Consider the following 72,089-nt stretch of genomic DNA (forward strand, 5'->3'; position numbering starts at 1 on the left):
TGTGGGATTTTTTTTTTTTTTGTACCACCGTTCATAAATTGACCTTTTGCGGGACACTAAACTCCTCGTTCACATATGTTTCCAGCCTTGCGCCGAATACCCACAGGACAGACTCGGGGGTCTGTAACCCAGTATTGGAAAAAGGAGTGTCAGTGAACGTGTGAGTGTGTAATCGAGTGTGAGAGTGTTGAGTGAGTGAGTGTTGAGTGAGTGTACACAGGCCTACATGCAGGTGATTTTTATAGATCACGTGCCTGTGGGGCGGAGACGCACGGACGAAGAGCTCGCCCATAGTCCGTGGAGTTCCTCTATGATTGGGACGCCCATTTTAAAGGTGAAATCAAAAGTCGAGAGGCCTCACATTAACCTCTATATACAAATATGATATACATTTTTTTATTATTATTTTATTAAATCGTAATTGAAGGAAATGTTCTGATTACTTTTTCATGCACAGGAAAACGGTAACGCACCTTGAAACGACTTTATTGTTGAAGTATGAATAAAATATTTTATGGATTACACTTGTGACACTGTTGATCCACATATCTGCTTCCACTCATTTTCCACCACAGAGATTGGTGTCATTTATCCCAATAGTGCCGTTTGCAAAATTGGAATAAACGCAGAAAAAGGAGTCCTCCGTACACACTCGCCCAAACTGACGTCGTACGGATACGCGGTGTTAGCAAATGAGACCACTACATTCTTAAAATCCTGCTTCTTTAATGGCAGTTTATGGTTCTTTACTGGGTTGTATGGTTCCTCATAGAACTATTGCTTGAAAATATTTCATTCCTAGACGAGTTCATTTGCACGTGAAGTTGGTTCTTTGTGCTTTGAAAAGTTTTTTAATATGTAGAATTTAACAAAAAAACTGAAACCTTTAATGTATGGTAGGCTGTTTAATAACAATTTAAGGAAATCTGAACTTAGTCCGCGTTACTGGACGCATGAAGTCAGAGTCCTTTAAAAATCAGGATCCCTTGGTATTTCACAAATCTGTTCATGGCTGTTTACTGTGTGGGGGCCTGTTACGGATTACAATAAATAAAAAAAGGCTCATTCTAGATCCTTCGTGCATGTGAATGGCTCTTTTAGAAACAAAAGTGGTTTTCTTATAGCATCGCTCTGAAGAACCACTGTGGCACGTTGATTTTTGAGAGTGGATTTTAATTATTGACTTTGTCCATGTAGTTACATTAGCTTAGCAGATGTCGCCGAGAGAAGGTGTCCTGTGATGTGCTGAAGAGACCAGTTGGTCGTTCACCGCAGCGGGTCTGACGTAATACAAGCCCGTCATCATCATGAAGAAGAAGAAGAAGAAGAAGAAGAAGAAGAAGAAGCCATCGGCGGAGTCAGATATTAAGACTTTGGGGCGGGCGAACCATAAAAAAAGAAAGGCATTCTTTCAGAGTCAATACTAATACATATTGACATCGTATTCCAAGTTACCGGTCTATCAAAAACTGTTTTAATATAAAATTACAGTATAATATATAATGTATAATATAATATATTATTTAATTAAAACGTTGACATTATCCATCCATCGTCTAACCCGCTAAATCCGAATACAGGGTCACGGGGGTCTGCTGGAGCCAATCCCAGCCAACACAGGGCACAAGGCAGGAACCAATCCTGGGCAGGGTGCCAACCCACCGCAGGACACACACAAACGGGCCAATCTAGAATCACCAATCCACCTAACCTGCATGTCTTTGGATTGTGGGAGGAAACCCACGCAGAGCAGACACGGGGAGAACATGCAAACTCCACGCAGGGAGGACCCGGGTCTCCTAACTGCGAGGCAGCAGCACTACCACTGCACGTTGACATTATGAAAAAGTAATCAAGTTCTGCTAAAGATAGTGAAATGCCAGGTACTTTTTTGGTTCGTCTGTTATTATACTTGGGGGTCAAAATGTTCTTATTTTTAATCAAGTTAAGGGAATGTGTGCATCTCGTAATATTAAGGTGTTCTAAGACCGGGTTATCTGTCCTGAAAGACACACAAGTTAAGTGGTTAAGTGGATTGGCAATACTAAAAACTGACCCCCTCATGTATGTGTGTGTCGACCCTAACATGAGCTGGCGTCCTTTGCTTTGCGCCTGATGCTTGCTTGGAGGTTCCAGCATCCCTGCGGCTCTTCGGCTGGATAAGAGGGTTTAGCAAACAGATAGCTTGATGGAGCGCACAGCATTTTTAATTTCTTATTTACTTTATTAAATAGATATTTTTGTTTGTACTACGTGTTTTGTGACGGGATGTGTGTGACACGTCATTGTGGTTTGCCCAGACCACCGCGCCGGTGTTTGTACAGGCAGGGCAGTAATGCATCAGGAGCGAGCTCGCGGGGGCGGGGGCGCGGGCACGTGAACACTCAGACCCGAGCGCGCGACTTTGCGCCGTTGTTAATCGCTCGAAAAGACCGCTTGAGGATCTGTTCTGCTGACAGAAGCAGCTATCTCACATTTAAAAGAGGAAAATACTGAATACCAAATATACAAGCTAAATCAGAAAGAGCAAATTAATCAATAATTTATGTACTACATAATGTTTCTCAGTTTTAGGTGACGTGCAAAAAGGAGTCGCTTATTAACATGTTTATAATACCCGTGGCCTTAAAATAATGAGGAAAAAGCAACCCTTAGAGGTTAATTTTAGAACCATGGTGCATCCGTTGGCATTCGCCTGCCACTCTTAAATTCCACCCATGAAAGTTTTCCGAATTACTCACCAGGGGTCTCATTTGTAAAACTTTGCGAAGATTAGAACGTGAAAAACAAAAACAGAAAAATGTAAAAGCTGAATTTTCAAAACCTGTTGTGCAAACAATTCTACACAATGTATCTTTATGAATCCCTATTGTAAATGTTAATACGTGACTGCTCCTCAACCACCGCCCTGAAACATCGATATCTGGAGCACGCTAATCAACCTCATACACATGCAATCAAGCTGCTGCAGAACTTCATCGGCCGGTAGAGCGGCCTCCCACCTTGCACATCGAGAGCCCGCCCCCTGCATTCAAGAGTCTCTCAAAGTGCTATCTATGCAAGTGAAAGAATAAAATATAGCGCATCTCTTTTGTGCTCTGGAGGGGGTCCGAGAAGGGTGTAGGACGCCAGCGCCTGAGCGGATCGAGACCATCACCTGCACATATAATGTCATGGTTCCTGTTACAAAAAAATACTACTGGCCATATGAAACACTGAGGTTTCAGCCCAGTTATATTACCAACAAGCCATACACCATGTTCGGCACCATTATGCCTGTCAAAGGTACTTTGCCTCAAAATAAATGAATCACGGGTTGACCCAGGCCACCGAGCCCGTTTGGACGAGAATCCGTGGTTGAGAGCAGCACCCACCACACGACGAACCACCCGGATATGGTATCCGAGTGCAGCCGTGCAGCGGGTGCCACCTCAGCACCACAGTGAATGAGAATCCATGTGGAATTGTTTTTTGTGGCAAGCTCATCAGAGACGCGTCCCAAGTTCTAAGGCTTGTGGGTCTGGCAAAACCTTGGAGTCCCTCCTCCTCTCCCTACGGCCAATCAGAACCAAACTACTAAACGCTAATGCTAATTATCATTTAATGGGACATCAGACCGGGAGCATTGTTAGGCTTTGCGGAGATTAGGGTTTTAGACCCCTCTGTGATTGTTGCCCGCTGTTACACGCATGGAAATCTGAAGGTGGAATAGGGGCCTTGGGGCATTATTGGACTCCTACCATAATTAAGCAAGCCGATATTTTCCTGTTTTTTTTTTCCAATCGTTTGAAATCACAAACTGGTTATGCTATATTTTTACCGAATGAAGCAGGGATTTGTAAAAGTGAGATGGCAATAGTTAATTCTTTTTCAATTAAAAAAAGTTCCCCTTATTTTTAAGGTTCTGGTTATTTAGACAGTTATTTACAAACAGGCACACAAGTGGGTGACATTGAAGTAGCTGCTCGTTTCGGAGTCGTTTGCGCTGCAGTGTCTGATATTCCCATCATTAATTGTCGGTTTTCAGGTACGATTAAGAAAGAATCTGCACGGAAAAGGTAGCATTCAAAAGAATAAGAAGTATAAACACGTATAATTTCCCATAAGGATAAATCTGACATGCCGCCCTTTTCTAAATGCAAAATAAAAGGAACAAACGGGCCCGCTAATTAAATAATGAGATCAATTAAAGTTAATAAAGGCTGACTGATTGAGAAACTGGTTGGAACAAAACGCTGCAGCCACATAGTAGCCATGGTAAATGAACGGGGAGAACAACTGCTATAGAGCAACAAACAATCTGCAAGGCTCAAACCGCCCGCCACCTCGTCTTGTCATTTTGAGTAGGCCTATCTCTTCAAAACCCTGGGATCTGTCACATCAAAAACTGCCATATTCCTCCTCTTCTTGCTCTCCCGGTAACTCTGGTGAACATCTTTGAGGTTGACTTTGGTCCTGTTTCTCCTCATCATCGTTTCCTATACTAAAGGCTCTGCTTTGATGAAAACGTTAGCTTGTGGTCTTCAGCTAACTTTGACTGTTCTGACTGTAATTATTCTGTAAAACAACCGCATGAAGACGCACATTCATCTTCGCCTTTAAGTAGTTTTTCTTTTTTAACTCGTGTTTCGCTCGCACTCCATGGTGGCTCAGGGATATGTCTTCTTTGATGCTTATACCTGCAGCCCATCACACTTCAACTTGCTGCCCACGCATGTTGCTTAGTTTTTCTGTTCCTTTTTTAACGTGTAGATTTTGCCCCTTTTAAAGAGGACATGTGTGGATGTCGAATAATATAAACTACATAAATAAGCAAATGACTAAAAGTACTGCGAAATGTGACAATAACAAACAGCATGAAATGTCAGTGTAAATAATTACATGTGACATTCTTTTTGTAGCTTTTTATTTATTTTTGTCCGTAATATTCCTCCAAAAGCAACAAGAAATACTGCTTGGATTTAAATCTGTCACTTTCACTCGTCACCGCTGAGTGGGCGGGCTCTTGCGAGTGTTGTGTTTTAATTGGTTCGAAGTCTCGCGGAGACGCACCGCTGAGCTAAAGGGCTCATTTATACTTCACGCTCAGAACGCGTACGCGTCCGCATCATGGCTGCCACGCGTTCCCAGCGTTCATTTCACGCGTCCTCTGAGCAGGTCCTCAGAAATTAACGCGACGCGTGCGCGAGTTGCAGTACCAGCAAAAGTCGGGGCGCAGTGTGCTAAAAGTCGGAACGTGACGTCAGAGTCTCTGTTTACTATCTACATGTGACAGCAAGCCTCTATGGAGATCCTTCGGGGATGGATGTGCGCGCTTTGCTGTTTGATGAATGGTTCAAAGTGTTGAAGCAAAATGCCGACATACAGATGCATTCGTGGTGCTTTTATATTCAAGCGTCGCATATTCCCGATCGTAATGACACGATACATTTTAAAAGTCTCACATACCATCTTTTGTGTCGTCTTTTTAAATTTTTTTATTTTTGCAACTTAACAACAGCAACACAATGTATAGCGTTATATTTGAACCACTGAGAAAAAAATAAAGGACACGGTGAAAACGTGTATTTTGTGATTTAAAGTGGAAATTTCGGCTTTAATCTCGAATTGTCCACTTTAACCTCGTAGTTTACTTTATCATTAAAGCAGACGGTCGTAAACGTCATCCCAGTTTTTAATCGCTACGAGCTTCTTGGACCTGACAGCTGCGGCAAGCAGCAAAAGATCACCACACAGAACACATTAAATGTCTGATATTCCAACTCTCTGCACATTTAGAATCTTTAGATTCATACTTGATATCACTTTCATGATGAAATGCATTAAAGTGTGTATGTTACATTTTACATATAATTTCGTTTAAATAATGAATACTGTTAATAATTACACACATGGGGTGACACGGTGGCGGAGCAGTAGCACTGCTGTCTCGCAGGGAGTTACGTTGCTGGTATTTCCTGCTTGTATTCCACACTGTGCTCCGGTTTCCTTCCAAAGATAAGCAGATTTGGGGATTTGATGCCAATAAAATGACGCTAGTGTATGTGTGCTTGTATTCACCTTGCGATGAGCGGAGACCTCGTCCAGGGATTGTTTCTCAGTCGTGCCCAATGCTTGTTGGAATGGACACATCCCTGGATTGATGGATTTAATCAATAAACATCCTTTTCACAGATATTGCGGTAAGGTGTTATCGGAATTTAATAGGCGATTTAGGCAATTCACAACACAGAGAAGCCAAACATGTCCTCACCGTGATAATATCTCACACTGCCACCTGGTGGACTCCTCCAGATTTACGTAAAGTACGCGCGCAAGTATAAACACTTCAACGCTTGCGTAGCAGGAGCGTCCGCTGCAGCATGCGTCGCGTCGCGTGAAGTGTATCACCAGCGCATTACCGCCTGTAGTTTGGCTCCACTTCATCACTGGCCACAAAAATGACTGAGTTCGGGTGTTTCATGGCTAACGGGTGCATCATATCATCCGGTGACAAACATTGGGCCGTCCTGAAGAGTTAAGTGACTTTAAACGTGGTACTGTCATAGGATCCCACCTTTGCCACAGGTCATTGGGAGAAATTTCTGTTCTGCTTGATCTGCTCTGGTCAACTGTACACTCTTAAAGGTGGTTCTTCAGGGCAGTGTCCTAGGGGAACCACTTTAGGGTCCCAAAAGACCCATCCACATGAAGGTTCTAGAAAAAAAAGCCTTTATTTCTTTAGATCCATAATAGGCTACATACAGTAACTAACCATGAAGAGATGATAACAGATTTGTGAAATACCAGTCAGTCACGATTTTAAAAGGACGCGTGCTGCATACAATAATGCAGATTAAGTCTGACATTTCTTAATCTGTTAGGTAGCCTACCATACATTAAAGTTTTAGTTTTTTTTTTTTTTTACCACAGATTAAGAAGTTTTTTAAAGCATGAAGAACAAGCCTCATCAGCAAAGAACCCATCCCAGAATGAAATGGTGCTTTGTCAAGCAATGGTTCAACAATGAGCCACACAACCCAGTAAAGAACCATAAAGTGGCAATAAAAAAAAGTATTGTTTTAAGATTAGTGATTTTATAGTGAAGGGAAAACATCAAGGAGCAACAACAGGTCAGCCATGAAGTGGTAGACCATCCAACTTCACAGAATGGGGCAGCTGAGTGCCAAAGTGCGTAGCTTGTTTAGATCAAGTCTCCTCACAAATGAGTTTCAAACTGTGCCTGCGAGTAACACCAGCACAAGAACTGTGCATCAGGAGCTTCATGAAATGGGATACTGTGGCCAAGCAGCTGCACACAAGTCCAAGATCATTATGCACAATGCCAAGCGTCAACTGGAGTGGCCTCCAATGGACTCTGGAGCAGTGGAATCACATCCTTTGGAGCAGGGGTCCTCAATCACAGTCCTGGAGGGCCGCACTGGCTGCAGGTTTTTGTTCTAACCTGGTTGCTTATTTAGAAAGCAATTCTTGCCAATAGTTTAGTTTCATGGCTTGTTGGTGCTTTAACTCTGCCATGTCAGGTCATTCTCATTGATTTTCTTCCCCTTTTTAAGGATATCATCCAAGTGATTTGAAGGCTAAAATGGAGGAGTAATTCTCGGTCCTTCACTTTTTTCTTTTCGCTTTCCTTCCAAGTATTTAACTAAACCCAATAGTGCATGATGGTGTGAATGGTAACAAGCAAATCAAAACCGAGAATACAGCTGTCTACGACTAAAACAAGCAATAAGGGTCACGAGCGAGACCACTAAAGTGAAGCAGAAGTGTCACTTGAGCAATAAGGGCTTCTTATTAAGCAATTGGGTTGAAGCAAAAACCTGCAGCCACTGCGGCCCTCCGGGACCGTGATTGAGGACCCCTGATCTGGAGTAATGGACCACACTTCACTATCTGGTGGTCTGATGGATGAAGCAGGGTTTGGTGAATGCTTAGAGAACACTACATTCTGGACTTCATGCTACCTACTCTAAAGTCGCATGGAAGAAGGATGATGGCAGGATTTGGGCTAGGCACCCTGATCCCAGTGAAGAGTCCTGTTAATGCTACAGCATACAAAAACATTTCGGACAACAGTGCCGTTCCAAATTTGTGGCAACAGTTTGGAGAAGACCTTTTTCTGTTCCAGCATGAGTGTGCTCCAGCGGACAAAGCCAGGTCCATAAAGAAACAAAAGAAATTTGACAAACGAGAGGAGACCATTCAGCCCATCGAGCCCTCTTTTTTAGCTAATAGCTAAGCTGTCCTGATATCTCATCCAGATTCTTCTTAAAGGTTGTCAAGGTTTCTTCTTCAACTCCACGTCTCAGCAGTTTGTTCCAGACTCCAACAACTCTCTGCATACGGAAATACTTCCTGGAGGAAGAACACAGAGCTCAGACCTCAACCCCAGTGCACAACACAGGGATGAACTGGAATGCAGATGGTGTGCCAGGTCTCCTCGCCCAACTTCAGTACCTGACCTCACCAATGCTTTTTTGACGGACGGGGTGCAAATTCCCACAGACACACTCCAAAATGTGGTGGAAAGAAGAGTGGAGGATGTTAGGTTTTTGCCATTGGATAACTCCATATTAATGGAATGGGAGGTCCAACAAGCTAATAGAGATGTGACAGTCAGGTGTCCACAAACGTTTGGCCATGTGATGTATCTTACTTAGCTTTTTTCAATATCTCATGTGCATATAACCAAGTTATATTCCGTCGGGTGGTGGAATCCCAAGATGTGAATTTGGGTCTGCATGTCTGCAATTGGTGTGCAGGTGCCCATTGAGCCCAAGGAGGACTGCCTGACGCAAGCAGGATGACGTTTCTATCAAATGAGCCCCACTACAGGTGCCATGAGGTGTCACAGCATTAATACAGCACACTGGTTGGTTCTTTTTTTTAATTTTTTTTATTAAAAAATTACAAAAAGCAATTGAGTTTTTACAAAAAGAAAAATTGAGTTAAGAACAGATCGATCCCCACCCCTGAGTGAGAGAGCAAGGCAAACGGCGTAAAATTTAAGGCTTGTAAACATACCTACATTAATAAATTCTCTGTGCTTTATGAGCTTATTTTAAAATATTACTGATTAGATCCTGTCATGTTTTGAAAAAAGTCTGTACGGATCCTCTACCTGAGTATTTGAGTTTTTCCAATGTTAAATAGTATAACACATCGGTTTCCCACTGACTTAAAAGAGGAGAGTTTGGGTTCTTCCAGTTTATCAGAATGAGTCTGCGTGCCAACAGTGTAGTGAATGCCATCACAATTTGTTTGTCCTTCTCCACTTTAAGACCCTCTGGAAGACCCCCAAACACAGCTGTTAATGGGTTAGGAGGGATTGTGAGACCAAGGCTGTCTGAGAGGTAATTCAAAATTTTGGTCCAGAATGATGTTAATTTTGTGCAGGCCCAGAACATGTGACCCAGTGAGGCTGGGACTTGATTGCAGCGTTCGCAGGTTGGATCATGTCCTGGAAACATTTTGGAGAGTTTTAGTATATAATTTTGAGTTGTGATTTTGCGGGCTCTGCATCGGTCTGTCGTGGTGAAAAAGGAGCTGAGCCGTAAGGCAAAGCTCTCAATTTACCAGTCGATTTACGCTCCTACCCTCACCTATGGTCATGAGTTGTGGGTAGTGACCGAAAGAACGAGATCGCGAATACAAGCGGCTGAAATGAGTTTCCTCCGCAGGTTGTCTGGACTTTCCTTTAAAGATAGGATGAGAAGCTCAGTCATCCGGGAGGGGCTCAGAGTAGAGCATCGAGAGGAGTCAGATGAGGTGGCTTGGGCATCTGATCAGGATGCCTCCTGGACGCCTCCCTGGTGAGGTGTTCTGGGCACGTCTAACCGGGAGGAGGCCCCGGGGAAGACCCAGGACACGCTGGAGGGACTATGTTTCCCGGCTGGCCTGGGAACGCCTTGGGATTCTCCCGGAAGAGCTGGAAGAAGTGGCCGGGAAGAGGGAAGTCTGGGCCTCTCTGCTTAAGCTGTTGCCCCCGCGACCCGACATTGGATAAGCAGAAGAGGATGGATGGATGGATGAATTTTGAGTTGTATAATTGTATGCTTTGCGCATATGGAGCTTGAGTGAATTCTCTGCATTGCTAATTTCCACTCCTTTTCTGATATATTAATTGAGAGATCTTTTTCCCAGTGTCCTCTTGGATATTTGAAAGGAAGGAATTGTAAAATGATTTTATATATTGTAGAGATGGAGTCTAAGTCCTTGAGATAGAGCAATATTTTTTCCAGCATGGATCAGGGTGAAAATCTGGAAGGTTCTGTTTAACAAAGTTCCTGATTTGAAGACAGTGAAAGAAATGTGTAGCTGGAATGTTAAATTTGGAATGTAATTGTTCATAAGATGCAAAGACGTTGTCTATATAAAGATCTCTAAGCAAGTTAATTCCAAATTTTTTCCAGATATTAAAAACTGCATATGTTTGTAAAGGTTGAAAGAGGTGGTTCTCTTGCAGGGGTGCCACAGATAGAAGTTTCTCTGTCTTAAAATGCTTTCTACATTGGTTCCAGATTCTAAGTGAGTGGAGCACAATCGGGTTGGTTCTAAAAGAATAATAATAATCCATCCATTATCCAACCCGCTATATGCTAACTACAGGGTCACAGGGGTCTGCTAGAGCCAATCCCAGGGCACAAGGCAGGAAACAAACCCTGGGCAGGGCGCACACACACTAGGGACAATTTAGGATCGCCAGTGCACCTAACCTGCATGTCTTTGGACTGTGGGAGGAAACCGGAGCACCAGGAGGAAACTCACGCAGTCACGGGGAGAACCCAGGGAGCGAATCTGGATCTCCTAACTGCGAGGCACCACCGTGCCGCCCAGAGTGATAATAATAATACATTTTATTTATATAGTGCCTTTTCAATGTTCAAGACACTTTGGCTCTTTACTGGGGTTGTGTAGTTCCTCTTAGGCCCATCACTTGGCAAAGAACTGTTGAATTCTGGGTTAGGTTCATTGCTTATGGAGTTGGTTCTTTGAGCTTTGAAAAGGTTCCTAATATGCGGACAAAATGGAAGCGTTTCATGTCTGGTAGACCACCTAGAAGGATACAAGAGATCAAGACAACCTGAGTGCACCCTGTGTTATTGTAGACAGTATGAGCAGGTTTAAAATTATGGAAGCCACTGAGATTCCACAAGCCTGTTATCATCCGTTCATGGCTAATTTTGGAATAAGGGTTCATGAGGATGTTTCTCTTGGGGGTTCCAAAACTGGTTCTTCTATAGTAGCGGCTTTGGCCCCTTTCTTTTTAAGCACCTTCGCATATTTAAGGTGTTACATAGGAACTGGCCGCACATTTCAATTGTTCCCAGCTTTAAAGGAACAGATCTGGACAAAGGCTGTGGTGCCAGTCAGCCAGGACCTTCCCTGTGTGAGGCGTACATTTGCTCGCTGTAGAAATTCATTAATAATTCACAGTCTGCTGCCTGGTGTTACTATTGCACAGGCAGGCCAACGTGGAGGTCTTGTTTTAAAGACACAAGGACACCGAGCACAAAAGCTGCACCCCAGAGGCTGATGCACATCATTCAAGGTGTCGGGCTCAGCGCCGCCACTTGTAATGTGCTGTAAAAATTAATCAGAATCGAGTCCCCGCAGCACCGAGAATGCGGCCTGCCGCTTTCCATTTTTTCCATTCGTGAGTCACATAGCATGAGAAGCTGTGATTTCATATTCATGAGTGGGGGGAAATGTAAAAAGGAGAAGACGAAGAAAAAAAAAAACATTCAGTTCACATAAATTTACATCAGAGGTTTCAACGTGGGAAAATGCAAGAGCAAAACCCGACAATTTCAACTTTCTAATTAACCTTTTGACTTGCACAAAACTTCAAAGAGCCAGGATGAAATTAAAAATGAACCAAATAGCTAAAGAAAATAAGCAGAAAAGAGATGTTCAAGCAGGCAGGAGAGGGCATCGACAACCGACTGATGACACACCGGAAACCTTTGAACCCCGGCGCCTCTTCTTCTTATTGGTCGAGCAAAGAAAACGCAACCCAAAGGTTGTCACATTCCTGTGACTAAGGTCACCCACCCTATTGTGTGCAGAGACCCTCCAAGATATCGTTCAGTCGGACATCACTTAGAGACACAACGGGCCACTTGGACTTCATTTAGAGAGTGACGAGGCCGAGTCCAGGGCTACACGGGATGAGCTATAAAGAAAGATTAAAAGAGCTGAGCCTTTACAGTTTATAAGAAGGTGACCTGACTGAAGTGTTTAGAATTATGGAGGGAATCAGTCCAGTGGATCGAGACGGTGACTTTAAAATGAGTTCATCAAGAACAGAGCTGGATACTTTCACACAAACATTAGGAAGTTTTTCTTTACACAAAGAGAACTACAGACAGGTGGAATAAGTGACCAAGTAGTGAGCAGGGGAGGCAGTGAAAAGTAAAAAAAAAAAACGAATAACGATAACATAAAATAAATTGGTCCACTGGTCTGTGCTATAAATTCATTTTCTGTACGATTCCAGCAATTCTGATTATTTTTATAGTCACAATAGCTGAATTTGTGAATTTCCTGTCCTGAGAAACACGAGGTACTGCAGCGACGAGTCTCACCACACCTCAGACTGCACTCTCGCTCTCACGTTGAAGGTTTGATGAGTGCGATTGGCGCGTGCCTGTCACTGTCTCTCTGAATGTCACCAATATAAGGTTTGCACACGCGTTTATTATACACCACAGTCTGGCTAATATCTTTAATGAATGTGTGTGACATATTTAGTTTTGCTGATCGGACATAAAACCACAGTGAGAAGGCACAAGGGGAGGCAGACAGTACCGTGCCGCCCTGAAGGGGGGCGCATGTGAGCCCAACAGGTGCTCGTTGCCGCTGTTCTTGTATGCAGAGGCGCCAATAAGTTATTGACATGAGAAAGTCAAGTGCACTGCAGGGGTCCGTTTATTTTTATTTTTTGTTTCGAGTGACTGCCAAAACGAATGATTAAGATTTTTAAAACTAAAGGAAAATAAGGAGGACGTTTACAAGAAAGTGACGGAGATTTTCATTTAGAAGGATAGGCGCCTGGACTTCATTTACAAATAAAGGGTAAGACCATAAACGGTTTTCAATTTCATAGAAAATAGGATCAGACTAAGAAAAGAAACAATCCAATATTTAAAAATGCGCACGGTGGCGCAGTGGTAGTGCTGCTCCCTCGCAGTTAGGAGACCCGGGTTCGCTTCCCGGGTCCTCCCTGCGTGGAGTTTGCATGTTCTCCCCGTGTCTGCGTGGGTTTCCTCCCAAAGACATGCAGGTTAGGTGGATTGGCGATTCTAAAGTGTGCTTGGTGTGTTTGTGTGTGTCCTGTGGTGGGTTGGCACCCTGCCCGGGATTGGTTCCTGCCCTGTGTTGGCTGGGATTGGCTCCAGCAGACCCCTGTGACAACTGTGTTCGGATTCAACGGGTTGGAAAATGGATGGATGGATTTTGACCTTAACTCTTTCAGGGCTAATTATTTTTTCATTTTTCTCCCAGGTCTGAATATTGTTCCCCAAAACTAACTAACATTAAACATTAGCTTTCTAAGATCATCTGTAACACGGCTTACATACTTACTACATACCTGTTTGTCTAACCATTTATATTCTGAAAGGCACTTCCCAGAAAGGAAACCGCTACCTGCCTTTCATTTTTGATTTCCAGATCACTTGCATCAAAATCGGAGTTTGATAAGTCCGTCTGACATAGCAATAATATGCATAAAGCAAAAAAAAAATTAATAATGCCCAAAGAGTATTTTGCTTTGCACAATCGCTTTGCTTTTTTGTTCGACATCAATGCCATTCTAGATGTTGTTCACTCTACGCTCCTCATACACACAGACACACACACAGGGATTCAATGTCAAGTCAAAGAGTCTAACAGTCCTCCTAGCAAAGGTGGTCTACCGTAACGTGATGGCGAGTTTTGTCGACGTCTACAGCTGATTATTACCCTCTACCCCTGGATGTTAACTAAAGTCAACATCCAACCTCGAGCCCTGCTGTTGACAAAAGTTGACATTAGCCCTAAACGAGTTAAATAAAATATTCTTTTGTTTTGTCTTGTTCTCCTTTTGTTGAACGTCTTTATTAAAATGGATTAAAGCATCAGAATTAAAAGCTTTTAAAAACAACTAAATATTTCAATTAAGGTCACAATTGAAATCCGTTGTTTTTGTACACCACTGTGGTGTTATGGGTCCACAGCTTGCTCAGCAAAGGCCGTGTTTTTAAATAAATAATCAGCGCACTGACGGCGGCTTAGTGAGGGGGCGTAGTGGCCATAGCAAGCCATGGGGCGATCTGCGGTGTGGGCATTTCTCACAGAGTGCACAGGTGAGGGACTGCCCACATCCGTGATTGTCCCCGTGGCTAATGTGCTGCAGCTGCTATGGCCCCTCGCTATATAAAAAGAAGCGCGAGTCGGTTGGAAGAGAGAACAGAAAGATCAGAGAGAAATGAGTAAAAAGAAAAGGTGCATGAGAGACAGAGACAAGGAGCGTGTGAGCGAGCGCTCGTGGGCAGCTGCGAGGAAGTCTGGGTGTTCGGCCGACACCCAGGAGTTGATGTTGAAGTCGCTCCCGCTGAGCGATCAGGTAGCGGGAGTGACCAGTGAAGGGCGACTGACCGTAGAAGACCAGAGAGGCAGCGGGAGTCGGGAGACTTGGAGTTGTAGTCCTTGGTGTGGGCGTCCTGGAGACTAAGGAGTCCGAGTCTCAGGCCTGGGATGAGTGCCAGGTCTCCAGACCTGTGTGTGAGTTGAAAAGGGCAGCTGCACAGAGCGTCTCGCCCGCTGCAAAGCCTAGTCGGGAGAAGCAGGTGAGACGCTAGCATAGAAGAAGCACCGGGCTTGTCATTGGTTTTTAGAAGACTGCTTCCAGCATCATTTGAACCCTGTTGATTTTAAAGGATTGTTTTTTTCTATTGTTTTTACCTCCACGTGTTTCTTATGGATTAATTATTGAACTTTGAATCAGTGCACTTTATGAACACTTTGTTTTTGTTTTGATCTTTTAAATAAAAGCACTTTTGCACAATTTTGTACCATCCACTTGCTCAGTTGTTGTTGTCTCACTGTCTAGCTCATCTCGGTGACATTATCGACGGTGTAGGGTTCAAGGGCTCCCGAACAGCGATGGGACGCATCGTCACAACCACTCTATACTTTCATTTAAGTATGAACTGTGGAATTGCAACGGCAAATTTTAGAACACATGGAGGGTGAGGAGCAAATGCGCTCTCTCTGATCGCTCTCTCTCGCCGCTATAAATGTGACGTTCTTTCTTAGCCAAATATGCGCCTTACCTGTCTGTGTGTGTGTGAAGAATGCTGATGAGATATGAAACATAACCAGTAGTCAGTGTGCATGCTGGCTGCCAATTGAACAGTGAATAAGCTTCTCTTTTGGGATCATATATTTGCAAATCTGGCTCCGAAGGAGTCAGCGCCTCACCAGCCATGAACCTCACCGCACGTCACTGCTAGCGTGGTAGCCAGTAGGGTTTTAGGGACTTTTAAAACTTGACTTGATGTCAGCCCTTTGGGATATCATCTACTGCTCTGTACTTGTAACATTTCTATTGCACTGTTATATTGTATTGAGGGTTACTTGTGTTCTTTTCTCTGTTATTGTATTGTATTTGCCCCCCCCCACTGCACGCCTAACCTTCCTGGAGAGGGGTCTCTCTTTGAACTGCCTTTCCCAAGGTTTCTTTCCCTACAAGGGTTTCTTTTTGGGAGTTTTTCCTTCTCTTCTTAGAGAGTCAAGGCTGGGGGGCTGTCAAAAGGCAGGGTCTATTAAAGCCTATTGCGGCACTTCCTGTCTGATTTTGGGCTATACAAAAATAAATTGTATGTATTTTAAAAGAGTTAAGTGGATAGGACTGGCGAGCTTTGTCAACCTGAATGGCCTGTTCACGATTGTCTAGATTCTTCTAAAATTCTAATGGGGTCACTTGGACATCGCTTAGAGACACAATGGAGCCTCATTTTAATCATTATGTCTCATATCTGAATGTGGACACAGGGACTGCAAATGGACTGCAAAACTCAACCCTCTACTGTATATGATTTGAAAGTGCAACATCACTCACACCACACATACAGTGGGCTCAGAAAGTCTTCAGACCCCTTGACTTTCTGCACACTTTATTGTGTTGTAGATTTTTAAGAATCCATCCATCCACCATATCCTAACTACAGGGTCACGGGGGTCTACTGGAGCCAATCCCAGCCAACACAGGAAACAAACCCTGGGCAGGGCGCCAGCCCACCGCAAGGCACGCACATACACACACACCAAGGACAATTTAGGATCGCCAATGCACCCCCTAACCTGCAGGTCTTTGGACTGTGGGAGGAAAGTGCAGCACCAGGAGGAAGCCCATGCAGACACGGGGAGAACATGCAAACTCCCCACAGGGAGGACCCGGAAAGCGAACCCGGATCTCCTAACTGCAAAGCAGCAGCGCTACCCACTGCGCCACCGTGCCACCCAGAATAATAATAATAATACATTTTATTTATATAGTGCCTTTCAATGCTCAAGACACTTTGGCTCTTTACTGGGGTTGTGTAGTTCCTCTTAGGCCCATCACTTGGCAAAGCACTGTTGAATTCTGGGTTAGGTTCATTGCTTATGGAGTTGGTTCTTTGAGCTTTGAAAAGGTTCCTAATATGCGGACAAAATGGAAGCGTTTCATGTCTGGTAGACCACCTAGAAGGATACAAGAGATCAAGACAACCTGAGTGCACCCTGTGTTATTGTAGACAGTAAGAGCAGGTTTAAAATTATGGAAGCCACTGAGATTCCACAAGCCTGTTATCATCCGTTCATGGCTAATTTTGGAATCCATTTCAGATTAATCCTTAAATAAGGGTTCATGAGGATGTTTCTCTTGGGGGTTCCAAAACTGGTTCTTCTATAGTAGCGGCTTTGGCCCCTTTCTTTTTAAGCACCTTCGCATATTTAAGGTGTTACATAGGAACTGGCCACACATTTCAATTGTTCCCGGCTTTAAAGGAACAGATCTGGACAAAGGCTGTGGTGCCAGTCAGCCAGGACCTTCCCTGTGTGAGGCGTACATTTGCTCGCTGTAGAAATTCATTAATAATTCACAGTCTGCTGCCTGGTGTTACTATTGCACAGGCAGGCCAACGTGGAGGTCTTGTTTTAACTAACTGCGAGGCAGCAGCGCTACCCACTGCGCCACCGTGCCGCCCTAGATTTTTAAGAATAAAGAATTGTTTATAAGGATGATTTAAGGATAAATTTGCCATTTTTGCCCACTGATCTACACTCAATTATCCATAATGACAAACTGAGTAGATAATTTCAGAAAAGTTGGTAAGTTTATTAAAGGTCACCAACTGAAATCTCTGATTCCTAGAACTATTCAGATCCTTTGCTGTTTCACTACACATTGTGCTCAGGCGCCTCCTGCTTGCTTTAATGAGATGTTTCTGGAACTGAAATCGTTTGGACGTCATTAAGAAAGACTGCAGGTCAGGACAAAACCCAATGCATGACGTCTCTGTAGACCTCCAAGGTCAAACTGTATAAGTCATGGATCAAGGCAAGGGAAGGAAATCATTTCTAAAGCTTTGAATGTTTCCAAGAGTAAAGCAAGTACAGTGAAACCTCGATCATCCATCACTCGATTAACCGTCTGTCTCCGTTAGATGTCAGAAAAAACAAAAAACATTGCACATGCCCGGAGAAGGGGCCAACTGCAGCCTGCAATACCTGTGACATACTGTAGGTCAGGTAACGTGTGCCCGTAACCCTCCCACAACCCTAGTCTTAACCAGAGTGTGACAGGGCCCTAATGTTAAGCACAGTCTAATGTGTTTTGTGACTGACGTTGATGTTGGGGCATTAAATGACTGACCTCATAGGTCCTGTGGTCTGCAATTACACTCTACTGGGTCGCCAGTGCCCCCCTATTACTGCCCTACTACTGCTCTGCACATTGGCGCGACTCTCCCCTCTGTTAGCGCGTCGTCTTCTTCCCCAGCACCACCGTGTCAGTTACAGACCTTCAGTTTTAATAGCGTTTTGTAGATTTTCTCTTTTGTTATCATTAATCTACCATACATTGTAATGGCCAATAAATATATGCATGTAGTGTTAGAATTGTCACAAAAATTGTTATTATTAAACATGTACGAAAAGGCGAAAATATTGTTCTAATTTACGGAGTATGAAGAACAACAGTGAACGATATAAAGCACAATGCCGCCAACATGTCGAAAATGGAAACCACTGACGGTATTGTTATTCTGTATTAATGTAAATTGTAAATTTATTTTTAATTTCTGTTATGTTTTGTTAATATATTGTGACGTGAAGGCAACTTGCGATGAGTTGTGTCGGAGCAGAAAGGGCAGAATGAATGGTGTAGGTGTTGGGACTGAGTGAGGGGCTTCTGTTCTGTGAGAGGCGGACAGAAATGACAGCAGAAAAAGGAAGGTGCGGAGTAGGGAGTCAGGGGACAACAAGCAGGAGTGTCTGTGGTGTACAGAAAAACAGGAACGTGAGTGGCAGGAGATACGCTGACTGGTAAGGCAAAGCTTACTTTTACTGTTGTGGAGGTGTGCACCGTAACCCAGTTTGGTTATGGAACGAAGACTCCAAGTAAAACGTTGACAGTTCCACAACCTCTGATTTGTATTTGCTTATTACGCTGGTTGTTACACTATTATATGAATTAATTTTGTTAATCTTACAATTTGTTAATATAGTTTTGTTTTGTAAGTAAATGTGACTATTCGCTAAACTAATCTATTATATATAATTTTTAAAGTAGCTGTTCTGTCTTATCTGGCCTCTGTCCCGACCCCTGACAGATAATCGAGGTTTTACTGTAAAAGTAAAGTAAAAATGTATTTATAAAGTGTCTATCACAGACAAAAGTCTCAAAGCTCTGAACAACGAAACGCAGAATAAAATGAAATATCAAAACAACCTAAAATACAAGGACTACAAAAAAGTCACCCAGAGACGGCAAAGCTGCCCAAATGCCTGTCTGCACAGACGCAACTTAAGCTGACACTCAAACAATTCAGTCGATTCTGCTGATCTCAGCGTCAGTGGAAGACTGTTCCGTATTCTTGGAGGAATGGACTTGGACGCGCGATCCCCACAAGTTTGGTACGAGGAACCAAAAGGAGATCTAACCGATGAGATCTCAGCGCACGGCCTCAGGAGTATAGCGCTGAAGGAGGTTTGTGATGTACTGGGGGGCTTGAACATGCAGAGCTCCGTGACTATCGTGAGCACAAGTGAACAGAGGCTGCATTGGGGTGGGCGGGGCCTAAGGCTGACCAACCCCACGCGGGCTCCGGTTACGTCAATCGCAGTTACCGGTATGTGTGGACTGTAGAAAGTTGCGCGCGAATTAGTCATTTGTTTGTTTCAGATTACTGCTGGTTTGTATTGTGTTTTATTGTATTTATTTTATTTTATGTTTATTATATGTTTTAATTGTAAAGCACTTTGGCTACAGCACTACTTAAGTTGATTTAAATATGCTCTACAGTGTATAAATAAATTGATATTTTAAAGGATTCTTAGAGGATGAGGAAAAGGATTCCCTGGTCTGATGCATCAAAACGTGGCACTTTTTGGGCAGAATATCAAGTGCAATATCTGGCAAAGACCAGACACAGCTCACCACATGCTTAATGCCATCCCTAAGGTGAATCATGGTGGTGGTGCTATGGGGGGTACAGGCAGAGCGGTCAGAACTGAGGGGAGGATGAATGTAACCAAATACAAGAAGGTCCTTGAAGAAAACCTGCTCCACCTCAGACTGGCATAGAGGACAATGCTGGGGTGGCTTCAGAACGAGTCTCTTAAGTGTCCTCAAGTGGCCCAGCCAAAGCCCACACTGAAACCCTAAAAGGATATGTGTGGAGAGACCTGAAGATGGCAGTTTGCAAACAGAGCCCATCCAATCTAAAGGCTGCCAGGAAGAATGGGATAAAGTGCCCAAGATGAGGTGTGCAAAGCTTGTAGAGACCAACCCAAGAAGACGTGACACTGCAACTGCTGCCAAAGGGGCTTCAACAAAGTAAAGTAAAGTGAATTAAGGGGTTTGAATACTTCTCTGGATCAGAGATTTCAGTTTTTCATTTTTAATAAATCGTCAGACCTTGAACACAGTTTACCACTTTGTCATTATGGGCTCCAACAATGATGGGTGGATTAAAAGGCAGAACTCAAAGTGACCATCATCATCAAGCCCTTCCGTGAGAACCCTAAATCCAAAGAGGACTGTTTCATTTATGTTAGGTAATGTCCAGAGGGGACTGGGTGGTCTCGTGGCCTGGAATCCCTACAGATTTTATTTTTTTCTCCAGTCGTCTGGAGTTATTTTTTGTTTTTTTGTCCCCCTGGCCATTGGACCTTACTCTTATTCGATGTTAATTAATGTTGACTTATTTTATTTTCTTATTGTGTCTTTTATTTTTCTATTTTTTATTATGTAATGTACTTTGAGCTACTGTTTGTATGAAAATGTGCTATATAAATAAATGTTGTTGTTGTTGTTAAGGAGGGTTGGATGGTGAGCAGAAAAAGCAAATGTATCCATTTAAAATGAAATCTACAACACAAAGTGGGCAGAAAGTGAAGAGGACTGGGTGCTTTCCATTTCCATTGTATGGCCAAACCTGCTCCATGCAGGCTGAAGCTTCAAACAAAAACAAACATACTGGGACTCAGAGATAATATAACCACGGGGGCGCTACTGAGCCTCAAACAACAGACGCAAAATGTCACCCAAAGGGTTAAAATAACTTTTTTTTCAATCAACACTTTTCCAATATAATCACAGATTCTCTGATGAGGGTCGCCAGCTGCCTCCCGTCTCTTGACACCCCAAGGTGAGGCTGTGGGCTTCTTTTGAACTTGACCTGGGAACTGCTTCCAGTGTCATGCAGAAGTCATCTGTTGCACTTCAGGTTCATGTGCAAAATCACAGCAGTCCTGATCCTGACAGCGCCCTCTGGTGGCACCCAAGGACACCAAATGGGCTGCATTCCCAGTCTCCAATTACCGTGCTACCCATCATGTGTCCTAATTAGGGTCAGGCCTGAGCAATACTGCCAACTGCCATGTGAGGGAACTAACCGCTCCCAGCACCCATGTTCATCCAGACAGTCCATTATGGCCTCCTGGCTGAGCAAGAAATCATCTACCATCCTGGCCAGGATTTCTGTCCATCCTCCATGGCACTTACCATAGACAGAGAGATAGATATGAGAGGCACTATATAAAATATAGATGTGAAAGGGATGAAATGATAGATAGATATGAAAGGCACTATATAATAGATAGATAGATAGAAGGCACTATATGATAAATAGATAATAATGATACATTTTATTGATATAGCACCTTTCCCATGCTCAAAGCACTTAGATAGATGTGAAAGGCACTATATAATAGATAGATAGACAACACTATATGATAGATAGATATGAAAGGCACTAAATAATAGATAGAAAGATAGATAGATAGATAGATAGATAGATAGATAGATAGATAGACGTGAAAGGCACTATATAATAGATAGATAGATAGAGATAGAAGGCACTATATGATAGATAGATAGATAGATAGATAGATAGATAGATAGATAGATAGATAGGACTTTACACAAGTCGTGGGCTCAGATCCTGCTACTGACACTGGGTGACCCTGAGGAAGTCACTTTACCTGCCTGTGTGCCAATTGGAAAAACAAAAGAAAGGTAACCAGTTTTATCTCCAAAGTCGTAAGTCACTTTGGATAAAGGTGTCAGCCAAGTAATAATAATATTAAAAGATAGAGTGCCTTTCCTACATTGTATTTATTTATGCATTTCAGTATATTGTTTAATTCAAATTGTTCTAACAGAACGCCAACCATGAAAGGCACCTCCAATATAAACCTAATAAGTGAACTCCAGATTGCTGGATGCACAATGCACAACAAGTCTGAAGAGCAGTATGAAGTGATGGCCTTTTAAAAATTCTGATTGAAGTTAATCCCTGCTGCCACAAGAAGCTCACCTGGGACGGGGCCGTGACACGGACACAGCTGTGCCAAGCCACCCTGGCGCTTGCTCTGCTGCCATGCTCCAAGCTATGCCAGTTGGCTTTGGTGAGCCAAGCCACAACAACCTGGCACTGCTCGGCTCTCCTGTGATTTGCTGCGTCCAGTTGGACTTGGAGAGGACGTGGCGGAGCAGACGTCAGGCCACATCAGACGACACTGAGCCGTGCCTGGCCTTCTGATGGCAGAGCGTTCCAGCTGCGCACATCACGGTCGGCTACATCTGCTAGTGAACGTCTGTCACTTTCAGGGTTTTAAGTTCACAGCTGCCTTTCAACTGGAAAAAAAAAGAGATGAGCGCTTCAATTTTACAAGATTAAACAGTTTCTTATAGCAATGGAACCCCCAGAGGCTGACAACAGAAGCGGATTTCCGTTTGGTCTCCCGTCCCCTTTCTCTCCCCACCCATTTAATTTAATGATTACACACAGAGTTTGACAAAAGCAGTTTTTCTGAGCAAAAAGTTAAAAAAAAGAAAAACCGTGCAGTGCTAAACAAAGAAAAAAACGCCGTGAATGATGTGTGAAGCCTGACAGCTGAACTCAGTACTCAGGCAGGAAAAGTTAACTTGATGAAAGTCCCACGGAGGGCAATTAATTTATCAAACACGCTCAGTTTTCTGCATTTTTAATTTTCTGTCTCCATCTTTCACGGATGTTACTGCGCATGCACCAAGACAGCATGTCTCTCCCTCTCTCTCTGACTCTGTTTTGTACCAGTGGACCTAAATTGAACCAAGATGGGGGGGTTTCTGGGTCCTGACTAACACAGTAACAGAGCCACAGCGAGTCAGTGCCTCTCCCTTCATTATCTTTCAAACGTGTTAAGAGCAGCCTGGTGCCATGGTTGGGAGGTCCTGGGTTCAAATCCCAAACCTGCTCATTGCCCATACGACATGCGTAGGGCCTTCAGAAAGTATCCAGACCCCTCACTTGTTTCACACTTTGTGATGTTGCCGCCTTGTGCTAAAACCATTTCAATTCATTTCCTCCCGAATGACAGAGTAAAAAGAGGATTTTTGGAAAAGTATTACAATTAAGAAACAGAAATACCCCGCTGGTATTTGACGCTGGTTATTCAGACCCTTGTACTCAGTACTTAGCTGATGCCCCTTCAAGCAGGACATCCCAGTCTTCTGGAGTTTGACACCACCATCTCCACACACCTCCATTTGGGGGATTTTCTGCCATTTTTCCTCTGCAGATCTTCTCAGGCTTTGCAAGGTTTGGATGGAGACCATCGGTGGACATGTCCTTTCAGGTCTCTGCAGAGATCTTGGATTGGGTTCAGGTCTGGGTGCTGGCTGGGCCACTCAAGGACATCTCCTGTGTTGTCTTTGCGTTGTCCTGCTGGAAGGCGAACCTTTGGCCCAGTCTGCACGCTGCCCTGGAGTAGGTGTTCATGAAGGATATCTCTGTACGTTGCTCCATTCAGCTTTGCCTCAACCCTCCTAGTCTCCCAGTCACTGCCACGGCATGAAGCCCCTACCACTCTCCTTCAGCTGTTGTAATGGCGTCCTGCGGGTGATGAGCGGTGCCTGGTGCTCTCCAGATGTGACGCTTAAAACTGAGGCCAAGCGGTGCAATCTGGGTTTTGTCACACCAGAGAATCTTGTTTCTCACAGTCAGAGAGTCCTTTAGCTCAGGGGGTTTTCAAATTCGACCCTGGGGGTCCACTGTGGCTGCAGGTTTTTGTTTCAGTCAGATTTATAATCAGTGACAACACCTGATCACACTGCTCTCATTTAATTAGCTGGCTTTGTCTTCCTCTTCTCTTATTCTACATTCAGAAAAGCACAGCCGCTTGGTTTTTACATCTATAAGACATTTAGAAATATTTCTAATTTTGCTGTGGATTTAAATGATTAACTCTCTTTTGTCGAGTTTGTTACATTTTGCCCTTTCTCTGTGCAGTTGGCTCCCTTCATTGTATCTTAATAATTAAAGACAATTAAAGACAATCGGGAGTGCTCTCCCCTCGACTTTCTCACATACTCAGATATTAGGGATGGAGTGAACCGCAAGTGTGGCAGAAAAATTTTAGGGTCACAGAGCATTTATCTTAAAGAAACAGAATAAAGGGTTAATGTCAGAAATCAGATAAACGTCAAGTGAACAGCAAAACGTAATGAAAGATGACTGAGAGATGACTAAGAAGTCGGCAGATGTCCTGTAAGCAATCAGGATGGACCGTTGTGACAGAAATGTCAACTCAAAGGTATAAGAAGAACCAGAATATCATAGACTTTTATTTTATGTTTAATACGCTACAGTGGCTGTCCGTTTGTCTGTCCAGGATGTTAAATCACCTGTAGCTCACAAACCGTTTGAACTATTGACCTGAAATTCGGTACACATATACTACGTGACTTCTACTGTACACTTTAAGGGTGATGATTTGTATTCCTCTTTTTATTTTTATGTTATTTAATTGTAGAATCAACTCTTGGCAGTTGGCAGCAGGGCGCCGTTCTCATCCCTACCACCTTCGCCGTCACTTCCCCTATCTCTTCATTCTTTAGGCAGATTCAAGACTTAAGTGCCAGCTTAAGTGAAAGATTAAAGAAAAACGTACTAAGTGATTTTAACACAATCAGTTTTAACGCAAAAAGACGACGACGAAAGAAGAGAAGAAGCGGGCCGCTAGGGTGGAGACAAGAAGAGCTGCTCAGGAAGCAGCAAGCGCATCAACCTCTGAGCAAACGAATGATAAACGTACAGAGAAAGAGTCTGAAAACTAGGAATGCTCAGGTCAAGTGAATTCACTGCACGTTATCGTGAACTGTGCTGTTTCTGGTATTTTATAAAAGTCGTTTGGGTGTAAACCAGCGAACCGACCAGAGTAAATGTATGCATTGATTGACAGTGTATGTAAATTCAATAGTTTATAAAATGAACCGCTATTCTCTGTTTCCTCTGACCAGGCTGTAACCGACTGCTCCCTCTAAGGCAGGGGTCCTCAATCACAGTCCTGGAGGGCCGCACTGGCTGCAGGTTTTTGTTCTAACCAAGTTGCTTATTTAGAAAGCAATTCCTGCCAATAGTTTAATTTCATGTCTTGCTGGTGCTTTAACTCTGCCATGTCAGTTCATTCTCATATCCGTGATTTTCTTCCCCTTTCTCAGGATATCATCCAAGTGATTTGAAGGCTAAGATGGAGGAGTAATTCTCAGACCTTCACTTTTTTCTCTTCACTGTCCTTTAAAGTATTTAATTAAACCCAATTGTGCATGATAAATACACACAGGCGTGAATAGTAACAAGGTAAAAGGAGAAATGCTGGTCTCTCTTGTCATTAGCATCTTATTGCTAATTATGAGCCATTAAAAACCGAGAATACTGCTGTTTAAGACTAAACTAAGAAATAAGGGTCACAAATGAGACCACTAAAGTGAAGCAGAAGTGTCACTTGAGCAATAAGGGCTTCTTATTAAGCGATTGGGTTGGAGCAAAAACCTGCTGCCACTGTGGCCCTCCAGGACTGTGATTGAGGACCCCTGCTCTAAGGCATTTGGCCGAGGAGTAATTAAAAGATCCCATGAACAGCCTTTCTCTTGCCTGATAACTCATTTGTCCTGTTAGGGAAAGGGTGTCCAACGCTGGTCCTGGAGGGCTGCAGTGGCTGCAGATTTTCATTCTCTTTTAATAATCAGTGACCCGTTTTCACTGCTACTTAACTTCTTTTCCCTTCATTTTAATAGCCCTGTTTTTAAGGATTTAAAAAAGGAGAATTTGTTCCAGTCTGCTATGAACCTAAAATTTGGGAGAGGACTTCTCTTTCAACATGACAATGACCTTAAGCATAAGGCCAATGAGACACTGGGATGGCTCAAAAGCAGAATGGTGTATGGTTTGGAATTACCAAGTCAAAGCCCTGCATTTAACCCTACTAGGAATCTGTGGCACTATTTGAAAACTGCGCCATCCCACCAATCTAGAGGATCTCTATAAATTCTGCCAAGTAGAATGGGGAAGAATCGCTCATGAATAATGTGCAGAACTGGCCCATACTTACATACCTTAAAAGAATTAAGGCCGTTATCAATGTGTAGGGCAGGGGTGTCCAACTCTGGTCCTGGTGGGCCGCAGTGGCTGCAGGTTTTCATTCTAACCCTTTTCCTAATCAGTGAGCAGTTTTCACTTCCAATTAACTTCTTTTCCCTTCATTTTAATAGCCCTGTTTTTAAGGAGTCAGTCCTCTTAATTGATTTGTTTCTTCATTAAATGGCAGCCAAACAGAAATGAGATGTGAAATGAGCTGACAGATGACCAGCTAAATCGGGCCTTCAAACTCCAGCCAGTTTCTTAATGATGTTCATGAAACTTGTTATTTAACTCCATGACTTGTTGCTGCCACAGCAGACATTTCCAAAACTGAAAATGTTTTGGTGACCTGAGCAGGTCAGCCTTATTGAGACCTTCATCTTTCTTTATTTTCAGATATTCTGTGGTGGGCACAGGTGAGCTGGTCATGTGGCGACGGCTTGTTTTGTGTCTCCTTATTGTTTGGCTGCTAATTAAGGAAAAACAAATAACTAAGGGGTCTGAGTGAAGTTAATTCAAACAAAGACAAAAGAAGAAATTAATTAGCAGCCAAAACTGGTCACTTGTTATTAGGATGATGGGGAGAATGAAAACCTGCAGCCGCTGTGGCCCTCCAGGACCGGAGTTGGACTCCCCTGTGTTTCTTACTTTAGTAAGATGTTAAATTTATACCACACAAGACAATGTTTATATTTTATATTATGTGCATTAAACAACCATCAACAACATATCAAATTAATAATATACTGAACAATTACTTTAAAAGTAAAATTGATATATGATCTATTGAACAATTATTATAAAAATAAAAGTTGAATAAATCAGACTCTGCAGCTGCATGAATAAAAGGTAAAGTACCACTTCCGGTTAGCTGAAATAGCCCAAAAGTTGATAGAAACTTGGTTGACCAAAGTGAAATTGTACTCAATTTATTGTGTCTACACACACACACATAATTCCAAAAATGGTATTTTCAGACTCAGGGAGGTCTAAAACATCGAGATTCATCAACATTTTGAAATTGAATTTTTGGAGGATTCCAGTACTTGTATAGGAGAAAGTCAGGGAAGGTCTAAACCGCTGAGATTCCTCAAAATCTCGAGATTGAATCTTTAGACGATTACAAGACTTTTCCAGTATTTCATATACGAGAAAGCAAAGAGCAGAGCAGACACCCAGGAAAACAACACTGAATTGTGAAAGGCTGCAACTACTGCAGCGTCAGACCCACTAATTAGAAAACAATGAATTCATTAAGCAATTAGGACACCTGGAAAAGTAGACTGAAAATCAAGAGGAAAATATTGTTAAAAAGAAAAAAAATACATTATTCCCATATAACTGCTTAGTACATTTTAAGGCTCTTGTTCAGAAAGCGGACGCCACTTGGTTGTTTCACAATAATTAAGAGTAGGTATATAAGTAGGTTTCACATTTCTGTTATCATTTTAGACCTAAAATGGTGACTTAACTTCAGGGACCTATTTTATTGACCTTAAGGTTAGTGTTTGGGCGACGGGAAGGCCGTCTCAAGTGGCGTCCGCTTTCTGAACAAGACCCCATATTAATGTATTTTTCCATCCATCCATCCATTTTCCAACCCGCTGAATCCAAACACAGGATCACGGGGGTCTGCTGGAGCCAATCCCAGCAAACACAGGGTGCAAGGCAGGAACCAATCCCGGGCAGGGTGCCAACCCACTGCAGGGCACACACACACCTACACCCACACACCAGGGACAATTTAGATTCGCCAATCCAACTAACCTGCATGTCTTTGGACTGTGGGAGACACGGGGAGAACACGCAAACTCCACACAGGAAGGACCCGGGAAGCGAACCCGGGTCTCCTAACTGCGAGGTAGCAGCTCCAACGTGCCGCCCTTAATGTATTTTTTTAAACCAAATTTAGTTTTCTAATTTCTATATTGTTCCCAAAACACAGAATCTGGGAAATAACAATTCACTCAAATAGCCCAGGAGTCCAATTAAAAACAGAAGCTGTTTGGAACAAAAACCAGCAGCCACAGGGGCTCCCCAGGACCGAGTATGAGAACCTTCAGTTTTAGGTGCCTTTACTGTAAATTGCAAGCAGGCTTTTATTTGTCACCTGGCTACTCTGCCATAAAGTCCAGATTGGGCGGCGTGTTGCAGTGATATGTTTCCTTCTGGAAGTTTCTCCCCTCCCCACACAAGTACTTTGGAAGTTTCTTGGTCCCCCTCTTACCATGACACTTCTCCCCTAATTGCTCAGTGTAGTCAGCTCTTGGAAGACTCAGGGTTGTTCCAAACTCTTCTTTTTTTCATTTAATTTCATTTTGTGGAGGCCATTGTGCTCTCGGGTGCCGTCGACGCTACAGACGTTTCTTTTGTAGCCTTTCTCCAAGTCTGTGTCTTGACACAATCCTGTCTCTAATCTCTGCAGGCATTTCTTTCATCCTCCTGGCTTGGTCTTTGCTTCGCTGTAGGACCTTCTGTAGACTGGTGGAACTATTGTCATGTGTGTCTGCTGTCATTCTCTGGTTGTAACGTTTCCTCTTTACAGTGAAAAAAAAATAGAGGATAGATATTTGAAGCCTATGAGTTATCTGGAAAGGAGCACCTGACTCAGATGGCCAATAAAATCGAAAAGGGGAGGGGCTGACCAGACTTTACGAGGTGACGGTGCAGCGGCGAGAGAGAAGGGAGGAACAGAGCCAGTGAGGGAGAGTTATGGACATTACGGAGGAAACGAAGCCACCTACAGTTAGAGTCAGATGAACCCGAGTTCATTCATGCAAGGCAAGAGTCTGGACAGCATAAAAGATCATTTTACCTTTTTATGGAGAGCATGGGGGAAGGCCTGACATGCCTTTATGAAGAGTCGCCCAGGGATAGATGTTTCCCACTATTGAGGTTGGCTCGGCTTAATCCTCACAATACCAAACATTAAAAAAAAAAATAATAATTGGGATGTGAGCGTCAGTAGGCTTTGTACCCTAGGAACCAAGTTACCCAAACTATTCTCTAACATTTCAGTAATTTACCGTTCTGATGCTGATCTTTCTGATCATAAAATAATATTAATTGCAGAATTACGGTATTTAAGGGTTCCTCTAGAATGCCTCTGTCTCTTACACGATTTGGCTCAAAAACGAATGAGCAGGCTTAAGGTTCAAGTTTGGTATTTTTCCCTCCAGCCATCTTAGCTTGAGACCATCCTTAAGAAAGTGTGATACACAGACACACACCCAGACAGCCACCCATCATCGAAAAATATCAATGTTTTCAGTACCAGGGGAACCTAAAAATTCGAGATCCCTGACAGAAAACCTGAGATCGAAATTTTTGACAAAAAATTTCGTTCCTCCCTCATCGATGATAGGATGTTAGGTTATGGTGGGGGGAGAGGGGTGCAAAGCAATAAGAAACTTATTTCTATGGATGGACATTTAAGGGACTTCTTTTTCACTCAGTTAATCCTTTATGAGATTTGTTCATTATGTATTCATGTTTTATTAGTGGAGTGTCTTGCATTGTAATCCATCAATGTCTTGGTTACGCTGCAGCGTGAGTTTTGTGTAAATAGCCGACTTATTGGTTTACAATAATAATTGTTATTTCAGTCATCATTCCACTTCTGTTGGTGTGCTCTGTACTTGTTGTGTGGTTAGTAGTGTTGGTCACTTGCACTCCAGATCATTTATTTATTATTCTTTCTGCTGCCGCTGTAGGGATCAGTAGTGCATATTAGGATAGTTTTTAGTGATAGTGATTAATATGATATTTCCTCTAGGGGGCGATAGCTCCCTGGTTGGAATAAGTTCTTTTACAATTAATAATAATTCTTTGCATTTATACAGCATTTTTCTCACTACTCAAAGCACTCAATTGCGGCGTCTTAAGTAACCCGAAGCTATATAGATATAATATTAAAAGGCGATACCTCTCCCATAGTGATACGGCGATAAGAAACCACATAAGAGAAAACCACTTAGCTTTCTTTAATGGCAATTTACACGGCATTACCGACGGAGGAAGCCAAATGGCAAGACAATTACCAAGGTGGGATCTTGATCTATACAGTCTGTCATTTTCCGTCGCTGCGCTTGAAGGCTTTTCAGGACCGAATGACGATATCCCCATCCATCCGTTGTCTTCGAGGTGTTCGGCTGCTGTGCAAGTCTTTTATACTATTTTCTCCACATGCAGGCCCTCACTTAGGTAAATCATGCCATTCTAAACAAGGCAAGGAGAAGATTCAATTTCATCTCTAACGTACAGAAATAGTACAATGCCCATTTTCGTAGTTGTCCCTTTCTAATGCTTGCCTAGAAGTTCTAAATGATGAGCCCCTGTGTGCTAAATTTGGCCTGTACATGTGAGTGGATTTATAAAATAATTTTTGTACAGAGTACAGTGACATTAAACTTATATTCTGATTACACATGATAGTTAGAATTGGATACTAACCCTCACCTGTTCTGTTTCTCTTCTCGGTACTCAAATGTGGCACTTTGTGCCACTGCCCACCTGCCAAGTTGTTTTGCCTGCCTAAGGTGAAGTCATCTCTGGTGGAGGATCACAGGAATCGTCGGGTAGAGGGGTCCTGTCATCGGATTGGCTGGCCCAGCACTGACTCAGCCGTGGAATGACCAATAGGGGGAGGCAGCTTGATGGCCGATGTCTCCAGGACTCTAAACAAATCCAAATCATATTATGGGATATCATCTAATGTTAAATTCTGCTCTGTACTTGTAATATTTTTACATTGTATTGAGGATTACTTGTGTTTTGGTCTGTGTTTTGTATTGTATTGTGTTGTATTGACCCCCTTCTTTTTGACACCCACTGTATGCCCAACCTACCTGCAAAGGGGTCTCTCTCTGAACTGCCTTTCCCAAGGTTTCTTTCATTTTTTTTCCCTACAAGGGTCTTTTTTTGGGAGTTTTTCCTTCTCTTCTTAGAAAGTCAAGGATGGGGGCTGTCAAAAGGCAGGGCCTGGTAAAGCCCACTGGGGCACTTCTTGTGTGATTTTGGGCTTTACAAAAATAAATTGTATTATATTATATTATAATCGCGCCGTCCTGGGGTGGGAGTGGGGTCCCAAGGAGCAGTACACAAGTGCACGCTTTTCCTAATCAGTCCAATCAACTGAATTGACCACAGGTGGACTCTAAGCACTTCAGTGATGAGCAACAGAAAGGGAAGCACCTGTCACAGCAAAGGGACACTTGTGTCAATAGGATATTTCAGTTTTTAATTTTTAGTAAATCTGTTAAAATTCTGAAAATCCAGTTTTCACTTTGTCTTTTGAGATATTGAGTGTTATTTGATGAAGGAGAAAAAAAAATAATTTAAAATAATTTTACCATAAGGATACAACAGAGCAAAAATGTGACAAATGTGAAGGCGCTGTTCTTGTATCTGCCGGGGTTTTCCTCCTCTTCCTCAAAGATGCATGGCAGGCAGCTGGATTGGGGATTTTGAGTGTAGGGACAGGCACCTTAGCAAGGATTGGGTCCTTCTTTGTACCCAATGCTGACAAGACAGGTTCTGCCCCCCCTGAGTTGGATTAGGTGGGCTTAAGAGTGTTATGTTATATCAGATGTATCAAGGAGTGTTCTGTTTTTGGAGCATGAAGTGTGGCCGTACGCACAGAGTAGCTGAGCTCTTAATCTCTCCCTTTTCGTCTTTCTCTCTGCATCTCTTAATTGGCTGTTCATTTATTTCTAAATCCTTATATGGCATCAGCCAATCAGCAGCAGGCACTAATATATCCTCTAGGGGGTCGGATCTTCAAAGGTCTTGAGGAAGAGAGCAGCAGCAAGTCCCGAGGAGTGCTTGCATTTCATATTTTGAAAACCCTGAATGCAAAAGTAAATCGCTAATGATGTTTTGCTTCAATATCTGCAAGACTGGAGCAGGGGTAAGTGACGAGAGTCATTCAGGATCATCGGTCACTTTCACATGAACCTGTAACTTGAGGTTCAACACGCTAACCAGTAGGGGGCTACACTGCCTGTTAAAATCCACCCACTCCCTCACTTGCTAAACCTGCTGATTCAGTTTAGGATTGTGGCTCATTCGTCCTCTTTTGGAAGCCATTTAATCCCTTTCAGGTTTCAGAGCACAAGACAAGGACCACATCGGTCTTTGACCAAAACTCTCGTATGCCAAGCTAATTTATGGTCACAACTTAATGTCATTCGCATGCTGGAATGTTTTGTCTACTCTCTATATATAAAATTCTAAGGCTAAAAGTGCAACGATTTTATGTGACATTATTGTCACACTTTAAATCTGGCTTTTTTTAAAACCTACATATATATATTTGGTATCATTCTTTGCAGAATTTATCAAACTTTTTAATGTGATGTTGTTAGATTTTCAGATTCTTATTCCGTTTTTAAATTATAAACTAAAAAATATCAAGAACTCACATACTGCGAGATGAGGCTTTGTGCCAAAAGATTTAAGCACACCCGGGGCCGGAAATAAAAGACAAAGAGTAGGACAGCTGCTGTACAGGCTATACAGGCTTTAAAATGTTCAAAGAGCCACACGAGATGCAGATCACGTGGTACAGCAGCAAGCCAGCAGCTGATTGAGCAAAGAGGAGGTAAAAAATAAAACTGTATTTGTTTCCCATTGTATCACCGTTTAAGAGGGGGTTTTGGAGGAGCGACCGCACCTCCATGGGGTGCGTTCATCCCCCCTCTTCAAAACGTGAGTGGCAGATATGCAAAGTGACTGGCATATAGCACATGCCGGGGGGAGGGGGGTCCGGTGTTGGCGAGCAAAGGTAACCGGGTGGGGGGGTGTGGGGGATAGGGGAAACGCCATACTAAAAACAATAAAAAAAACACTTCAATGGAAATTAAAAGAGTGTGTAACTCACTCACAGAAAGCACTATTGGGTCCCCATCCAACTATAGGCTCCATGTGTTTGAGACATGGGAGGAACACTTGGGGACATTGTGATAAGTGGTTCATGGTACTGTGCTGATTTTAAATAAATAATTGCACCCCCAAGTGTGCAGGCTCTAATCGAGCACAAGCGCGCTTTGCTCAGAGGACTGCTAAGGGTGCCTGCCTGATCATGAAGGCACATGCGAGTGAGCACGTCAGGCAGATGCCTCATTAATTTCTTGGAGAGTGCGGCGCGTTCGCACCTCTGCCCCATGTGCGGAGCATTAGTACAGTATACCAGGAGCCTGTACAGGACTAAAAGAACAACTACAGCAGCAACAACAATATATATACCTGTATATATATATATAGGCGGCACGGTGGCGAAGTGGTAGCGCTGCTGCCTCGCAGTTAGGAGATCCGGGTTCGCTTCCCCGGTCCTCCCTGCGTGGAGTTTGCATGTTCTCCCCGTGTCTGCATGGGTTTCCTCCGGGCGCTCCGGTTTCCTCCCACAATCCAAAGACATGCAGGTTGGGTGGATTGGCGATTCTAAATTGGCCCTAGTGTGTGCTTGGTGTGTTTGTGTGTGTCCTGCGGTGGGTTGGCACCCTGCCCAGGATTGGTTCCTGCCTTGTGCCCTGTGTTGGCTGGGATAGGCTCCAGCAGACCCCCATGACCCTGTATTCGGATTCAGCGGGTTAGGAAATGGATGGATGGATATAAATATAACCCTAACCCTATATATATATAATTCTTTTCACGTTTGAAACGGAAATTGCGTATGACCACAGAACATATTATAATACAGGAACTAATCACTTTGTTTGTGGATACCATTTTCATATCGTCTTTATGAATTGTTATTGTTTGTGTGAGAGTTATTTTACTGATATTGAAAAGAAGTAAACACAAACACGCCAATCTATCCCATAGAAGTGCGCCCCGCGTCGCCCTCTCTCAGCCCTCCTCTCTGGACTCCAGTGCTGAGCCGATTGCCGCCAGGTGCGTTCTGACAGAGAAGTTTTATTTATTCGTCCAAGTGACTGTCGCGGAAACTGCCACATTATAACTTTTTTTTAATTGGCAGTACTTGATAGTAGAAGAGATGAAGAAAACAGCTTTGCGTCTTTCTACTTTTTAATTGTGCCGAGCTGTAAACAATGTGAAGACGAGACCGCCTTCAGCGGCAAGGGGTCGTGACAACAAAGTGGACGCTGGGACATGCAGAATGTCAGGCTGCCCTGCCGGGTCGACAGCTTTGCAGTTTTTCGCAGCGTCCTCTCTTCTCGCACTGTTTGTGACACTTCAAGTGCCCCGTTGGCTCCTTGGACAGTGGAAATCTTTGTGAATGAGTGTAATCGCCGCCATCGAAGCGTGACTCTCTTTGTAAATTGCGCTTCACGACTACTTACTGACCATTAAGGTGAGTTTAGGTCACTAAAACCCCACAACATTCAAGGTTGCTTTTGTGATGAATTCTTTTAAGAAGATGGAGGGTTTACATCTAAGAAGATGTACCGACCTCTTCATGTGAAGTATTGGACTTGGGAATTGTTTGGACCTTCTGCCCGTTAAGCACGGAAGGGCAGCGTCCACATTTCTCAGAATAATTTTTCTCTTAAATCACAGGCACGTAGTGCAAAGGTTGTCAAGCAGGTAGTTTACCCGAAACCACAGCAGTAGTACTCAATCAATCAATCAATCAACATTTATTTATATAGCACATATTCATACAAAAAATGTAGCTCAAAGTGCTTTACAAAATGAATAGAAAAATAGAAGACACAATAAAAGATAAACATAAGTCAACATTAATTAACATAGAATAAGAGTAAGGTCCGATGGCCAGGGTGGACAGAAAAACAAAAAACTCCAAAGGCTGGAGAAAAAATAAAATCTGTAGGGGTTCCAGACCAAGAGACCGCCCAGTCCCTCTGGGCAATCTACCTAACATAAGTCAAACAGTCCTCTTTGTATTTAGGGTTTTCATGGAAGGACCTGATGATGATGGTCACGTAGACTTCTGGCTTTCAGTCCATCAATGTTGGTGCCTCATGATGCTTTGAGTAGGTGGAGGTGGCAGGCCGCCACCACAAAGAAACCGGAAAAAGAAACAGAAGAGAGAGTAGGGGTCAGTATGGATTTTGGAGCCACTGTGAATAGTTATTATGAAGAATTGAACATACAGAGTATCAGTATTAAGTTAAAGTGAAGTTATAAAAAGGCCATGTTAAAGTAATGTGTTTTCAGCAGTGTTTTAAAGTGCTCCACTGTATTTGCCTGGCAAATTCCTATTGGCAGGCTATTCCAGATTTTAGGTGCATAACAGCAGAAGGCCGCCCGCCTCACCACTTCTTTTAAGTTTAGCTTTTGGAATTCTAAGGAGACACTCATTTGAAGATCTAAGGTTACGATTTGGAATATAACGCGTCAGGCATTCCGATATATAAGATGGAGCGAGATTATTTAAGGCTTTATAAACCATAAGCAGTATTTTAAAGTCAATCCTGAATGACACCGGCAACCAGTGTAGTGACATCAAAACTGGAGAAATGTGTTCGGATTTTCTTTTCCCAGTTAATGTATCTTTGTATCTTTACTTCTTAAATGTTAATGTTTTACTGTTTAATAATTTATACACTTCTTATGTATCATTCAAATTCTCTTATGGAAATGTTTTACTGTTTAATAATTTATACGCTTCTTATATGTTCTTCAAATTCTTTTACTACTTAACTTATTTTATAAATACTACATTTTATTTTTTTTCCTTTGCACTAAGTGAGCGAAGCCACTGGGTAATCAGCTAGTGTATACAGTATATATATATATATATATATATATATATATATATATATATATATATAGAGGGAGAGAGAGAGAGAGCGTGCGCGCTGAGAACAACATTGCGGAAGGAGATAGAATAAGCCAGGCAGTGTGGGTGTGAGCCAGCGAGGTCGTAGGCCTGCGAGGGAGCGAATTCAGCATTCTAGGGTCGGATCATCCCTACTGATTAATTGTTGAGGAGTGGGAGCGATCGAGGTAGCATCCTACCCCAGGGATCTGAGGTACACCAGGGGAGTGAGAAGGAAGACGGGAGGACCACTGACCCCGAGGTCGTAGGAGCTAAGACTGGGGTCGGGTGGTAAGCACCACGGCTGATTGTGCCTCCACCAGCTGAGCGAGCAATGGGTGAACTGGGAAGACAGAATTGGAGAGGTGGTGGGCTTGTGACACAAAATGTGAAAGACCTCATTGATGGCTGTTGGTTTTTAATCTGGATTTTTAACTCGCGGACAGTCACCATTTTAAAGGATTATTCATTGAAGCATTTTGAGCACCGCACATTGTTTCGGACAAGGTTTTGATTTTTAATTGTTTTTAATAAAAGTGCTGCAGCACTTTTGCACCAACCCCTTGCTTTGTGTGCTGTGTCCTTATCCACTGGCTCATCCCTCGGGTACGTTATTGGTGGCGGCGGGTTCAAGAGGCTGTCTGGAAGGACCCAGTAGTGTGGGGCCATCCCACACCGTCACAGACCTATCCACCAGGACACAGAAAGAATGTGCAGAGCCAACAGAGTGGTCACGCTGGCATAAGTACCCAGTCTCCTTGGAGCTGTGATGCAGCAGCACTAACCGCTGTACCACCATACTGCCCACTGTCACAATTGTATCAAACATTACTCTGTTGTTTGCTATTTTTTGTTAAATTATTTTGATCTAATTAGCTTTAACAACTGTCAGCTCCGCATCTACTTTATTACTAATTTTATTTTACATATCACCTTCCATGGTCAACATCAGTGTATGTCCTTCTGAATCACAAAATGATTCACTTGTTTTCTGAATCCACATATTTCAGAATGGAATGGTTTACCAGTCCATTACTTTCTCAACTAAGCCACCACATGACAGGGTCACCATGACCAGTGCCTCAGAGTTCGTAGTTCAAATCCTAGTCTACAGTGGGGTGGAGTTTCTTAAGTATGCCAGTGAACATCCCAGCCTGTACCTGTGCCTTCTTGAGCAGGGGTGCTGCAAGATTTCAATCCATTATGGCGTAGTGCATTACAAATGGTGTTCTTGGTGACTGCGGTGGTCCCAACTGCCTTCAGATCATTTGCAAGCTCCTCCTGTGTCGTTTTGGCCTGATCACCTTTCTCATGATCATCCTCACCCCATGAGGCAAGATCTTGCATGGAGCTCCAGACCGAGGGCTGCTGGTGGTCATTATTTCATTTCTTCCACTTCCAAATAATCGCACCAACAGTTGTCACCTTCTCACCAAGTTTCTTGCTGAAGGTCTTGTTGGCCATTCCAGCCTTGTCCTTGGTGTCCTACGACAGCTCTTTGGTGTTGTCCATGGTGGTGGAGAGGTTGGAATGGAAGAAATTGATTCTGTGGACAGGAGTGCTTTACACACATAACGAGTTGAGGTCAAGAGTATCTGTAATTGATTGATTGATTGATTGGTTGATTGTAGTGGGACCCAGAATTCTGGCTGGGGGATCAAATCCGTATTTCTTTCAATGACATGTAAAACAATGTATAACTTTTATGTTATGAGTTTTTATCTGGATTTTTGTTGGATATTCTGTCTCTCTCCACTAAAATGCAACTACCATACAAATTAGAAACTGTGCATTTCTTTCTAAGTGAGCAAACTTACAAATTCAGCAGGGCAGCAAATACCTACTTCCCCCACTATATGCCCTAGAAAATAAAATTGCCACAGCGGTTCTTCAGAGTGATATCATCAGGTAACCCATCCACACAAAGGTTCCAGAATGTACCTTTTACTTATTTAGATCCATGACAGGCTCCATAAATACCCATGAATAGAGGATAACAGAATGTGTGAGCGAATGATTGGGACTGCGATGTCAGCCAGTCAGCGTAGGCACCATTGAGTTAGGTGGATTTGATCAGGAATGAACGGGCAGGCAGAAAACATTACTTGTTAAAACTAAACGAAACACGTTTCTGACTGCAGTGTCTGTGTTTAGACATTTTAGGCTACTTTTTCAGGTCATCCTACTGTTAAAAGGTGTCTGACGTGGTGTAACAAGAGGATATTTCTTGAATAAAGAAGTGTTAGATCTTCTTATATAATACACTACCGTGACTGTCCATTTGTCTCTCCAGGATTTTAAATCACTTGTAGCTCATAAACCGTTTGACGTATTGACCTGAAATTTGGTACACATATACTACGTGACCTCTACTGTCCGCTTTTGGGGTGATGATTGACCTCCAAGGTTATTCCTCTTTTATTTTATTGTAGAATCAACTCTCGGCAGTGGCCAGTAGGGCGGCCGTGCGGTGCATGCGTACGGGCGCCGTTCTCATGCCTACCGCCTTCGCCGTCAGTTCCTCTACCTCTTCATATCTTAAATCATTCTGGAGGCAGAAGTGAAAAATTAAGAAAAACGTACTTGGCAATTCCAACACAAACAGACGTAATCAGTTGTAATGCGAAAAGACGCCGACGAAAGAAGAGAAGAAGCGGGCCGCTAGGGTGGAGAAAAGAAGAGCTGCTCACGAAGCAGCAAACGCATCAACCTCTGAGCAAATGAATGATAAACGTACAGAGAAAGAGGAGGAAGACTAGGAATGTTCAAGTCAAGTGTATTCACTGCATGTTATCGTGAAGTACGCCGTTACTGGTCTTTACACGAAGTAGAAAATGGCCGACAGTGGGGTAACTCGCGTTGAAATCGTAATTGAGGAACTCCAAGCACTTGATGAAAAGATTCAGAAACTCCTGTCCCGACGGAAATACCTGAGAAATCTGAAGGCCCGGCTGTTGGCTAAACCGTCCTTGCCATCTGGAACCGGCGAAACATCAACCCCGCGTTGTGCCGACCTCACCCCCGCGTCTCGTAGGAGCGACGCGCTGCTGACCTCGGTGGATTTCAGCTATGCAGGCGGGGGTTCAAGGCCAGAGCACCTCCATCGGCACAGGCGAGCATTTTATCTCAGAACCGGTTTGACCCTCTCCGCGTCCCCATTTCGCCTTCAGCACCTGGTGATGTATTAGTGGTAGGTGATTCTATCGTTAGAAACCTTAATGTCGCATGCCCTAATGCAAAATCGTTTGTTTCTTGTTTTCCCGGTGCTCGTGTCCGAGATGTAATGAAACGTCGCCAGCAGTCTACGAAACACAAGGAGAGGGCAGTTGGATCAATCGTCTTGCATGCCGGCGTAAACGATATAAGGCACCGACAATCAGAAATCCTGAAGGCTGACTTCGCAGCTTTGATTAAAGACACGAAGGAGAGGACCCCATCGGCAAAGATCTTCGTTTCGGGTCCACTACCTCTCGTCAGACGATCCAACGAGTACTACAGTCGTCTGCTAGGGTTGAACAACTGGCTACAGGGTTTCTGCAAGAAGAAGGATGTCGGTTTCATCAACAATTGGAATCTCTTTTTGGAAAGGCCGCGTCTCTTCAAGCGTGATGGCCTGCATCCGAACAGTTTCGCCCCGGGTCCTCTCCGAAAACATATCGAAGGTAATTCGTTTTCTTGACTATCTATCTCTGCTCTTAACCCCTTCCGAAATAATACTGCTGTGCCAGGACATGATGAATGTTTAATAGAGTCTTCCGTTAAAGTGCACACCATTAATACTGTAATAAGCAATCTCAATGCACGTAGAAAACCTAGGAAATACGGCATAAACTCCAATAATCTAATTAAAATCACTATTTTAGAGGAACAATGTATTAAAACTATAAAACAGATCACAGATTAAACAAAAATATACACAGAGCATCGCTAATAATAATAATTTAGTTCCTATTCCAAATAACAATAACGCACATAGTACTCATCTCTGCACCTCCGAAACATTAAATATGGCACTATTAAATGTTAGAGCTTTAACTAACAAAACGTTTTTTATCAACGATCTTATTAGTGATAAAAAATAGATCTTATTGCACTAAATGAAACATGGCTTGAATTCAGATGCGCGCAGTTTTAATCGAATCTGCGCCTCCGGATTACAGTTTTACTCATTCAAACCGCCAGGGAAAAGGGGCGGATTGGCTAACATTTACTCGAGCGATTAAAATGTAAAGATGTCAGTTTTGGTAAGTTCAAGTCCTTTGAGTATCTCGCCGTTGTTATTCATGGAGATTCTCAAGTTCTAGTACTATCCGTGTATAGACCTCCTAAATATAACGCGTCGTTTTTTGAGGAATTCTCTGACTTAATGTCAATTTTAATTACTAACTATGACACACTCCTAATAGTTGGCGACTTTAATTTTCATATAGATAATCAGTGTGATCTAAAAGTAAAAGAATTTATGAACCTCCTGGATTCTTTTGATTTGAGACAACTCATAAATCAGCCTACACATAAAGCAGGTCATACATTAGACTTAGTGATTACTAAAGGACTGAAAGTTGATATAAAACAGATCATTGATATTGGTCTATCAGACCATTTTCTTCTACTTTTAATATAGAAATAATGATAAAAACACTCATGAGAAGCATATTGTTAAAAACGCTTCTTTGATTCGCAGCAGCTTTAAAACTTACAAACATTTTAAGCAATCAGTCCGTTTATAGTGCCAGCTATAATAGCGAGGACAATGTAAATAGTAAGGTGGAAAGATTTAATTCTAAAGTGAGAGCTGCTGTTGACATAGTTGCACCTGAAAAGACAGTGAAAAAATCTTCTAGCATTGTTATACCATGGAAGACCCAAAGAGTGTCTGATTTAAAGAGAACATGCCGTAGAGCTGAGCGTCAATGGAGGAAGACTAAACTTACTATCCACCACGAAATATTAAAAGTCAAAATAACAGAATACAATAACACTGTCCGTCTTGAGAGAGCTGCTATTTCTCAAGATTATAAATAACAATGCTAGTAATCCCAGAGTCTTATTTTCAACAATTGATCGCCTACTAAACCCAGGTAGCTCAAAGGAATGCCTCCTAAGTGCTTCCAGTGAAACCTGTGAGGCTGTCGCTGTATTTTCAATCAAAAATTAATGATATTAGAAATAACATAGTATATCTCCCCAACACTAAGGATCCCCTAAACCCCAACATCCTGTTATAAACAAATTAAACTCTTTCACTAGGATAGATTTACCTGATTTAAAAAAATAATCTCTCAATTAAAACCCTCCACCTCGTCCTTGACCCGATACCAACAAGGTTTTTCAAAGAAGTATCAGGCGTGCTAATTGATAATGTTCTTGACATAGTAAATTCGTCACTAGATACTGGGGTCTTCCCAGACTGTCTTAAGACTGCTGTAGTTAAACCCCTACTTAAGAAACATAATCTTGACCCCTCAGCTCTTGAAAATTTTAGACCCATCTCTAACCTGCCTTCTTAAGTAAAGTTCTAGAGAAGGCAGTCATTATGCAGTTAAATGACCACCTAAATAAACATGCTATTCTTGATAAATTTCAGTCAGGTTTTAGAACAAATCACAGCACAGAAACTGCACTCGTTAAAGTAGTAAATGACTTGCGGGTAAATGCAGACAGAGGCCATTTATCTGTTCTCATCCTCTTAGATCTGAGTGCTGCATTTGACACCATTGATCACAACATTCTTAGAAATCGCCTTAGTCAATGGGTGGGCCTCTCTGGCAGTGTCTTAAATTGGTTTGAATCCTACCTGACAGGGAGAAAATATTTTGTTAGTTGTGGGAATTACAACTCAAGACACATGATATCCAATATGGTGTTCCACAAGGCTCTATCCTGGGTCCGCTGTTATTCTCAATCTACATGCTTCCGTTAGGTCAGATTATCTCAGGGCACAACGTGAGCTACCACAGCTATGCTGATGACACACAGCTGTACTTATCAATAGCACCTGATGACCCTGATTCTATTGATTCACTAACACAATGTCTGACTAGTATCTCAGAATGGATGAATAGTAATTTTCTCAAGTTAAATAAAGAGAAAACTGAAATTTTAGTGATCAGCAATAATGGATACAATGAGGCTATTAGAAATAAACTGGATACATTAGGATTAAAAGTCAAGACGGAGGTAAAAAGCTTAGGGGTGATTGTTGACTGTAATCTGAATTTTAAATCACATATTAATCAGATCATTAGGACAGCATTTTTCACTTAAGAAACATAAGTAAAGTTAGACCACTTATATCACTGAAAGATGCTGAGAAATTAGTTCACGCGTTTGTTTTCAGTCGACTAGATTACTGTAACGCACTCCTCTCAGGACTACCCAAAAAAGATATAAATCGTTTGCAACTAGTGCAGAATGCAGCTGCTAGAATCCTAACTAGGAAAAGAAAATCAGAACACATCACTCCAGTTTTGATGTCACTACACTGGTTACCTGTGTCATTCAGAATTGACTTTAAAATTCTGCTTATGGTTTATAAAGCCTTAAATAATCTCGCCCCATCTTATATATCGGAATGTCTGACACCTTATATTCCAAATCGTAACCTCAGATCCTCAAATGAGTGTCTCCTTAGAATTCCAAGAACAAAACTTAAAAGAAGTGGTGAGGCGGCCTTCTGCTGTTATGCACCTAAAATCTGGAATAGCCTGCCAATAGGAATTCGCCAGGCTGATACAGTAGAGCACTTTAAAACACTGCTGAAAACACATTACTTTAACATGGCCTTTTTATAACTTCATTTTAATCGTAATTTAACTTAATCCTGATACTCTGTATGTTCAATTCATCAAAACAACTATTCATGGTGGCTCTAAAATCCGTACTGACCCCTACTCTCTTTTCTGTTTCTTTTTCCGGTTTCTTTGTGGTGGTGGCCTGCGCCACCTCCACCTACTCAAAGCTTCATGATGCTCCAACAATGATGGACGGATTAAAAGGAAGAAGTCTACGTGACCATCATCATCATCAAGCCCTTCCGTGAGAACCCTAAATCCAAAGAGGACTGTTTCATTTATGTTAGGTAGAATACCCAGAGGGGACTGGGCGGTCTCATGGTCTGGAATCTCTACAGATTTTATTTTTCTCCAGCCGTCTGGAGTTTTTGTTTTTCTGTCCCCTGGCCATTGAACCTTACTCTTATTCGATGTTAATGTTGATTTATTTTTTTTTATAATTGTGTCTTTCATTTTTCTATTCTTTAATATGTAAAGCACTTTGAGCTACTGTTTGTATGAAAATGTGCTATATAAATAAATGTTGTTGTTGTTATATAATACACTACCGTGACTGTCCATTTGTCTCTCCAGGATTTTAAATCACTTGTAGCTCATAAACCGTTTGACGTATTGACCTGAAATTTGGTACACATATACTACGTGACCTCTACTGTTCGCTTTCGGGGTGATGATTGACCTCCAAGGTTATTCCTCTTTTATTTTATTGTAGAATCAACTCTCGGCAGCGGCCAGTAGGGCGGCCATGCGGTGCATGCGTACTGGCGCCGTTCTCATGCCTACCGCCTTCGCCGTCAGTTCCTCTACCTCTTCATATCTTAAATCATTCTGGAGGCAGAAGTGAAAAATTAAGAAAAACGTACTTGACAATTCCAACACAAACAGACGTAATCAGTTTTAACGTGAAATGTTGCCGGCAAAAGAAGAGAAGAAGCAGGCCGCTAGGGTGGAGAAAAGAAGAGCTGCTCACGAAGCAGCAAACGCATCAACCTCTGAGCAAATGAATGATAAACGTACAGAGAAAGAGGATGAAGACTAGGAATACTCAAGTCAAGTGTATTCACTGCATGTTATCGTGAAGTACGCCGTTACTGGTCTTTATATATAATATAATATATATCCTAACCTATAAGGCATTAAACGGTCTAGCCCCCGCCTATTTGAGTGTCTTGCTCCATTGTCACAATCCCCCTCGTGTTCTTAGATCCACAGATCAGCTGCTCCTAACCGTTCCCAAGGCACGTTTTAAAGCCCGTGGTGAAAGGGCTTTCTCCGTCTGTGCACCCAGGCTCTGGAACTCCCTGCCCTTAGTGGTTAGGCAAGCCGCTTCAGTCGCCACATTCAAATCTAAGCCTAAAACGCACTTCTTCACATTGGCTTTTAATTCTTAACCTGTTTCATTTTCCACTTGTCTTTTGCTATTTTCTCTATTTTATTTGGTCCCTTGACCTGTTTTTAGTATCTCTGTTTTAATTCTCTCTTAATGTTTATTTTTAATATTTTGCTTTTAGTCCTGCTTGTTGTAACTGTACAGCGCTTTGGTCAGTTGTAATGCTGTGTTTTTAAGCGCTCAACAAATAAATATGGTATGGTATGGTATGGTATAATACGCTACTGTGGCTGTCCGTTTGTCCAGGATGTTAAATCATCTGTAGCTCTCAAACCGTTTGAACCACTGACCTGAAATTTGGTACACATATACTACGTGACGTCTACTATCTGCTTTCAGGGTGAGGATTTGTATTCCTCTTTTTATTTTTATATAATTTTATTGTAGAATCAACTCTCAGCAGTGGCCAGCAGGGTGCCATTCTCATTCCCTACCACCTTTGCCATCAGTTCCTCTACCTCTTCATATCTTAAATCATTCTTGAGGCAAATTGAAGACTTATGTGCCAGCTTAAGTGAAAAATTAAGAAAAACGTACTTAGCAATTCCAACACAAACAGACGTAATCAGTTGTAATGTGAAAAGATGCCGACGAAAGAAGAGAAGAAGCGGGCCGCTAGGGTGGAGAAAAGAAGAGCTGCTCACGAAGCAGCAAACGCATCAACCTCTGAGCAAATGAATGATAAACGTACAGAGAAAGAGGATGAAGACTAGGAATGTTCAAGTCAAGTGTATTCACTGCATGTTATCGTGAAGTACGCCGTTACTGGTCTTTATATATAATACGCTACTGTGGCTGTCCGTTTGTCCAGGATGTTAAATCACCTGTAGCTCTCAAACCGTTTGAACCACTGACCTGAAATTTGGTACACATATACTACGTGACGTCTACTATCTGCTTTCAGGGTGATGATTTGTATTCCTCCTTTTATTTTTATATAATTTTATTGTAGAATCAACTCTCAGCAGTGGCCAGCAGGGTGCCATTTTCATTCCCTACCACCTTTGCCATCACTTCCCATACCTCTTCATATCTTAAATCATTCTTGAGGCAGATTGAAGACTTAAGGGCTAGCTTAAGTGAAAAATTAAGAAAAACGTACTAAGTGATTTTAACACAATCAGTTTTAACGCCAAAAGATGCCGATGAAAGAAGAGAAGAAGCGGGCCGCTAGGGTGGAGTAAAGAAGAGCTGCTCACGAAGCAGCAAACGCATCAACTTCTGAGCAAACGAATGATAAACGTACAGAGAAAGAGGAGGAAAACTAGGAATACTCAAGTCAAGTGTATTCACTGCACATTATCGTGAAGTCTGCCGTTACTGGTTTGATAATGATACATAATCTGTCACAATATAGTTTAATCATGACTAGATAATGTTTTTGGTAATACTTCAGTTTAGGAACTCATAAATGCCTCTGTTTCTCATTTACTCTTATGTAACAAGACCAAGTACTTAAAGTAATGGCAAAATGCAGACGTTTCCACATCTTATATATAAACGTCAAACGAGGGAGGGAGGGAGAGAGAGAGAGAGAGAGAGAGAGAGAGAGAGAGATAGATAGATAGATAGAGAGTGTCTGTCTGTCTCCGAAGTGAGAGGTAGAGTCGAGCTAAGGGCTCCACCTCAGAGGATACACAAGCAAGGCAAGCACATCAGCAAAATCAAACCTCCGAAGAAAGACCAAGTCGCTTAGCCACTAATACAGAAGCATGGCGAGCACATCGGCAAAATGGTATCCCATTTGCTTTTCCTCCCACCACTAATCCTCCTAGGCGAGAGTAGTTCCTTTCAATTACCTGACATCTCTACATTTCAGTTTTTTTTTCTGACAACTTCAATAGTTTCCAGGACCCCAGGCTTTTTACAGCGTAGGCTTACACAGCTAGTTTCTTATGAATGTTAATCTGACACTACTGATTTTTAAAATTCAGAATAATAAAAAAAGAAGAAGAAATGGGCAATTAAACAATGAGATCATTTAGTGGTAAATTGTGAAACTGACTGAAATAAAAAAAACTGCAGCCACAGAGGACCCCCCACCCCCAGGACTGAACTTGAGGACCTCTGATTTAGGTCACGTCAAGCCCAGACTCCAAGCTGGGTTTTCATGTCAAAGTATTCTGACATTATTTTTATTTTTCAATATGAAGACCTTAAAGGTAAAAGGGTGCTAAGGAGATGTTCTGGACACATTGGCTGCTCACTTGAAATTCAAGGTCAATAAAATGTGATCTGATGCAAACGTTTTCCGGTTCATTCATCTGCGGTCAAACTACCTGCTGTGGGGGGTCACTGCAGAATGAAATGTTGTGTTGACAGGCGTAACTGGAATGTTCTCTGCACCCATCTATTATATTCTGTCAGTCTCTCCCTATGCCAGACTGGGGGTGAGATGCAGCATGACAAAAGCCTGTTGTGAAAGCAGAGTGGAGACGACAAGACTATGCCAAGGCAGGTGGCAAACGCAGAAGGGCACCATAGGGCGCTACACTCGGTCTTGATGGTTCACGAAAGGCACCCCCCAATCATCACAAGACTTCATTAACGCAACGTGTGTTCTTCACCACCTGCTTTCAGTTCATTCAAAGGTGATTCTCTAGCACAGTAGGATATCCATGGCTTATAAACACATGAGCTACTGTATGTGAGGGTCTCTGCTATTGGAAGGGCACCATAGTCTCCCTCCCAGCCTCACAGGAACTGTTGGATCAGATAACAATCCATTACAGAAAACTGCAAATACATCATTATTACATTATTACTTGTGTTTGCATATAATGTGAAAAGAACCTACTGCAATAGTCATATTATATGTGTGTATGTGTGTGTGTGTGTGCACAAAAAACAACTCAGTTGCAGTGTATGGAGGAATTTTAAGGATAAAATAAGTAAATAGATTAATTAATTACTGGGAAATGTGACAAGAAGTAAATAAAAACATCTGTGATCATATATAAATGTGTGTGTGTCTGTCTGTCTGTCCATCCCAAAAATGTGAGGCTACAGCATGAAGCTCAAAGAGCCAGCAAGGTGGCCCCAAGTTAACAAGTCGGTAGAAGAAACAAGTACGAGGCTACAGCATGAAGCTGAAAGAAAGCGACTCTGTCACCAAAGTGAAACTGGCGACGAAAGACAAACGAGAGAGAAACTCGCTTAGCCGCTGATAGACATGGGAGGTGAGCACGTCCTCAAAACGAGACCCCCGACTTTGCATTTCAATTTTTTTTCTGACGATTTCAATAGTTTCTAGGAGCCCGGAAGAGAATAAGAGAGAAGTTCTAGGCAAGTCAATAAATATGCTGTGACAGATTAGGGTTTTCTCACACCCTTGTACCCTCAGACCACACGTCAGACACCAGATAAAAATCCAATAATTATTTATTATAATAATAATTGTGCACAAAGCACCACCACTCCACTATTCTTCAATAAACCAATAATAAACAATACTCAATCACAATCCTCCACTCCCAGACGCTTAGCCACCCTGCCTCCCAACTCAGCTCATTGTCTGGGAGTTCCCATGATCCTTTTATACTCCCTGACCCGGAGGTGTTCCTGCCCAACAGTCCACAAGTCCTTATTCCTTCCGGGTCAGGGTAAATAGTCCTTTTCTCACCCCGGAAGCCCGTCACTCTTCCTATGACGAACTTCCGGGTCATAGGGCACGAAGAACTCTTCGGTCCTCCCTGCAGCTCCCTCTCGTGTCCCCCATGGCATCCAGCAGGGCGGTGCATAAAAACTCCATTGTCCATGATGCCCTGCTGGTCTTCTGGGGACCTCCATACTGCAAGGAGGGCTCCACCTGGCAGCTTGGGGGTCTTGGCCAGGATAAACAGCCGGCCATCCTCCACAATGCATTGTTGTATAGTTTAGAAATGTTAGATGAATAAATAAACATTTTTTTGTGAAATTAATTTAGAACAATATTATGTATATGAATAAATCATGTAATTTACATTTCTTTTCAATTTTGTATTTAAATGTGATGTGATGGAATCATTCTAATTATATTTTTTATTCTGTGCATGAATGCAAATTAAAATAATTTCACAATTAAAACATCTTTTATTAGTTTCATTTTGCAGATCTGTGTGTGAAATTATAAAAGTGTCATGAATTAGTTGTTCCAAACTTCAAAAGTCCCATAAACTGTTGCAAAAGACCTCACGAATGGAAGGATCCATCAACATTAAGCTTGAAGCAAAAAGGGGCAAGCAAAGAATTTTTACACATAAAAAAATATTTTTAAAAATGCTTTGAAACGAGGAAGCTCCGAAGAGCACAAAAGGCCCAGGAGTAGCATTAAACAACAAAAAGCAATCCAAGTCAAACAAGTTCCCACACAAAACACAAATCTGGAATGCAAAGTCAAAAGCTGGAATAGAATTAAAAAACAAATCCAGAGAATTAACAAAATAAAATCATTGCAAGAGAACTTACCAACATCACTAAGCGCATTCAATGAACCGCAAGGGACTGAATGTTTCCTTCGGCCTTTATAGGGCTGAGGGAGGGAAGCGCTTTGACAGAGATGGACAGGTAGCCCCGCCTCTTGGGGAACCACCCACAAAACAAAAGGAACAGAAGAGCACAAGTATAGACACAAAAACTGAAATAATACACAAAAGTAATAAAAGAAACACAGAATGCTAATAATTTAAAGTGATAATATTAATAGACAAAAGAAAAAAATGAACAAAGATACTAACCAGGAGTTTGCATACCAGCTGAACCATAACAATGAAGTCCAGAGCCCCATGTGGTGTATTTGGCTTAAAGAACAGAACATCTGAGGGCGAAAGAGAATCCACTTCACCAGAGCGACCGTCCACCTAACTCTGAAGATGCCGTCCATAATATAAATATCAAATCAGGGTCTAAAAATAAGAAAAGTTGTCTTATCGACCTGTTTTTGCTGTCCGACATTATATTCTGGTAACAGCAGCCTGGTAGCGACTTTCTTGCACTGTAGCGCTAATGACTGATAACAATGAGTGGTGGCAATGGAGTGAACATGACCTCGGACACGGGAGACTGTTCATCTTTCTGCACAACGACGACTAGAAGCATACGGCCAAAACATAACTGGACAGACTTCGGCACAAGACTCTTACTGTCCTTCAGTGGCCTAGCCAAATTACAGACTTAAAACCACACAGAACATCCGTGGAGAGGCTTAAAGATGGCAGTTTGCAGAGGATAACCAGGCAGGCTTTTATATGTTTTATTAAAATCAAAAAACCATTCCATACATGCAAATCAAGTTTAATAAAACTGGTCTGAAATAAATCGACCCCCAACTATAAGAAAGAGAGCTAGGTCAGCAGATTAGCACTTCAATAATAGTAAAAATATGTAAATAGATAAATGAATGAATAAAAATAGATAGAACAGAAAAAGAGGAGAGAGAATCCACTTCCTCAATTCAAATGCTTATTCTAAAATGTTATTGATCAGATCCTGCCAGGTTCTGAAAACGTTTTGTACAGATCCTCTAAGTGAGAATTAGATTTTTTTCCAATTTTAGATAATCTACAGGTGCATCTCAATAAATTAGAATATCACTGAAAATGTAATTTATTTCATTAATTCAATTCAAAAAGTGGAACTCATTTATTATATAGATTCATGACACACAGAGTGATATATTTCAAGCATTTATTTCTTTTCATTTTGCAGATTATGGCCTACAGGTAATGAAAACTCAAATTTCAGCATCTCAGAAATTAGAACATTAAAGAAGACCAATAAAAAAAAAGATTTTTAATACAGAAATATTGGCCTACTGAAAAGTCTGCCGATGTACACACTCAATACTTGATTGGGGCTCCATTTGCATGAATTACTGCATCAATGCGCCGTGGCATGGAGGCGATCAGCCTGTGGCACTGCTGAGGTGTTATGGAAGCCCAGGATGCTTTGATGGCGGCCTTCAGCTCGTCTGCATTGTTGGCTCTGGTGTCTCATCTTCCTCTTGATAGATTCTCTATGAGGTTTTGGTCAGGCAAGTTTGCTGTCCAATCAAGTACAGTGATACCCACCACGGTCATTAAACCAGGTGTTGGTACTTTTGGCAGTGTGGGCAGGTGCCAAGTCCTGCTGGAGAAATGAAACCAGCATCTCCATAAAGCTTGTCAGCAGAGGGAAGCATGAAGTGCTCTAAAATGTCCTGGTAGACGGCTGCACTGACTTTGTTCTTGATAAAACACAATGGACCAACACCAGCAGATGGCATGGCACCCCAAATCATCACTGACTGTGGAAACTTGACACCGGACCTCAAGCAACTTGGACTCTGTGCCTCTTCACTCTTCCTCCAGACCCTGGGACCGCGATTATCCTAATGAAATGCAAAATTGACTTTCATCCAAAAAGAGGACTTTGGACCCCTGAGCAACAGTCCAGTCCGTTTTCTTCTTAGCCCAGGTAAGACACTTCTGACGTTGTCTCTGGGTCAGGAGTGGCTTGACACAAGGAACGTGACAGTTGTAGCCCACATCCCCAATACGCCTGTGTGTGGCGGCTCTTGAAGCACTGACTCCAGCCGCAGTCCACTCCTTATGTATCCCCCCCAAATTCCTGAATGGGCTCTGCTTCACAATCCTCTCAAGGCTGCGCTCATCCCCGTTTCTTGTGCCCCTTTTTCTGCTGTCACATTTATTCCTTCCACTCAACTTTCCATTAATCAGCTTCGATACGGCACTCTGTGACCAGCCAGCTTCTTTAGCAATGACCGTCTGTGTCATCCCCTTCTTGTCAATGACCGTCTTCTGGACAAGTGTCAAGTCAGCAGTACGAGTGTGTGGCCTACTGAACCAGACTGAGAGACCATTTCAAGGCTCAGGACCCCTCTGCTGGTGTTTTGGGATTATTAGCCGAGTGGAGTGGGACACCACGAGTCTACACTAGTGACCCTCTTCACAATATTCTAATTTTCTGAGATACTGAATTTTGAGTTTTCATTACCTGTAGGCCATAATCAGCAAAATGAAAAGAAATAAACACTTAAAATATACCAATATGTGTGTGTGTGTAATGAATCTATAGAATCTATGAGTTTCACTTTTTGAATTGAATTACTGAAATAAATTAACTTTTCAAAGATATTGTAATTTATTGAGATAATTGACTTGAAAAGGAGCGTTAGGATTCTTCCAGTTGAGCAAGATAAGTCTGCATGCCAATAGTGTAGTAAAGGCGATCACAGTTTGTTTGTCCTTCTCCACTTTAAGCCCACCTGGATGTCCACCAAACACAACTTTTAGTGGATTAGGAAGGATTGTGACGCCCAGGGTATCTGAGACCCAGTCACCTGCCAGCAAGAGTCGGAGAAATCGCCCAAATTCAGGTATGCAGAGGTTGTTGAGACTTACCCAAGAAGACTCAAAGCTGAAATTGCTGCCACAGGGGCTTCTACAAAGTACTGAATTAAGGGTCTGAACCAGTGACGGTTTGTAATGGGGGTCATCCCCCCAAATATTTTAAAAACTCTACTTAAACTAATTAGGTAATGCAAAATACTCATGAAATAAATTTGCTTATTTGTACAACGTGCCTGGTGTCAGCGCCTGTCAACATCCATTAGAAATTGTTTTCCAACTTGTATTTGTTTAATTTCTGTGTGAATAGGAAAAAAAAAAATCTGCGCGAGTAACTATATTAAAAGTAAATGATGCTGGCCAAATGATAGTCTATGTAAGTCCTTGAACTTCTGGCAAGCAGGTGACCTGAGGCTGCCCTTTAATTGGTTCCCTTCAGATTTTTCCAGAAACACAGCTCTTCCGCATTTATTGGCAGAGAATCGGTAGTGTTTTAGTTTGTTTTTTTTTAATCTAATGTGATTGGACAGTCGTCAGCAGACTATGTCATGTTGATGTCAACGGTTCACATGCCACACCCACCTTTAACATTACAGGACTACAGATGAGCGAGCGCGACTTTAAGAAAATGGCAGCTCTAAGCGGAACTTATTTCTTTAATGAAACACTCCTTGATAAACTGTACACTTGAAGAAAAAAAAAGAAGATAAAGGAGCTTGGGACTGGGAGTGACCCGACTTAAGGATTCAAGGATGAGCACAGACTTACACACAGGACTTTTTTTTCCGGCTCTTGTTATGACAAATGGAGTTGGCTAACTGGATGTGCTGTAAGTAATGTCTCTTTTTGCTTTCCCCGTTTGCTGTTTCAAAGTTTTGCTACCAAAGCGTTATGGACAATGACGGGGGTATGAGATCTAAAACGTCTTTCTGAAAAATGCAAGTGACATTAAAGTAGCCGTAGTTATCTAGACAATAGCATGAGGCTACATTTTTTGGCAGGCTTAGTACTGCTGAGCAGCTGTAGATGAAGGCTACAGGACTGGCATTAGAGGGCACAATAAAGAGATGACCAAAATTCAACACATTCTGTCCAGAATAACAGATATAATGTGTTGGGAAGCACTGCTCTAGACAATAGTATGCGGCTAATTGTTTTTTTCTGTCTTTGAGAAATAAGCCCGTTTAATCAGAAAGTAATTTAGACATTTTCAGGCCTGAAGGAAAGGAGGACAAAATTTATGTTATTTATGAAATCTTGATATCCTGATCAGCAGTAAGGCAGAATAAGATTTAGAAAGGACTTGTTCTGTGGGTTTAGTATCAGACAGGTTGGGGGGTGAGTTAAGTTTTAAGATGTGGGGGTCTGTGGATCTTACAATGTGAATTTGTGCCCAGGTGAGGTAATCCTGACAAACTTGCACAGGACTGGGCAGACTGGCAGCAAGTGTAGAAGAAAATTAGGGTGGGATTGACTCTGTGGGTCTGCAAAATGATAAACTGAGACTTGAGAAAAATCAGAGGACCAGTGATGGTATGATGTGGATTTTATGAAATACAGTGGGAATGGCCAACGACTGGGTGCTCTAGTAGACCGGGCAGAATAAGATTTGGATTGGATTTATGCTATGGATGTGTTATAAGACAGATGGAAGTCCATGTGATTGGAAGATGGTGATGATTGGAAGAGGTGGGGATGTGGACATCATGGTGTGGGTTTTGGCAGAATGGGAACTGAGCAAGTTGGCAATTTAGAGACAGGTGAAGTCTAAAATTTGGCTGGCAGATACACCTGTTCCTTTCCACATCTATAGGGCAGGTTATGGGAAGAATAAGGGGACTGTGGATGTCATGGAGTGGAGTTTTGGAGCCCAGTGGAAATGGGAAAGCTGGCATCAGATTGGGCAGCAGGGTGGAAAGGGTATAACACATTTTAGGCTGGATGTGTCCTATGGGTCTGGAATTGGGCAGGCCAAGATGTGCATTGACACCATGACGAGGACCAGAACAGCTTGTGGAATGCCCTGACAGACAGACAGATAGATATGAAAGGCACTGTATAATAGATAAGTGTTGCTTCATTTCTTCGCCCCTATCCAAATTTTTTTCCCCGGCTGCCACTGGTCTGAATACTTCTGGGAATAACAGAATTCATTTTTGTTTTTACCTTTCCCAGAACACGTTTTCACTTTCTCAACATTAAGTGTTGGCTGATGGGCAAAAATGTCACATTTATCCATTTAAAATTAAATCCACAACACAATAAAGTGTACAGAAAGTCAAGGGGTCTGAATAAGTTCTGAATACATTGCAGACGACGTTCTGTAACCCTAACGCTCTCTCCATTGGGAGGGGTGGTTGACTGCCAACCTTCATGGAGTGAAGTCTTACTTAAGTGCAATGGCAGAGTGAACTACAAACACAAAAGAAAGTGAGGGAAATGCTGAAAAAATCTAAAATGAAAAAAATTCATGAACCAAAGTTCCTGTCTACTTCATGTTTCCCTACATTACTACATGAGTAGGAAGTTATTTTTTTAATTAATGAATTAAAAACAAGTTTCACAACATTGCTATATGTAATAATACTTGTGTAATTCATTCATGGTTATTCAGATAGATAGATAGATAGATAGATAGATAGATAGATAGATAGATAGATAGATAGATAGATGTGAAAGGCACTATATGATAGATAGATAGATAGATAGATAGATAGATAGATAGATAGATAGATAGATAGATAGATAGATAGATAGATAGATAGATAGATAGGCACTATATAATAGATAGATAGATAGATAGATAGATAGATAGATAGATAGATAGATAGATAGATAGATAGATAGATAGATAGATAGATAGATAGATAACATTGTGAAACAGAGAAAGTTTGGCTAAGCTCAAGGAAAAAGAAAAGCTCAATGGTTAGCAAGCGCTGTGTTTTCGCTGTTGACTACTGGCATTCCGAGATGTGTGTGAGCTCTCAACTTGGTCATCCATTCTGCTCAGTGGACTGCTTACGCCTCCCCAGACCACGTGGGTGCGACCGCCCTGGTGGCTTTGGGGACTGCCAGGGGACGCCCCAATGCCTATGGAGCCCTGAACCTCAGCACTTCCGCCACATCCGGAAGTGCTAGGGGGGGGGAAGAGGATCGGGGACACCCGGAGTGCTTTCGGGTGCGCAGTCGGCACTTCCGCCACACTGAGGAGTGCCGGTGGAAGATTGTCAGGAGGCACCTGGAGTACATCCGAGTGATTATAAAAGGGGCCGCCTCCCTCCATTCGATGGCTGCAGTCAAGTGGAAGAGGACGGAGCTCGGAGGAGAGGAGTGGAGGCGGTCAGGAGAAGAGAAAGGCATTGTACGAGACCAGGAATTGAGGGGCGATTGGTACGGGATAATGGGTTATGTGTGTGTTCACTGTAAATATATTTATAAATAAACGTGTGTTGGGTGACTTTAAAACATGTTTACCTGTCTGTGTCTGGGCTGCGCCCCACAGCACGTTCCCCCATCATGTTTTCATTAATAAATCCAGACGCTGTGTACGGACATTGCAATTGTCATTATGGACAAACATAAGCTTTATAAATGAGGCCCCAGAAGATAATAAATGAAGGCAGAAGGTGTGGTCAGGGGACAGCCAATGGTCAAAACCACGAGACCAATCAAAATCAGGCAACCATAAGCCGACAGGACAAGATGTACTCAAAGTAAAAGACAAAAACAAAGTGGTAAAAATCGTCAGTGGTCTCCTCTCGACTTTCTCGTATACTCAGACATGGGGATTGATATATGAGGAGTAAACCACAAGACAATGATTATATCTGTATATTATGTACATTGAAGAACCATTCGCAACAAATCAAATCAAATTAATAATATATTGAACAATTATTATAAAAATAAAAGTTGAATAAATCGGACTCTGCAGTTGCATGAATAAAAGGTAAAGTACCACTTCCGGTTAGCAGAAATAGCCCAAAAGTTGATAGAAATCTACGTTTTGTACCCAATACTTGTATGCCAAATTTGGTTGACCTACTTGAAAGCGTAGTCAAGTTATCGTGTTTACACACAAACACACAGACATAGTTCCAAAAATGGCACTTTTGGACACAGGGAGGTCTAAAATGTCGAAATTCATCAAAATATTGAAATCGAATTTTTGGAGGATTCCAATACTTTTCCTACACTTCGTATACAAGAAAGTCGGGGAGGTCTAAAACGCCGAGATTCATCAAAATCTCAACATCAAATTTTTGAACGATTACAATATTTTTCCCTATACAGTGGGACCTCGGTTCACGAACGTCTCGGTACACAAACAACTCGGTTTACGACCAGAGTTTTGGAACGAATTATGGTCGTGAACCGAGGTTCTACTGTACTTCGTATACGAAAAAGTAAACACACAAAATCTTACCACCACAGCCTTAAGCTAATATCGTTATGAGATTTGAAAAAGTAGTTGTAGCCACCGAGGGATGGTTCCATGTGCCATCGCCGCCATGATTATACAGTCCTGCAATGGCATTGGGTTCAACGGGACAGAACCCAAAATGGCAACATGTAAGCAAATAAAAAAATAATGGTAACCAAAAAAAAAAAAAAAACTTTATGTCATTAAAATCCAAATGTGAACTAAAATCTTCACATGTCAAAACCCCAAAATAGAAAATGAAACGCATCTATAAAAGTATCTATCAGTACACTGTGTGCCTACGAGGCGGGCAGCCACATAACTTGACCAATAAAAGCTGATCATATCAAAGGTTGCCCAAGCAATTAGCTCAAAGGTTCACAGAACGTACCTGCTTCACAGATAAGGTTTTACACTTTTTTCCTCCACAGACGTGAACTTTGATTTTGTAATTTTGTTATCTGTAGGTGAGCCTGGTATTGGGAGGCTTGTAAATGAAAAGAGCTGAAATGGTGGGAGGAAAAGTATGAAAGATCATTCGGCCAAAATGAAATGCAATCCGATGGGTGAACTATGTGGAAATACAATTCATATACAGATGGTGCGTTTCTTGTTGGCACAGTTTTATTGAATCATATCAACGAAATAATCGCTTGCTTTTCACTAACACCCACGATTTCAATCAGTTTAAAGTGCAATACAAAAGCATATTACATTTGAATTCATATCCACAGGCCTGGTGTCATAACTAGAAGGGAAACAAACGCATTGCATTTCACTTAGCGGCTGAACCAAGTGTACTGGATTCCAATTCAAGTCTACGCTTCAATCATGCCAAAACTGGCCAACCGATTGATCAATCAGCTTCAAAATGTGACACAAGGGATGCCCATAGAAAGGTGGGCAGAGGAAGGAGGGATAGTCACTATGAAAAGACTAGAAATTGGCATGAATAGGTAGGCAAGTGAGCCAGCTACTACACTAGACAGACAGACAGACAATTTTCTGGGTTGTGTCTCCAATAACTGGCAGATTTCTGCTTGTCTCCTTATTGATTTATTTTTTTGGTTATTATTTAGGTGTTTAGAAATGGCTGGACAGCACCATCTATCGTCTACATTATATAGTGAGTCTCAGTCTAGTTGCGGCCAGCATATTGTGGACACACTTTTGATGGAGTTGCAGTGACAGCAGGTTCCACTAGGTGGAGTTTTAATCTGGAATCCCTCATCAAGTGACAGGCAAGTGTTTCAGAATGGACCTCACATAACCCCAGTCATATACATTCAAATGCACATGTGTCAACTATGCTGGCGTATTTCTTCTGCTTTTTTCCCCCCACAAGGTTTGAGGTAATGGGAGTAGAAGAACAGGAGTAAGGCATACATCAGGTAAGAAGATGAAGCGCAGTTTTTTTTTTTTTAAAACATCCCCGTTTCCCCTGGTGGCTGAGAGTGGTGAGATGTTGGATGTTGGTTGGCCATACAAGAAAGAGTTACACCGTACTGTTCAAGTGAAACATAGAAGTACAAGCCTACAATTTTACAGGACAATCTCTGCAGCCTGTGTCATGACTGGGGAATCATGGTCATAAAGGATAAAGGGAATGGTTGACAGCTTTCTTTGCCATTTCCTCCAGAAAAGAAAGTCGGCAAATCCCGGACAAGACATGTGGGTCTTTTGAAATGTTATCAGCGTGGACCACTCCCTCAAAATCATAAAAAAATGGGCTTGAACTCGGAATTATTTTGGTCTTGTAATTCACATATTGTAGTACACACATGGCCACCTTCCAAATTTGGTAGGGAGGCCTGCCTGACTTTACCAACCAGGACTCAAAGAGTGAAAGTACAGTAAATGATTGTCTGAAAGGTTGTCTTCATCAATAGGGTGCCCGCTTTATACATTAATGGTAGTCGCAGTCAATGTGAAAACATTCATTCGTTGCTTCGTTTTCTCCTATTTATCAGAGAGTGGGACACAGAGGCAACGGTCTTAGCGGTGAGGCCTGTATGTCACTTTCCTTTGCCACACTTGCCAACTCATATTATGGGATTCCGTGGCATTCCTAGGCCATCTGGGAGATATAACCTTCCTAACTTGTCCTGGGTATTCTCCCAGTGGCTTGTACCCATAAAACCTCCACAGGTAGGCATCCAGGAGACTTTTGTATCAGGTGCCCGAAACACCTCAGTTTGACTCCTATTGCTGTGGAGGTTCAGCATCTCTACTCTGAGCCTCTCCCAGAAGTCTGTGCTTCTCGCTCTGTCTCTAGGGGACAGCGCAGCTATTCTGCAGAGAAAGCTCATTTCGGCCACTTGTACCCACAATCTCAGTCTTTTGGTCATTCAAGTCAAGTTGGGGAGCATGTACTGGTACAGTGCGTTGCCGCACCCACTACACAGCGAAACAACTCGGGATCCTGGTGGGCAACCCCCCAGGCAGACACGCAGCCCAGTCGTTCCCTCCGGAAATGACCCTCCATCTGCCACAACCAGGTGTTACATGGGCGACCCCTTGGCCTGGTCCAGCCAATTGGGTCCCCCAACAATGAGGATGTTATGAGCCGGATCACCCTCGGGGAAACGTGCCACATGGCCACAGTGCCGTAACTGATGTTCCCTCACAATGCAGGTAATGTGCCTCATTCAGGACTCCATGAGCAACTAAACTGCTCATTCGACACAAAGTCAAACCAATGGTACCCAAGGATTTACCGGAGAGACACAGCACCAAAGGAATCCAGTCTTCGTCTCACGTCACTGGATAGCGTCCATGTCTCACAACCATATAGCAAGACAGGAAGCACCAGGACTCTAAAGACTTGGACCTTCGTCCTTTTTAAGAGATATCAGGAGCGCCACACACCCCTTTCCAGCGACCTCATGACCCCCCATGCTCTTCCAATCCATCTACTGACTTCATAGGAAGAGTCACCAGAGACATGAATGTCACTGCTGAGGTAAGTAAACCTCTCAACAAGGTCGGCACTCTCTCCGCAAACAGTCACACTGCTGATGGCCGTGACCAAAAGGAGTCATTAAAGGCCTGATCTTTGGTTTTTATCAGGAAACTCAAGCCCAGACACTCAGACTCCTCACTCAGTCTCTCGAGCGCCCCGATCAGAGACTCCATCGACTCCGCAAAGATCACAGCATCATCAGCAAAGTCAAGATCCATGAATCTTTCTTCACCATCAGATGCCTCACGATCTGCTCAACACCCAGTCCATACAAGCATTGAACAGAGTAGGAGCAGAACACACTCCTGACGAACCCCAGAATCAAATGGGAAAAACACAGAGGTCCTGCCTCCACTCTGCACAGCACTCACAGTACCAGTGCACAGGCTAGCCATGATATCCAGCAACCTCGAAGGGATCCTGCAAACCCTCAGGATGTCCCACAGGGTAGCTGAATCAACTGAGTCGAACACTTTACGAAAATCGATAAAGGCTGCAAAGAAACTCTGCCGACATTCGCGTTTGCGCTCTACGGGAACCCTCAGTGCCAGCGACCACAACAGTCTGGTTTTACGTCTAAGTAGTCTACCATCGACGTTTTGGTCATTACCAAAAGCTTACGATGATTGGTGAGGGTAGGAGCATAGATCAACTGGTAAACAGAGAGCTTCACTTTCTGGCTCAGCTCCTTCTTCACCACTACAGGTCTGTAGTATAGTGAGAGCATAACTGCGCTTGCTGCCCCAATCCATCTGTCAAGTCTCAACCAGTTTTCCCCTCACTCATAAACAAGACCTCAAGGCACCTAAACTCCCCCAGTTGAGGCAGTAGCTCACCACCAACTCAGAGAGGACAGTCCACCCATCTCCTACTGAGGACCATGGCTTCACATTTGTAGATTCACACTCAGTCTCAAAACCGCCCCAATGTGTGCTGGAGTTCTCGGCCCGGTGAAGCCAACAGGATCACACCAACTGCAAAAAGTTGAAAGCTTTTCAAGGTGTAAACGTAAATACAGTTTCACCACAAAATTTTGCTTATAACTCTGTGGTTGAAAGGCTACTTAATGAGAAAGAATCAAGTCATGGGCCGGTATTAGATGATTTTATTAACTGGTGTAGTGAGTATTTTCTATAACTTAATACACTATTATAACCACATTTCCAAACCAAGGGACCGTCCGGCTTGTTATCAGCGCACAGTTGAAAGCTTGGTATACGTGATGACACGGGGATAGAGCACATGGCACGGATAGCTCGCACACCTGGGAAGGCACCATTAATACCGAACGACAAGAGACAGGTGTTGAAGTAACATAACATAGTAACATAGGTGTGGCAGAAAAGTAATGAGACTAGTTCCCTTGGGCAGCTACACACCGATGGAGACGTTGTTCCTACTGTTGGTGGCGGCGCTGGACGTCTTCAACCGGCATGGTCTTCAGCATGTCCGTTTCACTCTTTTGGATGTTTTCTAAAGTCCCGAAATGACGTCCTTTGAGGACATTTTTCAGTTTAGGAAAAAGTCACACGGACTGAGGTCAGGTGAATAAGGGGGCTGGGGAACCACAGGAATGCCTTTTGAGGTCAAAAATTCTGTTATGGAGAGGGCAGTGTGACATGGGGCGTTGTCATGATGGAGCATCCATTTGTCTGCAATGTCTGGTCTCACGCGAATGACTCTTTTTCTGAGCCTTTCAAGGACGTCTTTATAAAAACTCTCCAAGCTTAACACAAAATTTAATGGCACAACGTTGCTCCAAATTCCGCTGTTCCATTTTGCGTGACGCACACCAACAACACAACTTCGCTAATAGCAGTCACAAAAATCACGTAGTTAACGGAAGGAGCTGAAACTCGCACTGAGCTATGGGAGGGTACTGATACACGTGCTCTATCAAGGACAACAGCGTAGCATTACCAGATCGCTTGCAGTGTTGCCAGTCTCATTACTTTTCTGCCACACCTCGTACATTACATCCAGGCAATGTTTTCTTTCTTCTTCATAAGAGCTTCAGAAATTTGGCAAATGAGAGGACACCATTCAGTTCACCAGGCTCGTTTGTACAACTAATAGCTAAGCTGTCCCAATTTCTCCTCAAGATCCTTCTAAAAGGTTGTTAAGGTTTCTACCTCACCTCCACGTCTTGGTAGTTTGTTTCAGATTCCCACAACTCTTTGCGTAAAGAAGTACTGCAGAAAACAGAGGATAGTCTATCAGACAGATCTCAACCGCTGCTTTTGTTGCCATCAGGTCGTAGGTTCAGGTTTCCGAGGATAAAGAGAAACCATTTAAAACGAGGAGTATACCATTTATCTTAATCAAATGAGTAGCAATATTCTTGACTGCAATCTCTCTTTCGAGAAACAGATTAATTCTGTGGTCAAGAGTTGCCTTTTCCAACTGTATTATCGTGGTATTTCCCTCCACTTGCCCTTTTACCTGTTTCCTCAAGGGTAAGTATTCTCGTCAATTTCGTTATCGGGTTGGTCTACTGTTGCACTTTAAGATGAACACACACACACACACAGATAAACACACACACAGACCCTAACCACATCAGTACCCCATGAATGGCACACACACGCAGATTAACCCTTAGCACTTTAAACCACACAAGTGCTATAGGAATAACAGCCTGTCATTCAGCACTTCAAGAGACTTACTTATTTTCGGCACGAACAATAATACGATGTTTTAGTGATATCTCAGACCTAAATTTTACTTTTGGTCTACAAGAATACATTTAAACATACAAAGACTCAGCACTCTTGACTATAGGCCATTCATTAGCCAAGAATACCTTCTTTATCGTATTTGTTCCTTCTATTGAGTATAGCGCTCTCACTCTCAGCCTTATAAACCTCGCAGCACAGAAATAATGGCAAAAATCCAGCTGTCACCAGGTGCTCAAAGAAATCTAACTTATTACTTCAATCACTCTAGACATTAAGACAAAGCATTAAAAGTTAAAAGCAGCATGGTATTTAATACAAGAATAATAATAATACCACAAGAACAAAGAATACTAGAAAATAGGTACTGATAGGAAAGTCTGAATATATGTAGTCTTTAGAATAAGCTTACGAAAAGGTTACAGATGACAAGGATGAATGTCCCAGGGAGGCGTCTGATTTAGCAATCGATGTTCATGATGCCTTTCTGACGACCAGGGTCGTCTTCGTCCGTTCCTCTTCTTCTTTGCTTCTCTCTTCTTCTCCCTAACTTGCTTTCCAAACCAAGGCATATTTATTATGAAATGTCAAGCCTTGGCTTCACAACATATGCACCTGATTGGCTGGCTGTCCAAATGATTGATGAATTAATTCACTGTCCGTTTTCCCACACAACAAAACCTTTGATGTACTCTGAAGTATCAGTAGTTCTTCCTGTCCCAGGCTATAAACCAAATTGTTGTTCCTGATGTCCATCCATAAAGTAATCAATAGCCTGAGGTATCAGCTCAGCATCCTTTCCCAGGCTATAAACCAAATTAGCACTAAGCTATGAACAAAAGTAAGGTGTAAGGGAAGAAAACCTGCTTTAATTTGTGTTCGTTCATCTGTTGTCTTGTCTTGAACAAAATATAATGGAAACCAAAATGTACAGATTTTATACACCATAACACCAGCTTTATCTCTCAGCCAAGGTTAAGCCTTTATCTCATCACCTAGGGACCTTGAGAAAGTTACTCCTGCGTTTATCATTTCACGGCCTGATTACTGTAACTTGTTGTATTCTTGTTATCAGTAAATCCCCAATATGCAGGTTACAGTTGGTCCAGAATGCTGCTGCTCATTTTTAGGTCAGGCAGGAAAGTTTGATTCTATTATAGGTCTCTAATTTTATAGCCTCTTTACATTGGCTGCCAGTTAGGGTTAGAATTAAGTTTAAAATATTGCTGCTGGTTTTTAAAATCACTATACGGATATGCACCCGCCTATTTATCTGAACAAGATGCAGAGGACAGAAAGATATGGAAGAAGATGATCCGCTGTGGCAACTCCTAACGGGCGTAGCCGAAAGAAGGAGAAGAAGTGTGTTACACACCAGCCATCCAGAGAGCTTGGATCTATCAGTCAGTCGTCTTTTGTGGTCCCTCGTACTAAGTGCAAAATTAAGGGGGTCAGGACATGTGCAGCTGCTGTCCCTCGTCTGTGGAATTCTTTACCTCATTACATTAAGTGTCACCTTCAATTGACCTGTTTAAACTTGGCTGAAGACACATTTCTGTTCTCTAGCTTTGAGTGACCTTCATTGTCATTGTTTACACATGTTTTAAACAACTATTATCATACACTGATAATTTCTGTATTATCTAGATCTATTATTTTTTATTTATTTATTACATTACATAGGTATCTTTATATATAAAATACACTACCGTGGTTGTTCATTTGTCTGTCCAGGATTTTAAATCACCTGTAGCTCGCAAACCGTTTGACCTATTGATGTGAAATTTGGTACACATATACTATGTGACGTTTACAATCCGCTTTCCGGGTGATGATTGACCTCCAAGGTTATTCCTCTTTTTACTTTCTTGTAGAATCAACTCTTGGCAGCGGGCAGTAGGGCGGCAGTGTGGCGCATGCGTACAGGTGCCGTTCTCATCCCTACCACCTTCGCCGTCACTTCCCCTACCTCTTCATATCTTACATCATTCTTGAGGCAGATTGAAGACTAAAGTGCCAGGTTAAGTGAAAAAATAAAGAAAAACGTACTAATTGCCACACAAACAATGACTTAATCAGTTTTAATGCGAAAAGTTGCAGACGAAAGAAGAGGAGAAGCGGCCGCTAGGATGGAGAAAAGAAGAGCTGCTCAGGAAGAAGCAAGTGCATCAACCTCTGAGCAAACAAATGATAAACGTACAGAGAAAGAGGAGGAAAACTAGGAATACTCAAGTCAAGTGTATTCACTGCACGTTATCATGCAGTGCACTGTTACTGGTTGACTATATTTATGGATCTAGATTGCAAATACCATACATTGCATCAATGTTCATATTGCTAACTACACGTCAATATTGCTGCTACTTCTTTGTCTTGTCTTTGCTCAATGTCTTGTTTGTGTTTTAGAATTAAAATTTAAATTATTTTTAAATTATTATTTGCGCTTCATGTTGTTACACTGTGGACCCTGAGCTTTGCAATTTCGTCTATCTGTATACTTGTATATGGTTGAGATGACAATAAAGTTCACTTTGACTTTGATACTGACCTCCTCTTAGTCATTTATGTTGTTCCAAGGCACTGCTGGCTTGTAACAGTGATGGACTAAAAGCCAGAAGTCTGCATGACCATCATCATCAAGTCCGTCCGTGAGAACCCTAAATCCAAAGAGGACTGTTTCATTTATGTTAGGTAGAATGTCCAGAGGGGACTGGGCGGTCTCATGGTCTGGAATCCCTACAGATTTTATTTCTTCTCCAGCCGTCTGGAGTTTTATTTTTGTTTTTTCTGTCCACCCTGGCCATTGGACCTTACTCTTATTCTATGTTAATTAATGTTGACTTATTTTAATTTCTTATTTTGTCTTTTATTTTTCTTCATTATGTAAAGAACTTTGAGCTACTTTTTGTATGAAAATGTGCTATAGAAATAAATGTTGTTGTTGTATTGTGTTTTATTCTGTTTATTTTATTCACGTTTACTGCATATTTGATTGTTAAGCACTTTGGCCACAGCATTACTGATGTTGTATTAAATGTGCTCTATAAATAAACTGACTTTAACATTCTCTCTGTATAAAAACAACAAACTGCATTGTTTCCTCAAGGGACAATACGTTTGAACTGAACTGAGTACTCTACTCTCCTTTCACAGACATACTCAAAGCATTTTGATCACTCCTCATTATCATATATGGAAATACACAAATATGATTTATAAAACAAATAAATAATACTACTACTATTGTGGCCATAATTTCATTTACAGTTTGGATAGAGAGGAAAAAAAGGAAATAATTTATAAAAAAAAACAAAACTCACACTTTGGTGAGCTGTTTAGCTGCTATAAACTGACTGAATAGCCTCACCTACAGTAGGAATGGCACCTGCCTTACAACTGGCGCGTCCCGACAGCGTAAAAAACTTAACTAAGTGGGTTCAAAAAATAGAAGGATGAACATCAACAAACTAAACACTGGATGCAAATCCATCAAAACCAAGTGATTTCAGTTAAAAGTCAACCAAGAAATATCATCTCCATCCTGCCTTGAATGAGCGTGTGATAAATCTCACCGCTAACTGTCAAAAGTATAGGGTGGAAAATTCTGGAATGAGACCCTGTAAATGCGGATCAGCCCCATAGTTCATTCTTCACACAGCAGTCAGGGATGACCAGCTTACCTTCCTGGATAAATCACAACGGCGCTGGTAATAAATTTAAGAGCACTGAGGCGGGCAGAGTTAACGGTTTTCATATTCCTATAAAAATTCTGCCAGCCAACAGCTGACATAAAGAATGATTGTTCAATCTTTTGCTGTTTGTGAAGTGTGAAACAATCTTTCCTTTATGAGCATAAAACCCCTACCTTAAAGGAAATGATAAGTTTGGTATTTTTCAAGTCAAAAGTTTTTGTTAAAAATCACATTCAAGGTATACGTTTCATTTGACATGAGAATAATAATAATAATAATAATAGATTTTATTTATATTGCTCTTCATATTTTAGAAATCTCAAAGTGCTACATAGTAAAAACAAAAATAATAAAACAAGAAAATCTATGTATGCTTTAACAAAGTATCTTTCTAAAAAGATGAGTTTTTAGATTCCGTTTAAAAACATTAGTCGACTGTGGGGCTCTCAGGTAGTCTGGAAGGGCGTTCCACAGTCTCGGCGCCACAGATGAAAAAGTCCTATCACCCATACTGCGAAGCTTGGTTCTAGGGACTTGGAGAGTGTTAGTGTGTACAGAGCGGAGAGTGCGTGAGGAGGTATGAAGGGTAAGGAGTTCCTGTAAGTAAAGAGGGGCATGTCCATAGATGCACTGATGGGTGAGGAGAACGACCTTGAACTCAATTCTGAGTGGAACAGGGAGCCAGTGAAGGGTTTTCAGGATTGGGGTGATATGGTCATGCTTTCGCACCCTCATCAGGATCCTGGCAGCGCAATTCTGAATATACTGGAGTCTCTGAATACTCTTGCCAGGAATCCCGATGAGGAGCGCATTACAGTAATCCAACCCGGAGGAGACAAAGGCATGGATGAGCTTCTCTGCATCTTCCAGGGTGAGAGTTGGTCGGAGTTTAGCGATATTCTTGAGGTGGTAGAAGGAAGACTTACAGAGGTGTTTGATGTGGGCGTCAAAGGTGAGTTGAGGGTCCATTTTAACACCCAGATTGGTGACAGATGTGGAAAGGGGAATGTTTTGGCCAGCGAAAGTGATACTGGTGATGGTAGAAGAGCGGAGATGGTGTGATGTGCCAACTAAGATGGCTTCTGTTTTGGATCTGTTTAGCTGAAGAAAATTGAGCCTCATCCACGCCTCTATCTCCTCCAGGCAGGTAGTCAATGTAGAGATTGGCAGAGGAGCAGTAGAGGAGGTGGGGGGTAGTCCTGAGGTAAAGCTGAGTGTCACCAGCATAGCAGTGAAAAGATAAACCATGTCTGCTAATGACATTTCCAAGGGGGCGCATGTAGATGGTAAAAAGGATGGGGCCTAGCACAGAGCCCTGTGGGACACCACAAGTGACGTTGTGGGTATGAGATTTTGCGCTGCCCAGGGAGACGTGCTCAGCTCTGCTGGTCAGGTAAGATGTGAACCAATTTTGAACATTTCCAGAGAGTCCAATGATGTATTTCAGGCGGTGAAGGAGAATGTTGTGGTCTATTGTATCAAAAGCAGCTGTCAGGTCAAGGAGGATGAGTAAAGAAGGGGAACCAGTATCTGCTGTTATCAGAAGATCATTGGTGACCCTGACCAGGCTGTTTGAGTGCTATGGCCAGGGCGGAAACCAGACTGAAACTTTTCAAACAGATTATTCAGTTTGAGGTGGTCATGAAGTTGAGTTGCAACTATTTTTTTTTTTTGAGAGAACTTATGTTCTACAATGTGGCTTTTTTTTTTTTTTTTTTACAAATTTCTTGTTATTAAAAGTGGAGTTCATGGGGGATCAGTGCAAAAGAACAGTGTTTCCCAAACTCGGTCCTGGGGACCCCGTGTGGCTGCAGGTTTTTGTTCCAAGCACCTTCTGTTTTTAATTGAACTCCTGGGCTAATTAAGTGAACTGATATTTCCCAAGTCCTGTGTTTAGGGAACAATATAGAAATTAGAAAACTAAGTTTGCTAAAAAAAAATATTAAAATGTGCCAAGCAGTTATATAGGAATATTTTTTTTCTTTTTAACAGTATTTTCATCTTGATTTTCATTCTACTTTTCTAGGTGTTCTAATTGTTTAATTAACCCATTATTTACTAATTAGTGGGTCTGACTCTAAAGTAGTTGCAGCCTTTGATTATTTAGTGTTGTTTTCCTGGGTGTCTGCTCTGCTCATTTTAAATTATCATTAATAAGATACAACGGGTTCGCTTCCCGGGTCCTCCCTGCGTGGAGTTTGCATGTTCTCCCCGTGTCTGCGTGGGTTTCCTCCGGCTCGGTTTCCTCCCACAATCAAAACCATGCAGGTTAGGTGGATTGGCGATTCTAAATTGGCCCTAGTGTGTGCTTGGTGTGTGGGTGTGTTTGTGTGTGTCCTGCGGTGGGTTGGCACCCTGCCCAGGATTGGTTCCTGCCTTGTGCCCTGTGTTGGCTGGGATTGGCTCCAGCAGACCCCCGTGACCCTGTATTCGGATTCAGCGGGTTAGAAAATGGATGGATGGAAGATACAACGGAGGGGGAAAAACTGCACAGAGAAAGGGCAAAGCATAATGAAATCAGCAAAAGAGAGTTAAGCATTTAAAACTATAGCAAAAGCAGAAATATTTCTAAATGTCTTATAAATGTAAAATTCACGCTGCTATGCTTTTCTGAATGTCGAATAAAAGAAAAAAAAAAAAATACCAGCTAATTAAATGAGATCCGTGTGATCATGTGTTGTCACTGATTAGGAATCCGGTTGGAACAAAAACGTGCAGCCACAGGGGGTCCCCAGGACCGAGTTTGGGAAACACTGCAAAAGAAGACCCCCCAAATGGCAATGTCAAGGTACGGTAGGCCAGGACCCTTCCCTATCAATTCTCTTCATTCTGGGGCACCACAGAACCCTCCAAAAAACACGGCACAGCGCTTGGCTGAGGGAAGTAGTAAAGATTCAGCACCATTATGACACTCCATGCCAGTGCATGCGGCCACTTGAATGACTGACAATCGAGGCTTTAACCCCCACAGAAAAAACTGCCTACTTAACGCCATTCCAGGCCAAAAAACTGCTCCTGTTTCCGTAATCATTTTTTACTCACATCATGTGTTCTGTACAGTGGTATACAAAAGTATTCCAACCCCTTGAAGGCCATCATGACTTTCTGCAGGACAAAAGATTTATACACAAATGTATCCATTCAATGTTCTTAATATGAACTCTTATGCTGTGACAATACATTCCCAAAGTCAAAATAAACCTTTTTCGGTAGATGCTTAACTGAAGAAGAAAAACTCAAAAGTTAGTGGTTGCATAAGTATTTAAACCTGTGATATTTACACAAATTAATCACAAATAACACAAAGGTGACAGTCACTTGAGCATAATTAAACATAATTAGGTACTACTCGTGAGACCTTTATATCTCTCTGGATATAAAAAGTCCTTGTTGGACAATCACTGCAAAAATGAAGACAAAGGAGCGCTCTGCTGATGTGAGAAAGAAACAAAGTCATTGAAATACACAAGGCAGGAGATGGCTAGAAAAAATACCAAAGATTCTGAATGTCACGTTAAGCGCTGGTGGATCCGTCATCGGCAAGTGGAAGGTTCATCACAACACCCAGACTCTCGCTAGAACAGGCTGCCCCTCAAAACTAAACATCAGAGCAAGCCGTTGACTAAAAAGTCCAGGGAGGCAGAGGTCCACAATGTCAAGAGCTCTCTATAAAACAGGCCTCTGTGGGAGGGCAGCAAGAAAGAAGCCATTCCTTAAGAAGGTCCACACAGAAAAGCACATATAACGTGGTGGATGGCCGGGGCTCAAGACACCTTCACACTGGACCAGGGGAGCATGTTTTCCCCTGGAGCGCAAGATGGCGGCCCCCCTGTGTTGCAGCGATGTCTAGGACTCCCACAGGGAGGTCTGTGGGTGCCACCAGGTGATACTGCAGCAACTGTTGAACCATCATGGGCACTTCTTCCACCACACCCAGAACTGCTGCCGGAAGTAAGTTAAACACCTGAAGCAATTCCAGGTGCTTTATATAAGGGGCAAGCAGACACTACTTGGTGAGCCAGAGTTGGGAGGAGGGAGACGAAGCTTGCCAGAAGAAGTGGACGAGAAAAAGAAGAAGATAAGAAAATAAAAGAATTGTCTTATGCTTATGCTTGGGACTGTGTGTTACACTTGTGGGGAACGGGGAAGGTGTTGGCATTGTGCCTCTGTGTCTGTCTGTGCCAGGTTGGGGCAACGGTGCCCACCTTGGAGGTCCACAGTGGCATTTGCTACAAAGCACGAGAAAGACCCAGTTAAGATGTGGGAGAAGGCTTTATGGTCAGATGAGACCAAAATAGAACTTCTGGCCAGACTTCAAACAGGTATGTGTGGTGTGAAACTAACACTGTCCATGCCTTAAGAAACAGCATAGCTACGGTGAAATATGGTGGTGGCAGCATCATGCTATAGGGGTGCCTTTCATGTGCTGGGACTGGGAATCTCGTCAGAGTTGAAGGGACAATGGATGGACACAAATAGCTCACAAAATTACAGGAGAATTTGTTCCAGTCTCCTATGAACCTACAGCTTGGGAGAGGACTTCTCTTTCAACATGACAATGACCTTAAGCATAAGGCCAATGAGACACTGGGATGGCTCAAAAGCAGAATGGTGTATGGTTTGGAATTACCAAGTCAAAGCCCTGCATTTAACCCTACTAGGAATTTGTGGCACTATTTGAAAACTGCCGTCCAGAGGCGCCATCCCACCAATCTAGAGGATCTCTGTAAATTCTGCCAAGAAGAATGGGGAAGAATCGCTCATGAATAATGTGCAGAACTGGCCCATACTTAACATACCCAAAAAGAATTAAGGTGTTACTGCAGCAAAAGGGTCCTCGACAAAGTGTCAATGTGTAGGACTTGAATACTTAAGCAAAGTTTTTCTTCTTCCGTTTAATATCTGCAGAAAATGGTTTATTTGGACCTTGGAAATGTATGGTTATAGCACAAGAGTTCACGTTAAAAATACCGAACAGATAAATGTGCACAAATCTTTTGCCGAGCAGAAAAGTAAGATGACTTTCAAGGGGATTGAATACTTTTGCACGGCACTCTACATCAGCGGTTCCAGAGCCTTTTCAGGTGGTACGCATCGCGGTCCCTGAAATTTAATTTATCTGTGCAAAACCCTTTATGACAAGCCTGTTGTGAGCAAAAACCAATGAAACTGCTTAAATACAATAATACAGTGATGTGAAACACTATTTGCCCCCTTCCTGATTTCTTATTCTTTTGCATGTTTGTCACACAAAATGTTTCTGATCATCAAACACATTTAACCATTAGTCAAATATAACACAAGTAAACACAAAATGCAGTTTTTAAATGATGCGTTTTATTATTTAGGGAGAAAAAATCTACATGGCCCTGTGTGAAAAAGTAATTGCCCCCTGAACCTAATAACTGGTTGGGCCACCCTTAGCAGCAATAACTGCAATCAAGCGTTTGCGATAACTTGCAATGAGTCTTTACAGCTCTGGAGGAATTTTGGCCCACTCATCTTTGCAGAATTGTTGCAATTCAGCTTTATTTGAGGGTTTTCTAGCATGAACCGCCTTTTTAAGGTCATGCCATAGCATCTCAATTGGATTCAGGTCAGGACTTTGACTAGGCCACTCCAAAGTCTTCATTTTGTTTTCTTCAGCCATTCAGAGGTGGATTTGCTGGTGTGTTTTAGGTCATTGTCCTGTTGCAGCACCCAAGATCGCTTCAGCTTGAGTCGACGAACAGATGGCCAGACATTCTCCTTCAGGATTTTTGGGAGACAGTAGAATTCATGGTTCCATCTATCACAGCAAGCCTTCCAGGTCCATAAGCAGCAAAACGACCCCAGACCATCACACTACCACCACCATATTTTACTGTTGGTATGATGTTCTTTTTCTGAAATGCTGTGTTCCTTTTACGCCAGATGTAACGGGACATTTGACTTCCAAAAAGTTCAACTTTTGTCTCATCAGTCCACAAGGTATTTTCCCAAAAGTCTTGGCAATCATTGAGATGTTTCTTAGCAAAATTGAGACAAGCCCTAATGTTCTTTTTGCTTAACAGTGGTTTGCGTCTTGGAAATCTGCCATGCAGGCCGTTTTTGCCCAGTCTCTTTCTTATGGTGTAGTCGTGAACACTGACCTTAATGGAGGCAAAAGAGGCCTGCAGTTCTTTAGACGTTGTCCTGGGGTCTTTTGTGACCTCGCAGATGAGTCGTCTCTGCGCTCTTGGGGTAATTTTGGTCAGCCGGCCACTCCTGGGAAGGTTCACCACTGTTCCATGTTTTTGCCATTTGTGGATAATGGCTCTCACTGTGGTTCACTGGAGTCCCAAAGCTTTAGAAATGGCTTTATAACCTTTACCAGACTGATAGATCTCAATTACTTCTGTTCTCATTTGTTCCCGAATTTCTTTGGATCTTGGCATGATGTCTAGCTTTTGAGGTGCTTTTGGTCTACTTCTCTGTGTCAGGCAGCTCCTATTTAAGTGATTTCTTGATTGAAACAGGTGTGGCTGTAATCAGGCCTGGGGGTGGCTACGGAAATTGAACTCCGGTGTGATACACCACAGTTAGGTCATTTTTTAACAAGGGGGCAATTACGTTTTCACACAGGGCCATGTAGGTTTGGATTTTTTTTTCTCCCTAAATAATAAAAACCATCATTTAAAAACTGCATTTTGTGTTTACTTGTGTTATATTTCACTAATGGTTAAATGCGTTTGATGTTCAGAAAATTTTGTGTGACAAACATGCAAAAGAATAAGAAATCAGGAAGGGGGCAAATAGTTTTCCACACCACTGTGTATATATGTGTATATATATATATATATAAATTCTTTTCGCGTTTGAAACAGAAATTACGTATGACCACAGAACATATTATAATACAGGAATTCATCACTTCGTTTGTGGATGCCATTTTTATATCGTCTTTAC

This window comes from Polypterus senegalus, chromosome 10, assembly GCF_016835505.1.
Source record: "Polypterus senegalus isolate Bchr_013 chromosome 10, ASM1683550v1, whole genome shotgun sequence".
In the NCBI taxonomy this organism is placed as follows: domain Eukaryota; kingdom Metazoa; phylum Chordata; class Cladistia; order Polypteriformes; family Polypteridae; genus Polypterus; species Polypterus senegalus.